At 35.3% G+C, this 65,983-nt stretch overlaps 3 protein-coding genes and 1 pseudogene across 3 annotated transcripts; 3 read left to right on the forward strand and 1 right to left on the reverse strand.

Moving 5' to 3' along the window:
- The first annotated feature begins 8,876 nt into the window (after window positions 1-8,876).
- Window positions 8,877-12,687, forward strand: LOC139878568 (probable U3 small nucleolar RNA-associated protein 7). Its single transcript, XM_071865375.1, has 8 exons — window positions 8,877-9,005; window positions 9,103-9,168; window positions 9,267-9,356; window positions 9,781-9,913; window positions 10,882-11,000; window positions 11,167-11,234; window positions 11,350-11,398; window positions 11,503-12,687. The coding sequence occupies exons 1-8, from the start codon at window positions 8,994-8,996 to the stop codon at window positions 12,523-12,525; spliced, it is 1,560 nt and encodes a 519-aa protein (XP_071721476.1). The 5' UTR covers window positions 8,877-8,993; the 3' UTR covers window positions 12,526-12,687.
- Window positions 12,688-13,426: 739 nt separating this feature from the next.
- Window positions 13,427-13,996, forward strand: LOC139878584 (disease resistance response protein 206-like; annotated as a pseudogene).
- Window positions 13,997-14,703: 707 nt separating this feature from the next.
- Window positions 14,704-15,246, forward strand: LOC139843105 (uncharacterized). The gene has a single exon (XM_071833182.1). The coding sequence runs from the start codon at window positions 14,704-14,706 to the stop codon at window positions 15,244-15,246; it is 543 nt and encodes a 180-aa protein (XP_071689283.1).
- A 3,367-nt stretch (window positions 15,247-18,613) lies between these two features.
- Window positions 18,614-26,232, reverse strand: LOC139878600 (protein transport protein SEC24 C-like). The gene is made up of 25 exons (XM_071865376.1): window positions 26,119-26,232; window positions 25,087-25,956; window positions 24,056-24,289; window positions 23,893-23,967; window positions 23,708-23,806; window positions 23,497-23,608; window positions 23,186-23,313; window positions 22,887-23,006; window positions 22,678-22,758; window positions 22,511-22,588; window positions 22,274-22,366; window positions 22,133-22,187; window positions 21,887-21,963; window positions 21,719-21,790; window positions 21,524-21,607; window positions 21,304-21,423; window positions 21,132-21,200; window positions 20,897-20,974; window positions 20,607-20,745; window positions 20,356-20,520; window positions 19,867-20,015; window positions 19,617-19,796; window positions 19,292-19,380; window positions 19,144-19,175; window positions 18,614-18,972 (listed from the first exon to the last, which is right to left on the reverse strand). Exons 2-25 carry the CDS (start codon window positions 25,870-25,872, stop codon window positions 18,866-18,868), a joined length of 3,222 nt encoding a protein of 1,073 aa, XP_071721477.1. The 5' UTR covers window positions 25,873-25,956; window positions 26,119-26,232; the 3' UTR covers window positions 18,614-18,865.
- Between the last annotated feature and the right edge of the window lie 39,751 nt (window positions 26,233-65,983).

The raw sequence follows: 65,983 nt of genomic DNA on the forward strand, positions 1-65,983 counted from the left end.
TACGTAGACGCGACGGAGATGATAAACACTAGGTTTGACTCACGAGCAATACCCCCGAACAATACCCATAACCTCCATAGCTATAACCCATAATTTTCTTAACTTTATCCCGCTCATAAAACCCATTTTGAAATAACTCGCTCATAACCTCGTCGTAGTATTTTATGTATAATACTAATAATAATACTCCTAATTATAAGATTAATAATAATATTAATCTTAATAATAATAATAATAATAATAATAATAATAATAATAATAATAATAATAATAATAATAATAATAATAATAATAATAAATATATATATATATATATATATATATATGTATATATATATATATGTATATATGTGAGAAGAGATTGAGAGACGAATTGAATTGTGAATTAAACGGAACCAGATTTCGCTCGTTTTAAAGGATGTTAAACTCACCTACCCCCCATGCGATCGTATGGGGACCAAGGCATAAGCCCATGCGATCGCATGGATGCCTTGTCCAGCTCTCCTTCGCGTAATTTATGCTGCCGACACTCTTAATATATATATTTTATAAATAATATATTTAATTTATATAATTAATTATATATTATATTATATTTACGTGCATAGTTAACTTGTAATTTTAGCACCGATGACTTGTACGTTATCACTCGACTTATGTCCCGGTTCTGGTTTCTCGAACGCATTTTCGTACGCTTAGAAAACTGGTACTTTATGTTTTGTGTTTTGTACCTTTATACATAACAAGACTCAAATCAATGAAAAACTATCCCACTCAAAGTGTAACTTATTCATTTGAGTGTTTTGATTATTTGCTTCTTTAAATCATCGTTTCGCTATATATACATATATATGATAGTATTATTTTAAATCAAAACATTTTATATTAAAGTTATATTTTATCATTTTGAAATATATATATATATATATATATATATATATATATATATATATATATATATATATATATATATATATAGCAGGATCAATGGGGAAGTAACCAATTGGGGGGAAGCGGGGGGAAGCAATTTTTTTTTTTCGTTTTTGAAAAAACTTTGTACACGAACATTATAGATTTGATGAAAATAAGAATATTTAGAAAAGACACTTCGTGATGAATGTTATTATTTTGGCGGGAAAACGATCGACAAAAATAACATTCAAGATAATATTGTTCGTGAAGAATGTTAACGTTTTTTTTCATGTTTTGTGAAGTAAAATTTAGCCCGATTTAGAGTTTAGGGTTTAGGGTTTGGTGTTTTGGGTTTATTCCATAAACCCAAAACACCAAACCCTAAACCCTAAACCCTAAACTCTAAACCGTTCGTGTTAAAAACTCAATCTAAATCCTAAATCTAAACCCTAAATCTAAACCGTAAACCCTAAATTTCTAAACCCTAATATCTAAACCCTATAAATCCTAATATCTAAACCCTAATGTCTAAAACCTCAACATACGCTCGAAAAACACGATAATTGTTATATATTACTTCTTCGAGCATTTTCCCGCCAAAATAATAACATTCATCACGAAGTGTCTTTTCTAAATGTTCTTATTTTCATCCAATCTATAATGTTCGTGAACAAAGTTTTTTCAAAAAACGAAAAAAAAATTGCTTCCCCCGCTTCCCCCGATTGGTTACTTCCCTCTTGATCCTACCACTATATATATATATATTCATTTAGAAATATAAGTTTATATGTATTAGAAATATTTATTTAATAATATAACATTTAGTTTTTCAAATACTAATTATATTTCAAAGTATAATTTAAGATCGTTTACATAATAGAAATTATTATATCATATAACGTTTTCATTTTTAAAACTTAACTAGGTATGGTTCATTTATATACTAGTGTTTATTTTAACTTCTTAAACGTACTAATTATCATATCTACATATCAATCGAATCACTAAGCGAGTGTTACTATCGTTTACTTTGAAATCATATATATTTAATATTAATATACATAAACACGTTTTAAATACACGTTGCAAGTTATTTATATATTTAGTTCTAACAATTAACATTCCGACTTATTGTATATATTCAAATTCATTCTTTAAAAGGTTTCATCTATATCATAAAATGTTTTCAATATTATAAAAACTAAATAAATATCTTATCAAAAGACACGAGGCAATCATTGCATCGAAAGTTAAGCAGGAATCTCTACTAACCTTTGTCCAGTTATCGTTAATTGATATATTTGTTCTTACTTGTAAATCACTTTATCATTTTCCGAATATTGTTAAAATGGAAAGATTTCTCAAATCAACGTGGACCTCACAAAAGAGACTCGTAATCATATCACAATGTATCTGATAATTCAATCATATGATATTATCTTTTAATTCCTTCGATAAATATGTTAAACATATATTGAAACAAATATGTTCATGTAAAGTACTATACATATAATACTTTGTTAACATTTTCAATTACTATAACTATATATTGTATATACATATCTATATACACATAAATATTCGTGAATCGTCGAGCATAGTCAAAGGGTAATTGATTACATGAATATAGTTCCAAAATTTTTAAGACCCAACATTACAGACTTTGCTTATCGTGTCATAAACATATAAAGATTAAGTTTAAATTTGGTCAAAAATTGTCGGGTCGTCACAGATGATTTAACCATGTTTGAGGCTTGTAAGTGGTGTATAAACACTAGTGTTAGTGATTATAGAAGTGTTGGAACCACTTTGGGTGTATTTGAGTTGCCTAATTTTGAAATGGGTCAAAATTAGGGTTTAGGTGTCAAAATGGGCAAGATTGGTGTTTAACACTTATGTTTGGGTTTGATTGGCATACTAGGAACCATTATCACTCTAGTTAGTGGTTATTGGTTGGTTTGGGCGTTGTTTGTACTTGAAAGTGCATTTGGGTCGAAAATGCACTATGTGTCGAAATGGGTTGATTTGTAAATCCACCCTAATTGTGTTGTTTGTTATATGATTAGTGGAATAGGTACGTTTCATTTGGCGATTGAGGATTTTGGATTGGCATCCATTAAGACTTCAAGGTGAGTGTAAATATATTATATGCGTATGTATGCATAGGATGGGTGCGGGTTGGTAGAGTGTTCCGTGCTCGGATTCACTATACATATGTTCGGGATAATGATCTCTGGGAGTTAATCGGGTTCATGATCGTACGCTTATGCGTTTCGGGTTACCACCCTTGGGGTAGTGAATCTCGGGTAGTGCGGATTCATGATGACTCGGGTAGTTCAGTCATCTTATTGATGAGGTGGTGAATCTCGGGTAGTGCGAATTCACTAAGGCTCGGGTAGTTCGACCAACCTCGATTGTTGAAGCGGTAAAGGAAGTGAATCTCGGGTAGTGCGAATTCACCTAGGCTCGGGTTGTTCGGCCAACCTTCATAGTTATAAGGTTAAGAGGTTAACCTTGGTGTCTTGGTTATTTATTATGTATGCGTATATATATACTTATTATATGTTGTAGCTAATCTTGCCGAATTTGGCTTGGTGGTACGTTAGGTATAGCTTGCTAGTTATACTTGGTATGCGGTATGTGTTTACTTATTGTGTTCGGTTGTACGTATTCATTTTATGCATATGTATGTATATAGTATGTTTATACTCACTAAGATTTCATAGCTTACCCTCTCGTTGTTTACATTTTTATAGATTCGCGTGGAGGTGGTGGCTCGGGTAAGCGTGGGAACTAGTGGACTTGAGTAGGTCGCTTGGGAAGACGTGTTTTTGGATTTATTATGATTGGGTAGCGTATCCCCAATCACCATGCTCGGTTTTTGTTGGAAATTAAAATAGTCGGGTCGTGTATGCCCGTTTGGATATTTAAACTTATGTATTAAGTGTTTTAAAGTTTATAACTTACTATTGTATTAAATATGTTTTTGGAAACATAATTGGGACCTAAATGTTAACGATATTAATGAATAAAAAAAATATATGGGCCGGTTTAAATACTTAAATACGGGTTGGGTTGTTTCAAGGATAAATAAGCCAACTATAAGCAAATTATTTTTTGTTAATTTCTTACTGAGATATATAACTTGTGATAACTTCTTATAGGTAACTTGTGATCAAAACCAAAGTTACTAAAAAATACATCTCAATCCTGCAACTACAGACTATTTGGTATATGGTATTATGGTTTTACTTAAGAATATATACATTGTGATATCTTCATTGTGCTTGGGTTGACTTGAAACACTTTACATCTTTTTACACGATGAACAAAATTTATAGTCATTTTATAATTTAGTTCAATCTTGCAGGATGGACATTGTTATAGTTCTGTCGAATTTGATAACCCAAAATCAGCCTGCAGCATACTAGAGGTACAATAAGCTTGATGCCAATCTCCCGTTAATATAATATACAGATGATCACAATTATATCATTTTATATCACTAATGAGTTAAAGTAGTATAGTTATCTAATCCATGTATGTTTTATGTATATCTTTTATCTAATATTTTCTATTATTCATATAATGTTTCAATATATATGGGTCTGATTATACATTTTAAATGTAAGGCTATTTTTATAGTGCATTTGATTGATGGATTTAGGGTTTGATTATTGGTTTTAGCTACACAAAGATTATTGTTTGTAACTGCAAAAAAATTTATTTGAAGGCCTAGATACATGTTACTTATATGTAATATTAATTAGCCTTATATTTGGATTAACCAAATGTGTTGAAATGAATACATTAATTTTTATAAGAATGGGCAGTGGGCTTAAAGAATCGTAACTATTACATAGTATAATAATTGATAAAGGCATTATTCATGGAATCATAATCAAAACTATGTCATTTGGCAAAAAATGATCAAATTAGTTAGGTTGTATAACATGGCAAATTGGGTTAGGGTCAACATGGGTATTTTCAAGCATGACATGGTAATTTGCTCTGACACATTCATTGTCCGTTATTGTTAACATGTTGTTTTAATGATGAGTCAATAAGATCCCATCTCTAATTAATGGCCCATGCTTTCAGGATACTCATTAGTGAGGATATGCTGCAAGTTATAAATTAATAAATAGAGTTCTTTGTGAAATTTTAAGGTATCTGTTATTATCATTATGTTTGTATTAAACTCAACTTTGTTTTTTTAATGTGAAGTGCAGGTTATATTTTATATGCTACTGTATATGTGGTAAAAAGTTCGAATAAAATGTCTCCGTCTTATTTTACCAAGTAACATGCGGTGGTTTGAACAAAGTAATTAGGGAAATTGTAATAAAATGCATACACTATATCAAATTATTAAACTGAACAATGAACTATACAATACACCATATCATATAATAACAAGCTACAAAAGTTTATATGCATAATCCCGCGAAATCGCGGGTTATAAGTTAGTTATCATCTCATAACCCGTTTATATGTATTATTATTTATTAAATTACAAAGTAACAAAAAGCATATTAAATTGGGAACTAAATTAACAGTGTCTTCTCGAGTTTTATTTTGAGCGAAAAGAAAAGGAAAGAATTGATAAATCAACAATCACTCATTCTTGAGTTTTTTTTTTTTATCAAAGAAAGGAGTGAAGATGGATGAGTTTAGAGGGAAAACAAATGGGCTTTTTATGTAGATTAGAATGGCAAACAAATGTATCCTTAACTATGTTACATTTCTATTATTTTTTATATCGTGCAACTCTTTTTAAAAGTAAAACTTGCAGATTTATGTGTTCATACTGTACGCTTAAAAACGTTTAAGCGCTTAAAACTTGAGATGATTATAGTGGAAAACAAATATATCTCTTAACTCTGTTCTATTTCTATTTATTTTTTTATATCGCGCTGCACATGCAACTCTTTTTAAAAGTAAAATTTGCTGATTTATGTGTTCATACTGTATGCTTAAAAACGTTTTTCATTCCACGTGGAACACTTTTAGAAATAGCTACTGTGGCAACACACACATATGAGTACAAGATGCAAACACTTACTGCCTTAATAAATTTTTTTTTTTGTGAGAGTCATTGAATCTAAAACTAATATAAAATGTAACAATAGTTATACCAGTAGCTGTTGATACCGAGATTTATACGTATTGTACTAATTTGCATTCATAAAATTAACATTGTACAGTTATATTTTAAAGGGTAATTATAATAATATAAAATTACTTAATTGATTCATTTTTATACAATTCAAATATATAATTAAGTGGTTTTTTTTCCTTCCTTTTATTTTCATTTGAACTCGAAAATGAATATAATATATTTTACACTACTTTCGCTTATTTCATTATTCGTTGTTCTTATTTTCTCTATATTCATTTTTTTGGTAAGCGAGTAAATCCTCCTATGAACGAGCACATTGGATCCCCCATAGAAGGTAAAAACTCAGGTAATCAAGCACCCCGAGCGCGAAATCTGGTACCAGGTAAATTGCGCATTATGCGCACCCTGTAGTCACATTCCCTTTTTGAACAATTTGGCATAGCCAGAAATAAAACTCGGGTGATGTGCTTCATTGGGTAACTCGGTGACCACTCAGACAAGCGTGCGTGATTATATATTCATTTACACTTTAAAAAACTCGAGAATATGGCATAATATTTTAAAATATATAAAAAGATATCTATTAGCCTGTCATTAACACAATTAAGAGTAATGTAAATAGCAATTATTATTATTAGGTGCATTATTATTTAAACAAGTTTAGAGGCCATCCGCGTGTTGCGACGGCGGACCTTTATTTTTTATATATAGCATAATTAATCAGCTTTTCGATGTACACAATTTATGTTTTAAATTACATATTTAAACGTTAATAATCATTAAAAAAATAAAAAGAAAATTTTATTTCGAATTAATAATTAAAATAGTTAAAATCAACATAATATGAATATTCTTGTTATTTAATACTCAAATGTGAGAGTAGGAAGAATCGGTATAAAGAAAAAGTGGGGAAAAAAAGAAGTAAAATTAAATATTTCAAAAAAAAGTAGTCAAGAAAAAATAGAAGAAGTCATATAAATATTGTAAGAAAAGTAAGATAAAAAAGAAATTTAAAAATAAAAGAATCGAACTGGAAAGACTGAATCGGAAATAAAAAATATTAAAGGTGCCCTATGAAAAGTTAAAAGAAATGGAGGATAAATGGGTATAAAGACTAAAAAGAAATAGGGTTATGAAAACTTAAATAAATGAAGGATAAATTAGTATAAAGAGAAAATAAAATGGAAAAGTGAGATGGAGATACCAAGACTTGAACCTCAAACCTTTCATCCAACAACACAAACCTTTAACACTGCTCTAACTTGTTTTTATGTTATATATCACAATTAATGCTATATATCTACTAAAAAAGAGGTTTGAAAAGTCAAAATTAACAACTCAATTGCTATTGTGTTGGTACTGTAGATTCATTTTCTAAATTCTAAATGAGTATGTATACAATACAATGTATAAAACTTTAAAATAAGTTATCCACAACTTTATACTAGAAACTAGAAAAATCCATAAAAAAATTTGAAACATTACTAATGAAGCAAGTTCTCGTGTGGTTGATAACAAATTATCGAACTTTGATTCTGTGCCTAAAACTTTGATAGTCATAATGGTAAGAAGCCTTTGGTTTTCGAGTCGAGTGCCGAGGATTCTGGTAAGGGCTAGGGATGGCAATGACCACGCTATCTGATAGATATCCATCTGATTCACCCGTTTCGTGATAAATATGGATACACCTAAATGGATGTGAATACGGATATGGATGAACCTAAATAGATATGGATATGGACATTGATGATAAGTTTCATCTATGGATATTCCATTAAAACCCGAAATACATATACAAATACATGAATATAGATATGTGTATACATATTTACTCTTAAAAATGCATTTACCGTTAGATTTACATTTTGCTTTCAACTTTATAATGATAATGAAATAATTATGATATATCACAATAAAACACGTATATCTAACAAAATAAACATGCAAATTACATATTTACTTTTCATAATCTACGTTTAATAGTAAGTTCAACAAAATGTGTTATATATTCGACAAATATTATACGTTCTTCTGGATAATTCTAATTATGTCATGTTATATTTATTTTTACTATATTACGTTTTTATTTTCATCGCACATTAGAAAATATTATAACATTTTTATAACATCCATTGGATATCCATTAATCCGCTTAATCCAGTAGATATGGATATGGATGGATGAACAAAAACTAATTGGACATGAATATGGATGAAACAAAATGAATATGAATATGGATACGTCATCACTCGATCAATATCTGATCCATTGTCATTCCTAGTAAGGGCCTTCAGGAGGTGTCTAACTTTACGAGCCAATCTTCCTCTAGTTAAGGTGTTCCTAAAGTTACGACTAAGAAAAAGTCGAACAAATGCAAAAAAAAAAAAAAAGTAGTGGGTGAAGATTTTACACTTCGGAATGAAGATGGGGATCTTGCTTTGGTTTGATTCTTCATTTTGATTTTCTTCGTTTGAGGTGTTTACACTTGGTGCGTTTATGTTTGGTTAGTTTCGTTTTTAGGTGTTGTGTATCTCGTTGGTTAGCTTTGATCTTTGTTTTGGTTTTGGTCCCGAGATAGCTCGATTGTAGTTAGAGGTTGATCGATGTTTACTTTCGGTAGTTATGTGTTCTAGTCTCGAGCCATACTTTAAATTTTGGTTGGATTCTTCTTTGACCTCTCATTAAAGTTGACTTGGTTATTATTCATGAAGTTTTCGTTATTTAATTTTTTTTATATAAAAAAAACCACAACAAAAAAGTAAGTAAATTTTAGGGTTTATTTTGAAATTTTTGTCAACAAAATTGATTTTGCCATAAACCCTTACAACGTCCTCCCACTCACCATTACTGTACACCCTCCCCTGCCTTCCGCCTCCGTATTCGGCACCGTTGCCGTCTCCTCAACAATCGTTTATCTTCCATCGGCGGTTCCACCTCGTAATCAGATACCAATTTCAATATGGAAATACACGTATGTCTCGCAACCATGTGTATATAAACTTTTTCGTGTATATACGTTTTTTTGGTAATAGTATGAATTTTATTTAATGGGCATTCGCCGTTTGTAGGATGTCTCCGATGAACTGGAAATCAAAGTGAAGAAGTATCAAAGGGGTGAAGGTGCTGATTTGGAGGTATCAAATTATCAATTTATCATTGTTATTATATTATATATGTATGTATATTGAGTTTATAGTAAACCGTTTTTCAATTAATGTTGGGGATATTGCAGTCTCTGAAAGACAAAAAGTTGAAGAGTCAACTTGCTAATAAAGAAGGTTTGTATAAGAAATCTGCAAATGCTGCTGCTAAGGCCGAAAAGGTGAAAATTATAACACATTTTCCTACTTATATACTGTTATATATGATATGATATTGTGCAGTTGCTGTGAAGAAGGGGGAATGGAGTCCAAGTGTTTTTTAAAATTCGGTTATCAATAGTCTGCGTTTCTTATCGCAATATGGTTGAGATTCAAATGAAATATCGCGCGCTGTCTATTGATTTAGAGTTCCTTTTGGTTTCTGTTTAAATCGTAGTAGTTATTGGTATAATGATCAAGTTGAAAAGCTGATGTGTATTGTTAGAAGCAGAGGTTTTATGTAGTTGAAATCTCTGTTGATGTATCTATGCATTTGTATTTAACTATAATTGTACGACTTTGAACCTGAATATCTATAGCAATATTTTGACTGATTACCTATTTATTATAAAATGTATGTGCTTACATGTAATTGTTTTTGTGTAGTGGCTTATGCAAACTGAGGGTGGACTTTTAGAACCCGATGGCATTGAGAAAACATGGAGGATTGATCAACAATCAATTGCTCCAGAAGTGGTTATTGCTAGTAGAAAGAATCAGTTTGATTTAGTCTTACCAGGTCTGCAACTCTACTCTAATTTATATACTAAATATTTTTGAAGTGACAAAATTATTATATTTTATGTTTATTTCTATGCATCTTTACCCTGTAGTTTGTTTACCATGTTTGGAGGTGTTTGTACATGCGTTTTGAAACTGATTATGTGATTTTGAATGATCATAAATCTATAATTGACTGTAGGAATATGGGTTGTAAGAAAGAGTGTGTACATGTGTTCTGTCAACTGCTAAGTAAAAGTTAAGAAACCTGTAGATAAAATGACCCAAAAAAATTCTTTTTCTTTCTTTTTTCTGAAAAATCAGAGATAGTTTGTGAAATGGAGATAAAAGGTCTCTCAACAGGTTAATGTTTAGAAGAACACATGTTATGCAGTGTTGTAAATGACGCCCGTTGCGGCGTGTTGGTGACTAGCCCGTCTCGACCCCGTCTCGTCTTCTAATAAGTCGGTCAACGGTCAAATGTCGAGTCAAATGCGGGAAAGGTCTGGTCAACGCCGGTCAAAAGTCAAAAATTCGGTTAAAATTGATCAAAATTGACGTAGTTTAGCGTTACCTTTTTGTATTATATTAACGATAATAGCGGTTATAGCTACAAACTTGGCAACGAAAGTTTTTTTACTTTAAAATATGTGTATATATATAAAAGTTAACGTCAGTCTCGACTCCCGTCTCGACGTTGTAAGATCCCAACCGTCTCGACCCCATCTCGCGTCTTTTGCAACCCTGCTGTTATGTTACCCTTTAGAAATCTGTTCTGTTACAGTTGATATATAACTTTTAAAACTGATTATTTGACTTCTAAAATAACCTGTTAATTAGAAGCTAGATTCTTTATTTATATATCAGTTAATTAGAAGCACAAATCCCAACACCTCATAGTTGAATTCTCAATTTCGTATGTAAGTATGTAATTACTAGTTGCTTATTTTTTTCTGATTATGTTTATTTTTATTGCTTTTTGAACAGACCTTGGTCCTTACACTCTGGATTACACATCAAGTGGTCGTCATATGGTAGCAGCAGGACGAAAAGGCCACATATCAATCATCGACTTACATATTTTGAAATGTATTAAAGACATGCAAGTAAGTATGATAGATCTTAAGTTCCTAAAGTTTTAGTATCTACTACTTTATGATAACCAATATTGTCATTTCAACTAGTTTTTTTTTGTTTTCTTCGGCTCTTATATTGCTTAGTTTGAGATATATAGTTTGCTTATGTAAAATAAAGTTGTAGTACGTCTTGTAGGTTCAAGAAACCATTCGAGATGTGGTGTTTTTGCATAACGAATTATTTTTTGCTGCTGCACAGAAAAAGTAAGTTTTGATTTTGCTAAGAAATTTGAGTATTAAGTTATTTAATAATATCTTTTGCATTTTTGCTCAACATATACATATAATTGTTAAATTCACTATGAATTTAATTCTGCAGGTACACCTATATTTATAATCGTGCTGGCACAGAACTTCATTGTCTTAAGGTTAGTATTGTGAAATTTCAAAACTTTCTACAATTTTTTTTTTTAATTATCACACTTGTAAAAAAGTGTTTTTTTTGTTACATTTGAATGTTAATGACCTTCAGGAACATGGAGCTGTACTGAAACTTCAATTTCTTAAAAACCACTTTCTCTTGTCATCTATAAACAAATTCGGTCATTTACATTATCAAGACATCACTACGGGCCAAATGGTAGGAAATTACCGTACTGCCCTTGGCCGTTCGGATGTTATACAAGTCAACTCTTACAATAGTGTTCTCGCATCAGGTCATTCTGGTGGTACAGTCAGCATGTGGAAGCCCACTAGCGCTGCGCCACTTGTCAAGATGCTATGTCATCAGGGTCCAGTCACCGCCATCACGTTTCATCCAAACGGTCATCTCATGGCGACAGCTGGCATGGATAAGAAAATAAAAATCTGGGATTTAAGAAAATACGAGGTTATCCAAACGCTACCGGGTCACGCAAAGTCGTTAGATTTTAGTCAAAAAGGGTTACTTGCTACCACAACCGGGTCGTTTGTACAAGTTTTGAAAACTTGTGATTCGCACGATTATGATCGGTACATGATTCATACGATGACGAAAGGTTATCAAGTTAATAAAGTTATGTTTAGACCGTATGAAGATGTGTTAGGGATAGGTCATTCAATGGGGTTATCATCGATTCTTATTCCGGGGTCCGCGGAGCCCAATTTTGATTCGTGGGTTGCGAACCCTTATGAAACGGGTAAACAGAGGAGAGAGAAGGAAATACGGGTTCTTCTTGATAAGCTTCCGCCGGAGTCGATCATGCTGGACCCCACGAAGATCGGGAGTTTGAGGAGTATGAAGAAGAAAGAGAAGTTGAGTAAAGACGAGATTGAGGCGGAGAAGGCGGCTGCCGTGACGGCGGCGAAGGTTGGGACGAAAAAGAAGAAAACGAAAGGACGAAGTAAGCCGAGTAAAGTGGCGAGGAAGAAACAAGAAGGAATTGAACAAGCGAAGAAGGCGTTTGTTGAGAAAGATATGGAGAATGGGGTACCGAAAAAGAAGCAAAAGAGAGTTTTGGAAGATAGTGAACTTCCAGTTGCTTTGCAACCGTTTGTTCGAAGAAAAAAAAGTTAAGAGTTCATTACAAAACTTATGGTTATTACTGCTGATTCCTGATTCTGCAAACAGTAATGATCTAAATCTACAGTTTTGATTTTCATATGGATGAGGTTATATATTTCATTTTATGTTGATCATTGCTTATAGCAATTGCCATAGACTGTATGATGGACTTTAAGGAGGCTTTATTTTTTTATTTTTTGGTAATCTCATTTTAACAGTGTAGTACTCAGTAATTTAAAAAAGGTTACATTTTTGTGTTATAGACTTGTAAACATATTGATCTGTACAATGGGTTCAAGGCATGAATATGTTGATGAATTTATCAATTTGGTTGTTAACTTTATTTAGATTGGCATTAGAAAACAATCATATAAACTAATCTAAGTTTGTGAGTATATTTACATTTATTTAGTATTGATCAATAGTTGAAATAGCATTTTAAGTGACAAACTTATTATAAGAACGTAAGTCAATTGGACTATACGAATATCTTTAAAGTTTAATAATTCAAATACTTAACGCACAATTCACTTGCACATCAATAAGACAGCTCGTTTAACTATATCTCTTTACTTTTTTTCGACTTTAGTACTTTGCCATGTATTTTCTATGATTTTTTTTTTTATGGTCACCAAGATATAATATAATAGTATTTGTTTTCTACTCCTTAAATTCACACTTCTTTATTAACATGTTTATAAACACACTCTCTTTATATATTAAAATATCCAATTCTAATACAAAACAATTTGAGTGCCACTAGAAATTGAACTTTTAGGCTGTATAATTCTTTTTTAGGAACTTTAATCCTTTAAATGCATTCTAAGTCTTATAAATTAGATTCTATAGAATTCTCTCCTTGCCCTATAAAAATAGAGTTTTTCACAACTTAACTATCTTAAAACTAGCTAGAATGGGTGCCCAAAGAAGTTTAATTATAGTACTTGCTCTCTTTTTCATGTTTCTTACAATTTCTGCATCCCAACAACACAAGAAACACTACTACAAACCATGCAAAACCCTAACCCTTTTTTACCATCAAACTCTCTACAATGGCCATAATAGAGCCAAAGCCACCGCGGTTATTGTCGCTAACCCCCCTTGGGCAAATCAAACTAGTTTAGCTGACCAATTTTATTTTGGCGACGTGATTGTTTTTGATGATCCCGTTACTTGAGACAATAACCCTCACTCCACCCCAATCGGTCGAGCCCAAGGTCAGTACACGTGGGCCAACAAAAATACATTTTCCTCGTTGTGGCAACTTTCGTTTGTTCTTAATATTACCGATTATCAGGGTACCATCAACTTGGTTGGGGATAATCCGATATTAATGGAGACTAGGGAGATATCAATTGTTGGTGGCACCGGAGATTTCTTTATGCACAGAGGGATCGCAACAATTACTACCACTATGTTTGATCCAAGTGACTTATATCATTTCAGCCTTCGTTTTGATTTAAAATTTTACGAATGTTGGTAACCACAAGATTAGAGATCATGAGGTCTACATGTTATTTTGGTGTCATTTTATCTGTACTTTGCTCGCATAAATACGGAATATGTCATTTGTCTTAATGACATACACAGTATATATTTGTACCTTGTGTGTTTACACTTTAGTTTAAAATAAAGGTTATTATTTTTGCAGTTTTGTATATTATTGTGCAATTATGTAAATTTAAGATTTAAAATTTTAAGCACAACTTAAGCTAGCTTGCAAAATGCTACTACTTCAAAAGAAAATATAAGTTCGTAATAAATTTGAAAGAGTCGTAGTCTAGTGGTAAGGATTTAAACTTTAATAGTGAAAATTTTAATAAGTCTCAAGTTCGAACCCTTGGAGCAATAAGGTTTACTCTTTGTAGCCAACGTATGTTCACTCGCGATGACTCCGCCCATCCGTAAAATGGGTGATCGCCAAGAAGTTAATCGGCTCGAAAAACAGTTCAGATACTTGGATTAATCTAAAGTTGCCAATAAAATTGGGAACTATACGATTAGTTGTTAGTAGCTCCTGATAGAAATAAAGTTTTCTAACATGTAAATGATGATATTGTGTAAGTGTAGGGACTAATGTGCAAATCCACTAAAATGTTTAAAAGCTCCAATAAACCCCTAAAGAACTTTATGCAAAACCAACACCCATCAAAACCCTAACCTCTGTGCCGCCGGCAAGAAAGATTCATCATGGCTCCGGTCAACACCAGTGATAACCAACTAATTCAAAGAGTCCCTAGAAACACCATCCGTAAAACAGTGATTTCTTTGCTTAAATGGAAAGCACAACAAATCTCCGATCAAAAAACACCAATTTCCGACTACGTTGATAATTACATTTACCTTATCCTAACTCTCAACAAGATCCCACAAAAAGAATTCACCAAAAACCCAAACAAGATACCCATTCCCCATTCTTTACATACCTCGCCGGAATATTGCCGGAGTTGCCTCATAATCGACGACCGGCCAAAACCCAATAACCAAAAGCTTACATTCGAATACGCCGATAAAAAGATCAAAGCTTTAGGAATACCCATAACAAAAATCATCAAACTTTCCAAGATTAAGTCAGATTACAGATCATTTGAGTCAAAAGTTGAACTTTTTAATTTATTTGATGTTTTCTTGGCTGACCGGAGGATAATTGGCATGTTGCCGGAGACATTGGGAAAAGTGTTTTATAAAAAACAAGAAAAAGATTCCGGTGCCGGTGGATTTGCGGCGAGATAGTGATTGGAAAGGTGAGATTGAAATGGGGTTTAGTTGTTGCTTATTGTGGTTGAGTAAAGGAACTTGTAGTGTTGTTAAAGTTGGTAAATTTGATGGAATGAAGGTGGATGAGATTGTTGATAATGTGGTGGCTGCTGCTGCTGGTGTGGTGGAACTAGTGCCTAAGAAATGGGTTGGGCTGAAATCTTTTCATTTAAAGTTTTTTGATTCTTTAGCTTTGCCAATTTATGGGGTTGATCAAATGAAGGATGATGGGAATGAGACTATTTCAAAATAGGTGAAATATGTGTTTGTATGCATTTTGGAGCTATGTTTACTTGGTATATTTATAAAATATATAAAGTTCTAAAATCGTCACAAGTTTTGTTTATTTTTATGGGTATTTAGTGGAGACTGATGAATGATTATTTATCAACATTATCTTGTGCTTGTAAAAGTTCGGTTTTTTGGTTATAATTTGTTTTATTTATGGATGATTTGAAAGTTTGGCCATTGTTGATGGCTATCACTTTATTAGGAAAGTTGATCATCTGATGATATACAACATTTGCTTGAAATTTGGTATTTTCCCGGTTATCGACAGAGGTTGTGATCCTTTGATGATTTGCCCACATTTTTTTAGCGTGCAATTGGTAATCAGTTCTTGTAAAGCTTTTTACAATTATGGGGTCATTAGCAAGAATTTGATAATCTATGAATAGATAGTCATGTGAGGCATTGTGTTCCTTTTTTTTTTTTTCCTCCCCTGAAAAAAACGAAAACTTTTTATAACAACAGAAAACGTTTTCGAAAAGAAGACGAAATCAACAAGAACAATAGATGATCCTAATGAGGCTCGAACCGAGAAAGCGGTAACCTAACGAACTATCTATACCAAGCCTCACCAAACCAAAAAACAATCGTAACACAACCAAAAACTGAAAGCATACGGATACAATGACAAACAAAATCCAAAGAATGCTACGAAACAAGAAACCGAAATAAAGGAACTCAAATATCCTTAATGAACACGCCGAACTTCGCCCTTTCAGCGCCTTGAACCACTTTTTCCTTTCGTTTTTGATGATTCAAATTCTTAACCGGTGGACGCGGAATCTCACTAGAGTTTATAATGTTATCAGTGACCGGTTCACTCTCGGCCATACTCGTCATCATCTTATCAAAAGCCGTGAAGGCCTCGTCAGTCATTATAACCGACCCCGAAGAAACGTCAACGTCCGGGCCCACAAATCCATACTTCTTATCAATCTTACCGCCATAAATAAATTTTGAATGGAGTCCCCGTAGTCCAAATCATCTTCATAATCAACGAGCTTACAAGAACCCGAGGTAGAAGCGACGTTTCTTCTCGACCGCAAGTTCACACCTTCGAATTGTTTCCTAAGAAGCTTTCTATTTAAAACATACCACGACTTGCAGTAACCTTCACACGCAAGATCCTCGCAATCGCAATACATCCTTCCATTACGCCCAATTAAAATTGGTGATGGCCTATCTTCCATCGTATCGTCTACTCGATTCGCCTTCGACTCTTCCTTTCTTTTCTTCTTCTCCATCTTTAAACGAGTCAACCTATCTGGAAGGAAATCGCCAAAGGATCGGTGAGAAGGATTCGCCGGAACCGTAGGTGAAAACGCCGGCGTGGTTGTTCCAGCATGTGTGTACTCGTCGATAGCTTTAGAGTGAGTTGTGTTAGGCATATTTATAGGTAATTGTAAGTGGAGAAAAGGGAAATTGAAATAGGGAAAAATAATTGCAGGGAAAGATTAGTAAAGAGGAGTAAATGTGCGGAGTAATTGAGGGAGGGTACCCTGATCTATTAAGGGTTGAGACATGTTATCTTAAACTTGAGAACTCGGTTTAATTACAATAGTACATTTACTTCTTTTTTTTAATTTTTTTTTCTTCAAAAATTACGAATACTCGTATATAGAACAGATGTCGTTTTTCAAAGAAAGTCGCCCTCAACAAACAATACAAAAAGACGAGAAAATGGGTAAGCTCACACCTAGAAAGCAACTATCAAAACGAAAACTATTTATAAACGAGTCTCCCTAAAAACCATAAAACAAACTAACCAAACAAAACCGATTACAACATGATGATGAAAAGGAATTAGACCAAATGAACCACACAAGATGAACCCGACCACTCAACCTCTAGGTTCCGCCCTTTTCAACTTACCGTTAACCGTCTCTTTCAGGAATTCGTCTCATACCGATTCCCCATCTTGTAAGATAACACATTGGCAGATCTGTCACTCGGTGTGCTCTCGTCGGCTCGTCGCCAAACGGGTCATCATTCCATCGAATGCCGCAAAAGCCTATGAGGACATATTTCCTCCCCTGATTGCCGATGAACTGCCATCTTTACCATCTTGAGGACCCATAAACAAGTTTTGAATTGTGTCCCCGTAATCCAAGTCATCAACATTATCTTTTAACTCGATCGTCCTCTTTCTAGACCTCGGATTAACTTCGCCAAACAAACATTTAGGAACATCTTTATTCAAGACGTACCACGATTTACAAAAATCTTAGCACGAGGGAAACTCGCAATCGCAATAACTTCTTTCACTACTTTCACTACGACCAATCAATTACTTGACGTTTCGTTTAAGTTAGTACCTTCACTTGGTTTGACTTGTGATCGTGTGCCATCGTGTGACCGTTAAGTCTTGAAAGATTTTTATTAACTCTTTATAACTCCTTCAAAAACTTAACAAAGTAACAATACAGTTGTAATACCTCCTCTGCACTTGCTTTTTTCAGATCAAAGTTGTACTTACGAGCAAAACTTACAGATATTGGAAGTAATAATAAGAGAAAAATATATGTCTCAAATGAACATGAAACCTTACGTTTATGATGTTTATAAAGAAAACCACTACCAACACCCATTTTCCATGCGACAAGAAATTAATATTTGAAGATTAAAACAATTAGGGTGCTCCCAACAGTTATGTCTTCCAAGCCGTCCTCCTCTTAGTCCTCAAGGACACTATTGACAGCAAATAGTCCAGCCTCTAGTCCAACCTTTAGTTCAACCTTTAGTCCTTATCCATGTCTATTTCAATCATATTCGTGGACGGAGGATTATGTTATATGTGTGGTACCTTTTGTTTCTTTACTTGTACATTTAATTAATTAATTAATATAATGAGTCCCAATTTATTTGAGAAAATATGCCATTGTTGGTAGTGTTTAGTCGTGAGTTAGTCCTGAGAAGGAAGTGTTGATGGGAAGGGATGAACTTCACCATTGGGAGCACCCTTAGTATGTAATTTGATTTATAAATACCCAAGCTCTTAAGAAAGAAATATCACTTTTAAAGAAATGAAAAAAAAAAAAAAAAAAAAAAAAGTATAAATCAAACCACAGTACTTATTGGATGCTAAAACTTCACTATGGTCATTTTAAAGCTGCTGCAATATGTAACCAAAAGGCCTATCGTCTAAAAACTTCGCTCAACTAGTTTTCAATAAAGCCGCAATTTTGAACACCTCTGGGAGCTTTCTTTTCCTTTCTATATATATCTTGAGATCCATGTTTTGTTTTGGGCACACTAAAAGAATATCATCATAACACTTGTAAATGAAACTTGAGTGCTTTAGAACACATCAAGACATTTTGCTTTGAATCTGTCGATGAACATGCACTAGGAACTCAACATACGAGAGACTACTTGGAGACTTGTCTTCCACCATGTATGAAAAAAACAGCGATCCTGAATAATAGTAAAAAGAAGGGAAAAAAAACGTATTAAAAAGGACATAAATATAGAGAAGGAATGTGGGTGGTCAATATATAGTGTTAATTTGGCTTTTGCTGTCACGGCGATTGGTTTCGAGACGACAGTATAACACAAATGAATATTCATTGATGATTATTATGTTACCTGATGGATCTCCTTTCTTGCATAATTTTAAGCTGCAAGAAATAATATATAATATTGTCAAAAACAGAGATTATTCATTCATATATCAACATGAACATATTCTCGTTCCCGCGTATATAAGAAATGAAGCTGCAAACATCAAACATACCGAAGGTAATTGCATCTTTGGCTCCTTATCTCGTTTATGACCTCATTCAGCTTCTTCGACACAGGGTTGTCGTATTGCTGCAATACAAACTGAATACAAAAGTAAAGGTTATTTTTTTATAGCTGCTGACACAAACAATAATACAAGATTCAAAAAAGCAAAGGTTAAAATCCCGAATGACATTTTATCATCCAGAATCGACGTGGTTAGATAGGTGGGACCCGTGGTATTTAATAACAGGTAAAATGGAAAAATTTCATATCTAACCAATTAAATCATTAAAAAGACTTTCAGTAAAAAAAAAATTTACAATAATAAACTGTACCTGACTAGGAACTTCATCAACAGACGAAATGCCAAACAGTTGGCGTATTGTATCAGGATCAGCAGCGCTTCCAATATAAATCAAACAATCCTCGCCGTTTTCGAGAAGATAGATTCCATTTTCATTTACTTGTTCGCTTGAAAGAGGAATAACAGCAGGAATAACAGATCCATCTGATTCCTGTTACAGAAAACAGAGTTAGTTAGTCACCATACTTACTTATTAAGAAACAAATTTTATAAAGCATTACCTTTATAGTAAGAAGATCATGAATACTTATCATCCTGGGGTATACAAGCGGAATTGCCAGTTGTGCAGACAGAGGGAAAACATAGCTGATCCAGAACGACCGATCATCTATGCGTGCGTCGGTTCGCAATCCAGTACTTTTAATCAAAGCTAATAAAATGGAGCAAACAATGAAATCAATGTGTTTATTAACATGATATAATAAGAAGCCATTTTTAGGTATGGTTTCAGTACCCAACGCAACTTCCAGTAAAAACAATAACATTAGTATGTCAAATATGATTGAAGAAACTATATTATGAAAATAACCATCTTCTGTTTTATCTGAATAAATGACGGTTTTATGCATTAAGATTACACTTTGGATGACTTTCAACTGATTTGACTAGTTCCTTTTATGCTGCTTTATCATTTGGCACATGTGACCCGTTAGAGATAAAATACATCCCAAATCCAATCATTATTATAATTATCAGAAGAAAAAATGTACCAAGAGTGTAAAGAGGCAACAGTTTAAGTGCCTCAGGGAGAATAAGTTGTCCAGATGAAGAAACAGTAGCACAAAACTTGCGATAAGCATGAAGAATGTTGATGCAGAGGTTTGTGACTTGCTCCCTCACTTGTAATAATGGGTTTGTAAGAATTTCATTTGCAGCTGTATCAAAACACAAAAATTTACTTACTTTACCCCCAAAACAGTAAAGAAAGTCGAGTTAATCAAGATACGAAGTGATTAATTACCTTGCTTTAGGAAACATGAAAATTGAGTATCTAAGTCAGCTGAACGGAACAGATTACTGAGCATAGTTGTGCATGGCAACGACAAAGTGGAGACACGTATTCTTCTTTGTCCGTACACGGTAGTATAAAGAAGTGCACACTGCCCAACATTATTAATTAATATACAACATAATTAAGAAAGAAAGAAAAGGAATCTGGTTTTGATAATACAGAAATATACATGGTTTAAGCAAATAAATAATCATTCAGAGTTTCAGTAGGTTATTAAATATTATTGATTGATGATATACCTGAAAAGAACATTCTGTGCCATCATGCAACTTGTCATCATGTTTCAGAGTTACCATGATGGATTTATCACAATCAATCTGTAACAAATAAAAATTTAATCAAACATAACAAACGATGTCAACTCCCAGATGTGTGTGTGTGTGTGTGTGTGAGTGTGTGAGTGTGTGTGTGTGTGAGAGTGTGTGAGTGTGTGAGTGTGTGAGTGTATGTATATATATAGGGGTAGCAACAAACCGCTGGAAGGTCCACATCCGTTGGAATGCGCTTACAGAAGTTTCCAGAGTATTCTTGCACTTGAAGACCCTGCAGAATTGGGAGAAATAGAAAATGAAGAATCAGCCACTCTTAGTGACTAATATAATATAATAATGAAATATAATTCAAATGGAGGAAATAGAAAGTTGACCTGACTGCATCTAACACGCATCACAGCTTCAAACCCTTGAGGCCTAGTAACATTCCATCGAAGATCATTGTAGAGTTTTGCAGGGTCCGAAAGAGCAGAAAACGGGTGATAATAATAAACCTGGTAAAAGGGGAAAGTCCAAATTATCATTATGAAAAAATAATAAAAATGGTGATTGACCAGATGAACATGATGAACTAAAAGATTCATTGATAAGTACCTGTCCTCCAGTAGTCCTTGGGACAATGGAGATGGAGGCAATGTCTACATAACTTTGGGTAGTAAGAAATACATCAACAGAGACCTGAATGTATTATTTAACAATCTTATAAGTACAAAAAACATGCCAGAAAAGGTTATAGATTTGATAACTAGAAGTTAATAATACAACATATGCAAATTTGGGAAGCCTAACCTGGTACTCAGCGAATTCAATGGCCATAGTCTTGAAAGTTTTGTCTACTGGTTGAAGTAGTTTATGAGGTTCCTGAAATTTCAGAATAATGAACACTTCTGAGACTTTTGTTGAACCTGGTTGCACGCCACATATGCAATAACATAAATAAACAAAAAGTATATATACCTTCTCTCCTGCAGATATATTAGTTCTTCCTTCAGCTTCTCGAGCAGAGAGAGCCGCAATACCGACAGAAGGCAACACTGCAATTGTTATTTAAATATATATAGCAAATAATAAGTTCAAAATTGTCCCAGAGGTGAATTATGTGTGAATTACACATGAATTGTAGTAAAAAGGTGAATTATGATCAATATGAGTGAGTCACTAACAATAAATTGTAAATATATATTCAGAAATTCAAGAGCTTACCTGACTGAAATACCAGAAGTTTGCCTCCAGTGCTCTTCATTGCCATAAAAGCAGCCTAAGTGATACAAAAAATGGAAGTTATGTAACAGGCAAAGACTACAATATTAACAAAATTTATCGACAATACAGAAAATATAGTACCTTTATGCCAGCACCAAAAGCTGAATCAGCAGTTTTATTATTTTGAAACATGGTTGGGATGCTTTCCAGTAATAGATCTAGATGCTGACGACACTGTAGCCTCAACCATAACGTTATTAAAAATTTAATATTAGTTTCAAACATCTTGAATGCAGCAAGTCATTAACCATAAAAGATCACAATTTCCAAATCTGGTGAATAAAACCCTAAAAAATGTACATAATTTGAATAACTAACCTCAGAGAGCTGTACAATAACATCAGTTTCAAGAGGAGTGTAAACATCTTGTACATCAGGAACTATGAGCATCAATGGCTGCAACACCAATATCAAGATAATTACTACACTTAACTTTGTATTATATCTATTACATTTCTTTCTATTTGTCATTTAAATTAAAAAACCTGCTGCAATGCACGTTTCAGGTTGTAGAAATGGATGGTCGAGTCAAATGTAGCAATTCCCACCATCGTCCGAGGACCCTCCTGCACCAATCAGTCATTATAGATCAGACATATGAATCACATAGAAAACTAAAATCAAATACCATCAGTTATATGCAAATTTAGTACTTCAAATTCACAGATATAGGTTACAATCAGCACAAACTCACTGGAAGATCGGAAATAACTCGGCTGATAGCACTGCAAGCTCCAGCTGTGGCACCGGTTTGTATGGCATTCATTGATACATCAATGAGAAAGAAAAACACAGCAGGCATCGGATCACGCACCTGGGAAGACACAATATATATTATATATTATATATTATATATATATATATATAGGATTATAGGATCCCAATTATAAGGTAGTATTACATAATTCAAAGACAAATTCTTTCATATGTTTGGTTTTTACAATACACTATTTATTTCAAACATGGACCAATTATAGAAAGATAGCTACATACCATAAACTCTTTAGTAGCAATAAATTCAACTGTGCCTCTGCATAGCTCAGGTCTCTCATCAGCATCTCTACGTCTTCCATCGGGACCTAAATTGCACTGATAATCAGGGGGAGTTTCATCTGTGAAACCTGGAAAGGAAGAAAAAATAAGAGTGAAAACCTGTATATTTTAATGCTCATGTTTAAAGAACCAACATGAATTTATACGTATTATTCGTATAAATGTTTTAATTTGCAGATGTGAAAGATATACTCAATCAATCAAGTGGTTGTGACATGAAGATATATATGTGGTTAGCAGATAATACTCACCACAAAAATTACAAATAAAACGTCTTCCTTGGTCAACAAACTTCATAAATGGGTTGATGTAGCCTTTGCAACGAGAACAACGAACAGGACCACCATCCCCAAAATCCACTATCTGCAAATATAACCATTTATACGAATAATGCATGCAATAGAACATGATAAAAGGAGTGCATCATAACATTACAAAGTATAAAACTTGTTATGTGTATACTTGGATAGGCTCTTCGGATGGATGAGGGAGGGCCAAAGGCTGAACCAATAAGGCCAATTGCATCCCAGACGTGTTCAAAAGATCGGTAGTGCAAGCAATCTGAAAATTTAAGAAGAAAAAAAACCAATAACTATAAAACCAACATCTTCAAACACAAAAAGTAGATATGAGAAACTATAAATCACCTGATTGATGGTACACCTCATGTACCGTGGACTACAGTTGCCGGTATCCCTTACAATGAATTCACTTGTAGCAGGCTTCGAAATACATCAAAAAGTATGAAATCGTTATTTAATTCAAAATACGCTATTAAGAATGAAAAAACTTCATAAAATGATGTAATACCGGTGGAGGATTGGCCTGGTTGCCCACACGAGTTTCATGTAGTTGCACCGAAGCATTGGGAATAGGGCGTGGAATCTGGTTTGGGTCGATCTTTGATGGTCCGGTAACTGCACCACCGCCAGCACCCATAGCAGGTGATATTGTAGCCATTGATTGTTGATTAGGAAGTGGTGGTTGCATACCGTACACTGTTGGTTGTTGACCAGATCCCGGGATTGGTGGAGGTGGTACATTCTAACCATATATTTATGAAATCAGAACTCAAAATCATAATGCAAGTGATCAAAGGAAAAAAAATGGCATCATACAAAAAGTGATAAATATTTAAAACACGGATCTATCGTCTATGATACTCTAGTAGATTGTGAATCTTGGAGTAAACTCATGACACTGAGTAATTCCAAACTTTGTACCAAGTATTTCATGTTATTTTAGGTCTCTAAGATTGTTATTATCATCCGCATATTTGGTCAACTACAAAAAGGAAGTGACAGTGTTTTAGTCAAATATTGTATCCCAAATATGCAAAGTTTCTATAATTTGTCAAGGGACATGGTAATCGATGTTTTATGTGTAAACACCAAAAACCTTTTTCTACAACTGTATTATTTGTGCAGCTGCATTATGTCATGTGATAATGCAGTTAGATATCCTTTTCCTACTTCTATAATCTGCAAGTTGATATTCATCTATGTGAAGTTGTATTGTATTGCTTAGAAAACTATAATGTTCTAAAACTTTCTGTTTCTCCATTCACGTTAGTTTCCTTTCTTTCTGCGAAAAATTGACACAAAAGTGATGGATCACAGTCTTGCACAATACGGAGTATTATGTAACTCAATCAGAGCTTAATACAGTACCAATTTTTAGCGTGTACTTTATATAATACAGTAATACACGATAATACAGTACCAAGAGCTTAATATTGTAGCATGATGAAAATGTTAGCGTGTACTTTATATAAAATTCTCTAGAATGTCCACTTAGAAATGACAAACTAAGATCGTTCAAATTTAGAACATAAAACTTACTTGTCGAGATTGCATTTGCCATGGCTGAGCCCCAAAAGGAGAAGCTTGTGATTGAGGCATAGCTTGACCATGAGCCGAAAATGTTGGTGGTCCTCTAGGAGGTGCAGAAAAAGGGGGTGCTAGTGACGGTGGCCCTCTCGGTTGATTATCAGGTGAACTTCCAGAAAACGGCGTTGATTGGCCAGAAAACGGACCCATGGGTGGCGACGACATTGTTGGCGGAGACGGTGGAGGTCCAGCAGACGGTCTTGGTCCAACACCAACTGAAGGTGGATACTGAGGACCACCTTGCATACCACTGCCCGGTCCAAACGATGGTGGACCATTACTCATCAGACCACCACCACCACCCACATTCTGCGGCGGAACAGGTGGGCCTCCAAAAGGACCAGGTCGAGGACCGGGAGCACCCATTGTTGGAGCCGGAAACGGTCCAGAACCCATAGGCCTTGATGCAAAAGGAGGAGGGGCGTTGACACCAGGAGGACCGCCGCCAGGGCCTCGGTTAGGAGCCATGAAAGGAGGCAATGTACCTTGTGGAGGTCCGTTAGGAGGTGGCACCGCACCTCTAGGAACCGCACCTGGCGGAGGTCCAGGACGATTAGGTCCAGAAAACGGTGATGAAAACTGAGAAGGTTGTTGACCATAAGGAGGAACAGGACCTCTTCCTGGTGGCTGATTAGAGCGATTGATTTGAAGGTTTTGCAAATTATCAGCAATCAAATTAGGGTTAGGGTTATAATTAGGCGGTAAATTGCCAGGTCTAGGTCCACCGGGAGCTGCCATTATCACGATCTAGAAAATTGAACTCTCGGTCTGTATCTATCTGTAAATATATATGCACGCTCACAATTCTTCAACACTTTCACACTGCAACGGATAACGATTCAATTTTCACATCAATAACGAATGAAACGCGATAATAGGTGACCAAATATGGACAAGATCAATCGCGATTTTTAAGATCTGAGATAGATAAATAAAAGATTAAAAATAAATGAGTAGATTGTATCATGCAATTCATGAATATACCTGTAGCTGAAATCACTGATCGGATCACTGATGAGGGAATTTAGGTCAGAAAAGAATATATGTAGGAAATACCTAACCGATGATCAAGGGGAGTAAAAGGGGATGAAAATTTGGGAAAACAGCCTGAGGCTCAAATACTATTTTACATTACAATTTATTTACATCTACTCACAAAAATACATGACATTGTAATTTCTTGTAATAAAATATATTTTGAATAGTTATTTTTTATTTTTTATTAACATTAATTAACATAATATATAATATATAATATAATATATAATATAATATAATTATAATGAAAATTTCATGCAATTAATAAATCATAATCATAAATCATAAATATATACTACGGTATTAAAGATCAATTTAATGACGTTAATATCGTGGTTTAAGTTATCATGGAGTATCTGGTAACGTAATAGGAGTATGATTTTTGTTTATTTACGGCAAGTATATTAGTTAGGCATTTGCCGAGTGCAAACAAGCAATAGCCTATACTACTTTTGTGTTATCGATGATGACATATGCATGTTAGTGACTAAGATTGCCATCTAATGTAATGTCGTTAGTTATGTGTTTCGGGTTATGGAAAAAAGCGTAGTTGGACCACTTTAATCCTGAGTGAAAATATTTTTGGTGATGTGAAAATATTTTTGGTGACGTGGTAAAATATGATTGGAAATTATATAAGAAAAATTAAATTAAATTAAATTAATAATTAATAATAAAAAATATCTATGTTAAAGCTTAATTGGATGAAAAAAATATCACGACAAATTTTCCGTCAGAAGCATCACTAACGTCAATGGGCGTTACCACTAACTCCAGTTAACATGCGTCACCTTTCGTCATATTTGTGAGCAAGACCAAAATGACTTTAGAATCAAAAAACGAATGTGGGAGCAATAATGGACAAGGGGTGAAGAAGATGCTAAGAAGGGAAAAGATGAAGCCGGAACGATTTTGGCCACGATTATGGTGAAATAAAGGCTAAAGAAATGAACAACGAAAAAACGAAGGAAGAGAGGCCAATTCTACATAGAGTAGTAAACCGCTTAAACAAACAAAACAATGACGAAACTCAAGTACAACTTTGAGAATATACTCGTTACCTACGGTCGCCATAGATGACTTGAAAAATGGACGAGAACTCAAAAAAGACACAAGAACAAAATTAAGCTCTTATGAACGTTAAACTTTCAATAAATCTAACTATAAAAATAATAATAAACTAATATTTTATAAAAGTTACAAATTCAAAGAGATTTCAATACATTTCTAACAAAGTATTATTCTTAAATAATTGTCATTCCTTTCTATTGAATTATCATTTAAATAAATTACTATCCTAAATATTTTTAACCAAAGTAGTTCGATCAATCTCAATAGTTATAGTTAGGGATGACGATGACCACCCGATCAAGTGGATATCCACTCGATCCACCTGCTTCGTCACGGATATGGATCAATATAAATTAATACGGATATGGATGAACCTAAATGGATATATGGATATGGATATGGAAATGGATGAAAAATGTCATCCATGAATATATCCATTAACACTCGAAATACAAAAATATAGATATATGCTTACATATTTACTATTATAAATGTATTTACCGTTAGGTTTACATTCTGCTTTCAACTTTATAATGAAGTAACTATGATACTTTACAATAAAGCACGTATATATGACAAAATAAACATACAAAGTACTATTATGTTTGATAGTAATTCAACAAATTATGTTCTATCTTCGATAAATATTATACATTCTCGTGGATAGATTTTAATTATGCCGTGTTATATTTGTTTTCGTAACGTTTTGGTTTTCATCGCATGTCAGAAAATATTATAACATATTTTTGATATACATTGAATATCCATTAACCCGTTTAATCCATTTGAATATGAGTATGAATATGAATGAATGAACTGAAATTAACTGGTGTGACAACCCGAAAATTTCCTACCAAATTTAAACTTGATCTTTATATGTTTCCAACACGATAAGCAAAGTCTGTAATGTTGAGTCTTGAAAATTTTGGAACTATGTTCATATATTCAATTACCCTTTTGACTGTACTCGATGATTCACGAACATTTATGTGTATAGATATGTATATATTATATATAGTTATCTTAATTGGAAAACATTAACAAAGTATTAAATGTATAATACTTTACATGAACGTATTTGTCGACGGAATTAAAAGATAATATCAAATGATTGAATTATCAAGATACATTATGTTATGATTACGGGTCTCTGTTGAGAGATCCACTTTGAATTAGAAAACCTCTTCTTTTTAACGATATTCGGAATAATTGATAAAGTGATTTACAAGTAAGAACAAATGTGTCAATTGATGAAGGTTGTTCTGCATATACTTTCTTAAAAGATTGCAAGTTCATGTGTTGATTAAAAATCATACTAGTGATTCATGAAGTAAACTTTAAAGTTTACTTTCTTAAAGATCAAACTTTGGTTTGAATCTTTAAAGTATGAACAACCATGAACAAATTACATGTGTACTTAGTTTACTTCTTCATTCTTGCACTTTAATTTCATGTAATTAGTTTAAATGGTCAAGTACTACAAGTTAGTCTTGATCTCATTAATCTTGAACTAAAAGTTAACTTTGAAAGTTCAAGAACACACAAATAAGTTTTCTTTAAATATAACTTTGTATACTTATGCTTGATCTAGACTTTTGAGTCTTGGATCTTCAAGATCTAACTAAGAACTATGTTCTACATCTTAAGATCTTGATTAGTTAGTTTACTTTCAAGTTTGTAACTTATTATTAGTTTAAAGTTCATGTATGTGTTAGATCTAAGACTTTGATGTAACTTTGGTTCATCAAAACACTTGCAACACTTAAGTGAGTTGTGCTTCATGTCTTAGACTTACACAAGGGTTATGATGGTTAAACCTTGGTAAAGATGATGTAAACACATCAATGAGTTGTACACTTGAAGCTATAGGCATCAAGGATGAGAACCATGATGAACATCAAGCACCAAACTCACCGGAACCCATTATTTTTCTGCTTTCTGTCTACTACCTACTGTTTTATGGTTTCTGTAACAGACCAATAGACCTGGGCTGTTTTTATTATGTTTTTCAAATAGCTCTGTTCGAGTAGATAACTTTTCATATAGGACTCGTCTTAATCCGAGTTACGGTTTAGGATTTATGGCCCTCCGATCGTCACTATGTCCTTTTAACGTTGTGCAGAAATTTCTGACCTACTCACACTTAGACCGTCGCCACGGTCAAACGAAGACGAGTTTGCTTCTGTAAATTTTACCACACTTAAAGGACTCATATACAGAGCCATGGCCACTGGTCTCACCTTAATTCAGTAAGGGTAGAGGCCGTGGTGACTGACTGAAGTCAGCCTTTGTTTTAAACTACTTTCATGAACGAAACTTACTTTACGCCTTTTGTTTGATGATGAATGATGATGACCCTTAAGACCTTATTTACATACTTTTAAACCTATTAAGACGATTTACTGACTTAGTACTATTTGACTTAGGTTGAGGACCTTCGGACCGATTACTTGCACACCTTTTCCGAACCGACTTTACGACTACTTTATCATTGTGAGTTATAGCATTCCCTTTTTACTTTAACTATTTTGGGAACTGAGAATACATGCGGATTTTATGTTTTACATACTAGGCACGAGTACTTAAACTTATATATGTGTGGGTTATACAACGGCATAAACATTCCCTTTAGCTCGGTAACGTTTAATCATTGGTTTTTGAACCGTGAACGCGAATCTTAGATATGGATCCATAGGGTTTGACATCCCCACTCGAGCTAGTAGCGATAGCATTTAACGAGTGTTTAATACTTCGTAAACATACGCACTTGCCAAGTGTACTTTCAGGGGGTATAAACGTTAAGTTAGTTACCAAGTGCCCACGGTTAACATATACTTTATCATACTGTTTTGAAACGCTCTTTGTAGCACTGAAATCTCGTGGCCTACCTTACATACTGTTATACTTAAACTATAGCTCACCAACCTTTGTGTTGACGTTTTTAAGCATGTTTTTCTCAGGTGCTTGAGGTTAGCTTCCGCTGTGTACTAGTCGTGCTGTTGACACCCGCTGCTTAGAGTTGTCATCGCATGAACTACTTTACCTTGCATTCAAACTTTAGTACTTTTGAACTATGACTTGTAACGACCATTGAGGTCACATACACTTATTATTTGCTTCTACTTAGTGAATCATGCTTTTGGATTGTAAAACATTCGATGTTGGTTTAGACATCACTTTATTTATGAATGAAAACTCTTTTTGAAATCGCATATAGTACTTAACCTTGTAATGATCCTGTTGTTGATGATTCGTACACGATGGTTTTGTACGGGGCATCACATTTGGTATCAGAGCATTGGATGTAGGGAATTAGGTTGCATTAGTGAGTCTAAGACCGACCCAAGTAGGATTCACTAATATGACTAATCTACAACTTGCTAGTTTACTTGTTTCTGCTGAACTTACTGCATGATGTTGCTTACTTTTACTACTATATGCCGTATGCTATTACATGATTTCACTACTGCATGATATTACTTGCTTTCGATTGCATGCTACTTCTGTACGATTCGTTATTATTGCCATGCTACTTATTGTTATACATGATTTAAACTGTTGGCCTAATACGTGCTTGCTTTATGACTTACTGACATGGAAAATTTATTTTTCCTTGTTCAGATGTCGGATGTACCACCTGCTATCGTTTTGGGCAGTTTAGACTCTTCGGCTACCCCACCTACCGCCGTTGCCGATCCACCGATCCCGATACGCACGAGTGACCCCGACGCTTCATCTTCCGGGACTAGCAGCCAGCCGCCTGCACCAGTGGCTACTATTGATGGACACGTGGACCCTACGGAGATTCCAGCTCCGTCTGCTCTCGGACCCTCGGAGTCACAGCCCCGCATCGGTGGTGTTGTGATCCCCGCGGAGTTCGGGGAAGGGCCATTCCGTAACCATATGCGCATGCCATGCTGACGAGCTCCAGATGGACGTTTAGTGTCGATTCAGCCATTCAGATACAGACAGATGATGGCCGCTCATGGACGACCAGTTCAGCCACCCGTGTCACCACCACATGATTCTGATGATCCTTCATCCGATGACTCCTCTACAGATGACTCCAGTGACTCCGACGAAGAGAACCTTGATGACGTACCTATACAGGCACCCTCCACCCCACCGAAGAAGCGGTACCATCCTGATGGCACCGTCATTCCAGGGGTGAATGGAGGTCATGCTTTCACTGACGCTTTTGGTCGGCGTCGGAGGGTTACTGCCCGTAAGCGGCTTGTGCCGTACCCTGCCGACCCACTCATACGTAAGGCACCTCGTTACGTGCTGACTATTTCTGGAGCCGGGACATTTGCACCCCGATTCGTGCGGTCTGCACCACCCGCACCACCGGCACCACCTGCACCACTCGCACCACCTGCACCACCAGCACCACCTGCCCCACCATCTCCCACGGTCGAGGAATTGACAAGGGAGGTGGAGATCCTCCGAGCTCGGGTGGCTGAGCTTGAGGAGCAGATGTCTCAGGTTATGGACATCCTTCACCCACCTTCACCGTAGGACTTTTGTATTTAGATTTCGTTATGTAATGTAGTTGTAGTTTATTGTATTACTCATGTATTGTACGAACTTAATCAGATGTATGAAACTTATTATTATTAATGGAACTTTGCGTTATTTAAATTCTTGCACGATGTTCTATTTACATTACTGTATGATGATTCTGTGGTATTTGTACCTAGATGCGTTACTTAATAACATGTGATGTTTTGATTCCATGTTGGTTACTATATACTGTATTATTACTATTTGAATACTGGATTTTGACTTGAGTCAAAATTTTTGTTTAGAACATCATGGCTAACGGTCGATCCACACCTACTGCTGCTCAAATTGAAGAGATGATCCAAGAACGTATAGCCGCAGCCCTAGCAGAAAGAAACCTCCAAGCTCCACCGCCACCACCACCGGTTATCCCACCCGTTCGAAATGGGTGTACTTACAAGGAATTCCAGAGCTGTAAACCACACAACTTCAGTGGAACCGAGGGACCGGTTGGTCTCACCAGATGGTTCGAGAAACTTGAATCAGTATTCCGAGTTAGCAACTGTTCGGAGGATAACAAGACCAAGTTTGCATCTTGCACACTATCTGACGGCGCGCTAACATGGTGGAACACGTTAGCTCAAGCGAAAGGCATTGATGAGGCGTATGCTACGCCATGGGGGGAATTCAAAGCGACTATGATTGATGAGTATTGTCCGAGAACCGAAATACAAAAGATGGAGATGGAATTCATGCAGTTAAAGGCCGTTGGGAACGACCTTGATAGTTACAACAGGAGATTTTTGGAACTAGCCCTTGAAATGTCCCGTTCTTATTGATTAAAAACGTTCCATATTAATTGATTTCGTTGCGAGGTTTTGACCTCTATATGAGACGTTTTTCAAAGACTGCATTCATTTTAAAACAAACCATAACCTTTATTTCATCAATAAAGGTTTAAAAAGCTTTACGTAGATTATCAAATAATGATAATCTAAAATATCCTGTTTACACACGACCATTACATAATGGTTTACAATACAAATATGTTACAACAAAATAAGTTTCTTGAATGCAGTTTTTACACAATATCATACAAGCATGGACTCCAAATCTCGTCCTTATTTAAGTATGCGACAGCGGAAGCTCTTAATAATCACCTGAGAATAAACATGCTTAAAACGTCAACAAAAATGTTGGTGAGTTATAGGTTTAACCTATATATATCAAATCATAATAATAGACCACAAGATTTCATATTTCAATACACATCCCATACATAGAGATAAAAAATCATTCATATGGTGAACACCTGGTAACCGACATTAACAAGATGCATATATAAGAATATCCCCATTATTCCGGGACACCCTTCGGATATGATATAAATTTCGAAGTACTAAAGCATCCGGTACTTTGGATGGGGTTTGTTAGGCCCAATAGATCTATCTTTAGGATTCGCATCAATTAGGGTGTCTGTTCCCTAATTCTTAGATTACCAGACTTAATAAAAAGGGGCATATTCGATTTCGATAATTCAACCATAGAATGTAGTTTCACGTACTTGTGTCTATTTTGTAAATCATTTATAAAACCTGCATGTATTCTCATCCCAAAAATATTAGATTTTAAAAGTGGGACTATAACTCACTTTCACAGATTTTTACTTCGTCGGGAAGTAAGACTTGGCCACTGGTTGATTCACGAACCTATAACAATATATATCAAAGTATGTTCAAAATATATTTACAACACTTTTAATATATTTTGATGTTTTAAGTTTATTAAGTCAGCTGTCCTCGTTAGTAACCTACAACTAGTTGTCCACAGTTAGATGTACATAAATAAATCGATAAATATTATCTTGAATCAATCCACGACCCAGTGTATACGTATCTCAGTATTGATCACAACTCAAACTATATATATTTTGGAATCAACCTCAACCCTGTATAGCTAACTCCAACATTCACATATAGAGTGTCTATGGTTGTTCCGAAATATATATAGATGTGTCAACATGATAGGTCGAAACATTGTATACGTGTCTATGGTATCTCAAGATTACATAATATATAATACAAGTTGATTAAGTTATGGTTGGAATAGATTTGTTACCAATTTTCACGTAGCTAAAATGAGAAAAATTATCCAATCTTGTTTTACCCATAACTTCTTCATTTTAAATCCGTTTTGAGTGAATCAAATTGCTATGGTTTCATATTGAACTCTATTTTATGAATCTAAACAGAAAAAGTATAGGTTTATAGTCAGAAAAATAAGTTACAAGTCATTTTTATAAAGGTAGTCATTTCAGTCGAAAGAACGACGTCTAGATGACCATTTTAGAAAACATACTTCCACTTTGAGTTTAACCATAATTTTTGGATATAGTTTCATGTTCATAATAAAAATCATTTTCTCAGAATAACAACTTTTAAATCAAAGTTTATCATAGTTTTTAATTAACTAACCCAAAACAGCCCGCGGTGTTACTACGACGGCGTAAATCCGGTTTTACGGTGTTTTTCGTGTTTCCAGGTTTTAAATCATTAAGTTAGCATATCATATAGATATAGAACATGTGTTTAGTTGATTTTAAAAATCAAGTTAGAAGGATTAACTTTTATTTGCGAACAAGTTTAGAATTAACTAAACTATGTTCTAGTGATTACAAGTTTAAACCTTCGAATAAGATAGCTTTATATGTATGAATCGAATGATGTTATGAACATCATTACTACCTCAAGTTCCTTGGATAAACCTACTGGAAATGATAAAAATATATCTAGCTTCAAAGGATCCTTGAATGGCTTGAAAGTTCTTGAAGCAGAATCTTGACACGAAAACAATTTCAAGTAAGATTTCCACTCGAAATAAGATTGTTATAGTTATAGAAATTGAATTAAAGTTTGAATATGATTATTACCTTGTATTAGAAAGATAACCTACTGTAAGTAACAAAGGTTTCTTGATCTTGGATGATTACTTGGAATGGATTTAGAAAACTTGGAAGTAAACTTGCAATCTTGGAAGTATTCTTGATTTTATGAAACTAGAACTTTTGGAATTTATGAAGAACACTTAGAACTTGAAGATAGAACTTGAGAGAGATTAATTAGATGAAGAAAATTGAAGAATGAAAGTGTTTGTAGGTGTTTTTGGTCGTTGGTGTATGGATTAGATATAAAGGATATGTAATTTTGTTTTCATGTAAATAAGTCATGAATGATTACTCATATTTTTGTAATTTTATGAGATATTTCATGCTAGTTGCCAAATGATGGTTCCTACATGTGTTAGGTGACTCACATGGGCTGCTAAGAGCTGATCATTGGAGTGTATATACCAATAGTACATACATCTAAAAGCTGTGTATTGTACGAGTACGAATACGAGTGCATACGAGAAGAATTGTTGATGAAACTGAACGAGGATGTAATTGTAAGCATTTTTGTTAAGTAGAAGTATTTTGATAAGTGTCTTGAAGTCTTTCAAAAGTGTATGAATACATATTAAAACACTACATGTATATACATTTTAACTGAGTCGTTAAGTCATCGTTAGTCGTTACATGTAAGTGTTGTTTTGAAACCTTTAGGTTAACGATCTTGTTAAATGTTGTTAACCCAATGTTTATAATATCAAATGAGATTTTAAATTATTATATTATCATGATATTATCATGTATGAATATCTCTTAATATGATATATATACATTAGATGTCTTTACAACGATAATCGTTACATATATGTCTCGTTTAAAAATCATTAAGTTAGTAGTCTTGTTTTTACATATGTAGTTCATTGTTAATATACTTAATGATATGTTTACTTATCATAGTATCATGTTAACTATATATATATATCCATATATATGTCATCATATAGTTTTTACAAGTTTTAACGTTCGTGAATCACCGGTCAACTTGGGTGGTCAATTGTCTATATGAAACATATTTCAATTAATCAAGTCTTAACAAGTTTGATTGCTTAACATGTTGGAAACATTTAATCATGTAAATATCAATCTCAATTAATATATATAAACATGGAAAAGTTCGGGTCACTACAGTACCTACCCGTTAAATAAATTTCGTCCCGAAATTTTAAGCTGTTGAAGGTGTTGACGAATCTTCTAGAAATAGATGCGGGTATTTTTCTTCATATGATCTTCATGCTTCCAGGTGAACTCGGGTCCTCTACGAGCATTCCATCGAACCTTAACAATTGGTATCTTGTTTTGCTTAAGTCTTTTAACCTCACGATCCATTATTTTGACGGGTTCTTCGATGAATTAGAGTTTTTCGTTGATTTGGATTTCATCTAACGGAATAGTGAGATCTTCTTTAGCAAAACATTTCTTCAAATTCGAGACGTGGAAAGTGTTATGTACAGTCGCGAGTTGTTGAGGTAACTCAAGTCGGTAAGCTACTGGTCCGACACGATCAATAATCTTGAATGGTCCAATATACCTTGGATTTAATTTCCCTCGTTTACCAAATCGAACAACGCCTTTCCAAGGTGCAACTTTAAGCATGACCATCTCTCCAATTTCAAATTCTATATCTTTTCTTTTAATGTCAGCGTAGCTCTTTTGTCGACTTTGGGCGGTTTTCAACCGTTGTTGAATTTGGATGATCTTCTCGGTAATTTCTTGTATAATCTCCGGACCCGTAATCTGTCTATCCCCCACTTCACTCCAACAAATTGGAGACCTGCACTTTCTACCATAAAGTGCTTCAAACAGCGCCATCTCAATGCTTGAATGGTAACTGTTGTTGTAGGAAAATTCTGCTAACGGTAGATGTCGATCCCAACTGTTTCCGAAATCAATAACACATGCTCGTAGCATGTCTTCAAGCGTTTGTATCGTCTTTTCGCTCTGCCCATCAGTTTGTGGATGATAGGCAGTACTCATGTCTAGACGAGTTCCTAATGCTTGCTGTAATGTCAGCCAGAATCTTGAAATAAATCTGCCATCCCTATCAGAGATAATAGAGATTGGTATTCCATGTCTGGAGACGACTTCATTCAAATACAGTCGTGCTAACTTCTCCATCTTGTCATCTTCTCTTATTGGCAGGAAGTGTGCTGATTTGGTGAGACGATCAACTATTACCCAAATAGTATCAAAACCACTTGCAGTCCTTGGCAATTTAGTGATGAAATCCATGGTAATGTTTTCCCATTTCCATTCCGGGATTTCGGGTTGTTGAAGTAGACCTGATGGTTTCTGATGCTCAGCTTTAACCTTAGAACACGTCAAACATTCTCCTACGTATTTAGCAACATCGGCTTTCATACCCGGCCACCAAAAATGTTTCTTGAGATCCTTGTACATCTTCCCCGTTCCAGGATGTATTGAGTATCTGGTTTTATGAGCTTCTCTAAGTACCATTTCTCTCATATCTCCAAATTTTGGTACCCAAATCCTTTCAGCCCTATACCGGGTTCCGTCTTCCCGAATATTAAGATGCTTCTCCGATCCTTTGGGTATTTCATCCTTTAAATTTCCCTCTTTTAAAACTCCTTGTTGCACCTCCTTTATTTGAGTAGTAAGGTTATTATGAATCATTATATTCATAGATTTTACTCGAATGGGTTCTCTGTCCTTCCTGCTCAAGGCATCGGCTACCACATTTGCCTTCCTCGGGTGGTAACGAATCTCAAAGTCGTAATCATTCAACAATTCAATCCACCTACGCTGCCTCATATTCAGTTGTTTCTGATTAAATATGTATTGAAGACTTTTGTGGTCGGTATATATAATACTTTTGACCCCATATAAGTAGCGCCTCCAAGTCTTTAATGCAAAAACAACCGCGCCTAATTCCAAATCATGCGTCGTATAATTTTGTTCGTGAATCTTCAATTGTCTAGACGCATAAGCAATCACCTTCGATCGTTGCATTAATACACAACCGAGACCTTGCTTTGATACATCACAATAAATCACAAAATCATTATTCCCTTCAGGTAATGACAATATAGGTGCCGTAGTTAGCTTTTTCTTCAATAACTGAAACGCTTTCTCTTGTTCATCATTCCACTCAAATTTCTTCCCTTTATGCGTTAATGCAGTCAAGGGTTTTGCTATTCTGGAAAAGTCTTGGATGAACCTTCTGTAGTAACCAGCTAGTCCTAAAAACTGGCGTATGTGTTTCGGAGTTTTTGGGGTTTCCCACTTTTCAACAGTTTCTATCTTTGCCGGATCCACCTTAATACCTTCTTTGTTCACTATGTGACAGAGGAATTGAACTTCTTCCAACCAAAATGCACACTTTGAAAACTTAGCGTACAATTCTTCCTTCCTCAATACTTCTAATACCTTTCTCAAATGTTCACCGTGTTCTTAGTCATTCTTTGAGTAAATAAGTATGTCATCAATGAAAACAATGACAAACTTGTCAAGGTATAGTCCACACACTCGGTTCATAAGGTCCATGAACACAGCTGGTGCATTAGTTAAACCAAACGGCATGACCATAAACTCGTAATGACCGTAACGTGTTCTGAAAGCAGTCTTTGGAATATCATCTTCTTTCACCCGCATTTGATGATACCCGGAACGTAAGTCAATCTTTGAATAAACAGACGAGCCTTGTAATTGATCAAATAAGTCGTCGATTCTCGGTAGTGGGTAGCGGTTCTTGATGGTAAGTTTGTTCAACTCTCGGTAGTCGATACACAACCTGAATGTACCATCTTTCTTCTTGACAAACAAAACAGGAGCTCCCCACGGTGATGTGCTTGGTCGAATGAAACCACGCTCTAAAAGTTCTTGTAATTGGCTTTGCAGTTCTTTCATCTCGCTGGGTGCGAGTCTGTAAGGAGCACGAGCTATTGGTGCAGCTCCTGGTACAAGATCTATTTGAAATTCAACGGATCGATGTGGGGGTAATCCCGGTAATTCTTTCGGAAATACATCGGGAAATTCTTTTGCAATGGGAACATCATTGATGCTCTTTTCTTCAGTTTGTACTTTCTCGACGTGTGCTAGAACAGCATAGCAACCTTTTCTTATTAGTTTTTGTGCCTTCAAATTACTAATAAGATGTAGCTTCGTGTTGCCCTTTTCTCCGTACACCATTAAGGGTTTTCCTTTTTCTCGTATAATGCGAATTGCATTTTTGTAACAAACGATCTCTGCTTTCACTTCTTTCAACCAGTCCATACCGATTATCACATCAAAACTCCCTAACTCTACTGGTATCAAATCAATCTTAAATGTTTTGCTAACCAGTTTAATTTCTCGATTCCGACATATATTATCTGCTGAAATTAATTTACCATTTGCTAATTCGAGTAAAAATTTACTATTCAAAGGCGTCAATGGACAACTTAATTTAGCACAAAAATCTCTACTCATATAGCTTCTATCCGCACCCGAATCAAATAAAACGTAAGCAGATTTATTGTCAATAAGAAACGTACCCGTAACAAGCTCCGGGTCTTCCTGTGCCTCTTTCGCATTAATATTGAAAACTCTTCCGCGGCCTTGTCCATTCGTGTTCTCCTGGTTCGGGCAATTTCTAATAATGTGGCTCGATTTTCCACATTTATAACAAACTACATTGGCATAACTTGCTCCGACACTACTTGCTCCGCCATTACTCGTTCCGACACCATTTGTTCATTTCGTTCTATTAACCCCTGGTCCGTAGACCTCACACTTCGCCGCGCCATGATCATTTCTTTTACACTGGTTGCAAAATTTGGTGCAGAACCCCGAGTGATACTTTTCACACCTTTGGCATAGCTGCTTCTGATTGTTGTTGTTGTTGCGGTTATTATTGTTGTTGGGATGATTGTTGTAGTTGCTGTTGTTGTTATTGTTGTTGGGCCGTTTGTTGTAGTTGCGATTGATGTTGCGATTGTTGGGATAATTGTTGCGATTATTGTTGTAATTGCTGTTGTTGTTGTATTGGTGATTCTTATCACCGTTTTCCTCCCACTTTCTTTTGACTTGCTTCACATTGGCCTCTTCAGCAGTCTGTTCTTTAATTCTTTCTTCAATCTGGTTCACTAGTTTGTGAGCCATTCTACATGCCTGTTGTATGGAGGCGGGCTCGTGTGAACTTATATCTTCTTGGATTCTTTCCGGTAATCCTTTCACAAAAGCGTCGATCTTCTCTTCCTCATCTTCGAATGCTCCCGGACACAATAGGCACAATTCTGTGAATCGTCTTTCGTACGTGGTAATATCAAATCCTTGGGTTCGTAACCCTCTAAGTTCTGTCTTGAGCTTATTGACCTCGGTTCTGGGACGGTACTTCTCGTTCATCAAGTGCTTGAATGCTGACCACGGCAGTGCGTACGCATCGTCATGTCCCACTTGCTCTAGATAGGTATTCCACCATGTTAACGTAGAACCTGTGAAGGTATGTGTAGCATACTTCACTTTGTCCTCTTCAGTACACTTACTTATGGCAAACACCGATTCGACCTTCTCGGTCCACCGTTTCAATCCGATCGGTCCTTCGGTTCCATCAAATTCCAAAGGTTTGCAGGCAGTGAATTCTTTGTAGGTGCATCCTACACGATTTCCTGTACTGCTAGATCCAAGGTTATTGTTGGTATGTAGCGCAGCCTGTACTGCGGCTATGTTTGAAGCTAGAAAAGTACGGAATTCCTCTTCATTCATATTCACGGTGTGTCGAGTAGTCGGTGCCATTTCCTTCAAAATAGTCAAATGGAACAAGTTAATCATACAGAATATTAAGAGTAGTTAATAGTATTTCGTAGCATAATATGAACTCATTTTTAAAAGCTTTTTCTTCATATTAGCATTTTATAAGTTTAAATTCGGGTAGTACCTACCCGTTAAGTTCATACTTAGTAGCTAATATACAATTCAACTACTACAATTCTATATGAAAAACTGATTATAATAATATTTCGTGTTCAAACTTTTATACAATATTTTACAAACTTACAATACCGCTTATTTTACATAAAGCATGAAATATAGCACACAATAACTTTGATACAAGATAGTTGTGAAGATAATTCTAGCTAGTACACAAGTCATTCAGCAAAGGCAATAAACACACGTAATTCATACGTCCAGAAACAAGTCATGCATTCTGGTTTTACTAGGATTACTTCCCATCCTTGGTCTTGTGGAACATAACCGTTATGGCCGTTGATAAGACAACGTGTTGTAACGTCATCAAAGGGACGAGGGTTACGTAATGTCCAACAGTCCCGTAACAATCTAAAAACCTCATTTCTTACCCCAATTACCGACTCCGTCACTTGTGGGAACGTTTTGTTTAATAGTTGTAGCCCGATGTTCTTGTTCTCACTTTGGTGAGAAGCGAACATTACTAATCCGTAAGCATAACATGCTTCTTTATGTTGCATGTTAGCCGCTTTTTCTAAATCACGAAGTCCAATATTCGGATATATTGAGTCAAAATAATTTCTTAACCCATTGCGTAAAATAGCATTTGGGTTCCCCGCAATATATGCGTCAAAGTAAACACATCGTAACTTATGGATTTCCCAATGTGATATCCCCCATCTTTCGAACGAAAGCCTTTTATAAACCAAGGCATTCTTGGAACGTTCTTCGAATGTCTTACAAACTGATCTCGCCTTAAATAGTTGTGCCGAAGAATTCTGACCGACTCTAGACAAGATTTCATCAATCATGTCTCCGGGTAGGTCTCTTAAAATATTGGGTTGTCTATCCATTTTGTGTTTTTATACTGTAAAATAGACAAGAGTTAGATTCATAAAAAAATACTTATTAATACAAGCAATTTTTACATATATCGTAAAGCATAAGCACACTATATTACATATATTACACCACACGAATACAACTATCTTATTCCGACTCGCTTGTTTCTTCTTCTTCGGTTTTGGTTCGTTTTGCCAAGTTTCTAGGGATATATGATGTTCCCCTAATACGAGCCGTCGTTTTCCACATTGGTTTAGAAAAACCTGGTGGTTTAGAGGTTCCCGGGTCATTGTTACAACTTAAGGGCTTCGGGGGTTGACGATACATATCAAGTTCATCGGGGTTGGAATTAGATTTCTCTATTTTTATGCCCTTTCCCTTATTATTTTCTTTTGCCTTTTTAAATTCAGTTGGGGTAATTTCTATAACATCATCGGAATTCTCGTCGGAATCCGATTCATCGGAGAATTGGTAATCCTCCCAATATTTTGATTCCTTGGCGGAAACACCATTGACCATAATTAACCTTGGTCGGTTGGTTGAGGATTTTCTTTTACTTAACCGTTTTATTATTTCCCCCACCGGTTCTATTTCTTCATCCGGTTCCGATTCTTCTTCCGGTTCCGATTCTTCTTCCGGTTCCGACTCTTCTTCCGGTTCCTCTTCGGGAACTTGTGAATCAGTCCACGAATCATTTCAATTTACATTTGACTCTTCATTATTATTAGGTAAGTCAATGGGACTTGTTCTAGAGGTAGACATCTATCACATAATATCAAACGTGTTAAGAGATTAATATATCACATAATATTCACATGTTAAAAATATATAGTTTCCAACAAAATTTGTTAAGCAATCATTTTTCAAGTAAACACGGTCGAAGTCCAGACTCACTAATGCATCCTAACAAACTCGATAAGACACACTAATGCAAAATTCTGGTTCTCTAAGACCAACGCTCGGATACCAACTGAAATGTCCCGTTCTTATTGATTAAAAACGTTCCATATTAATTGATTTCGTTTGCGAGGTTTTGACCTCTATATGAGACGTTTTTCAAAGACTGCATTCATTTTAAAACAAACCATAACCTTTATTTCATCAATAAAGGTTTAAAAAGCTTTACGTAGATTATCAAATAATGATAATCTAAAATATCCTGTTTACACACGACCATTGCATAATGGTTTACAATACAAATATGTTACAACAAAATAAGTTTCTTGAATGCAGTTTTTACACAATATCATACAAGCATGGACTCCAAATCTCGTCCTTATTTAAGTATGCGACAGCGGAAGCTCTTAATAATCACCTGAGAATAAACATGCTTAAAACGTCAACAAAAATGTTGGTGAGTTATAGGTTTAACCTATATATATATCAAATCATAATAATAGACCACAAGATTTCATATTTCAATACACATCCCATACATAGAGATAAAAAATCATTCATATGGTGAACACCTGGTAACCGACATTAACAAGATGCATATATAAGAATATCCCCATCATTCCGGGACACCCTTCGGATATGATATAAATTTCGAAGTACTAAAGCATTCGGTACTTTGGATGGGGTTTGTTAGGCCCAATAGATCTATCTTTAGGATTCGCGTCAATTAGGGTGTCTGTTCCCTAATTCTTAGATTACCAGACTTAATAAAAAGGGGCATATTCGATTTCGATAATTCAACCATAGAATGTAGTTTCACATACTTGTGTCTATTTTGTAAATCATTTATAAAACCTGCATGTATTCTCATCCCAAAAATATTAGATTTTAAAAGTGGGACTATAACTCACTTTCACAGATTTTTACTTCGTCGGGAAGTAAGACTTGGCCACTGGTTGATTCATGAACCTATAACAATATATATCAAAGTATGTTCAAAATATATTTACAACACTTTTAATATATTTTGATGTTTTAAGTTTATTAAGTCAGTTGTCCTCGTTAGTAACCTACAACTAGTTGTCCACAGTTAGATGTACATAAATAAATCGATAAATATTATCTTGAATCAATCCACGACCCAGTGTATACGTATCTCAGTATTGATCACAACTCAAACTATATATATTTTGGAATCAACCTCAACCCTGTATAGCTAACTCCAACATTCACATATAGAGTGTCTATGGTTGTTCCGAAATATATATAGATGTGTCGACATGATAGGTCGAAATATTGTATACGTGTCTATGGTATCTCAAGATTACATAATATATAATACAAGTTGATTAAGTTATGGTTGGAATATATTTGTTACCAATTTTCACGTAGTAAAATGAGAAAAATTATCCAATCTTGTTTTACCCATAACTTATTCATTTTAAATCCGTTTTGAGTGAATCAAATTGCTATGGTTTCATATTGAACTCTATTTTATAAATCTAAACAGAAAAATTATAGGTTTATAGTCAGAATAATAAGTTACAAGTCGTTTTTGTAAAGGTAGTCATTTCAGTCGAAAGAACGACGTCTAGATGACCATTTTAGAAAACATACTTCCACTTTGAGTTTAACCATAATTTTTGGATATAGTTTCATGTTCATAATAAAAATAATTTTCTCAGAATAACAACTTTTAAATCAAAGTTTATCATAGTTTTTAATTAACTAACCCAAAACAGCCCGCTGTGTTACTACGACGGCGTAAATCCGGTTTTACGGTATTTTTCGTGTTTCCAGGTTTTAAATCATTAAGTTATCATATCATATAGATATAGAACATGTGTTTAGTTGATTTTAAAAGTCAAGTTAGAAGGATTAACTTTTATTTGCGAACAAGTTTAGAATTAACTAAACTATGTTCTAGTGATTACAAGTTTAAACCTTCAAATAAGATAGCTTTATATGTATGAATCGAATGATGTTATGAACATCATTACTACCTCAAGTTCCTTGGATAAACCTACTGGAAATGAGAAAAATATATCTAGCTTCAAAGGATCCTTGGATGGCTTGAAAGTTCTTGAAGCATAATCATGACACGAAAACAATTTCAAGTAAGATTTCCACTCGAAATAAGATTGTTATAGTTATAGAAATTAAATTAAAGTTTGAATATGATTATTACCTTGTATTAGAAAGATAACCTACTGTAAGTAACAAAGGTTTCTTGATCTTGAATGATTACTTGGAATGGATTTAGAAAACTTGGAAGTAAACTTGCAATCTTGGAAGTATTCTTGATTTTATGAAACTAGAACTTTTGGAATTTATGAAGAACACTTAGAACTTGAAGATAGAACTTGAGAGAGATCAATTAGATGAAGAAAATTGAAGAATGAAAGTGTTTGTAGGTGTTTTTGGTCGTTGGTGTATGGATTAGATATAAAGGATATGTAATTTTGTTTTCATGTAAATAAGTCATGAATGATTACTCATATTTTTGTAATTTTATGAGATATTTCATGCTAGTTGCCAAATGATGGTTCCTACATGTGTTAGGTGACTCACATGGGCTGCTAAGAGCTGATCATTGGACTGTATATACCAATAGTACATACATCTAAAAGCTGTGTATTGTACGAGTACGAATACGGGTGCATACGAGAAGAATTGTTGATGAAACTGAACGAGGATGTAATTGTAAGCATTTTTGTTAAGTAGAAGTATTTTGATAAGTGTCTTGAAGTCTTTAAAAAGTGTATGAATACATATTAAAACACTACATGTATATACATTTTAACTGAGTCGTTAAGTCATCGTTAGTCGTTACATGTAAGTGTTGTTTTGAAACCTTTAGGTTAACGATCTTGTTAAATGTTGTTAACCCAATGTTTATAATATCAAATGAGATTTTAAATTATTATATTATCATGATATTATCATGTATGAATATCTCTTAATATGATATATATACATTAGATATCTTTACAACGATAATCGTTACATATATGTCTCGTTTAAAAATAATTAAGTTAGTAGTCTTGTTTTTACATATGTAGTTCATTGTTAATATACTTAATGATATGTTTACTTATCATAGTATCATGTTAACTATATATATATATCCATATATATGTCATCATATAGTTTTTACAAGTTTTAACGTTCGTGAATCACCGATCAACTTGGGTGGTCAATTGTCTATATGAAACATATTTCAATTAATCAAGTCTTAACAAGTTTGATTGCTTAACATGTTGGAAACATTTAATCATATAAATATCAATCTCAATTAATATATATAAACATGGAAAAGTTCGGGTCACTACAGTACCTTCCCGTTAAATAAATTTCGTCCCGAAATTTTAAGCTGTTGAAGGTGTTGACGAATCTTCTAGAAATAGATGCGGGTATTTCTTCTTCATATGATCTTCACGCTCCCAGGTGAACTCGGGTCCTCTACGAGCATTCCATCGAACCTTAACAATTGGTATCTTGTTTTGCTTAAGTCTTTTAACCTCACGATCCATTATTTCGACGGGTTCTTCGATGAATTGGAGTTTTTCGTTGATTTGGATTTCATCTAACGGAATAGTGAGATCTTCTTTAGCAAAACATTTCTTCAAATTCGAGACGTGGAAAGTGTTATGTACAGCCGCGAGTTGTTGAGGTAACTCAAGTCGGTAAGCTACTGGTCCGACACGATCAATAATCTTGAATGGTCCAATATACCTTGGATTTAATTTCCCTCGTTTACCAAATCGAACAACGCCTTTCCAAGGTGCAACTTTAAGCATGACCATCTCTCCAATTTCAAATTCTATATCTTTTCTTTTAATGTCAGCGTAGCTCTTTTGTCGACTTTGGGCGGTTTTCAACCGTTGTTGAATTTGGATGATCTTCTCGGTAGTTTCTTGTATAATCTCCGGACCCGTAATCTGTCTATCCCCCACTTCACTTCAACAAATCGGAGACCTGCACTTTCTACCACAAAATGCTTCAAACGGCGTCATCTCAATGCTTGAATGGTAGCTGTTGTTGTAGGAAAATTCTGCTAACGGTAGATGTCGATCCCAACTGGTTCCGAACTTAATAACACATGCTCGTAGCATGTCTTCAAGCGTTTGTATCGTCCTTTCGCTCTTCCCATCAGTTTGTGGATGATAGGCAGTACTCATGTCTAGACGAGTTCCTAATGCTTGCTGTAATGTCTGCCAGAATCTTGAAATAAATCTGCCATCCCTATCAGAGATAATAGAGATTGGTATTCCATGTCTGGAGACAACTTCCTTCAAATACAGTCGTGCTAACTTCTCCATCTTGTCATCTTCTCTTATTGGCAAGAAGTGTGCTGATTTGGTGAGACGATCAACTATTACCCAAATAGTATCAAAACCACTTGCAGTCCTTGGCAATTTAGTGATGAAATCCATGGTAATGTTTTCCCATTTCCATTCCGGGATTTCGGGTTGTTGAAGTAGACCTGATGGTTTCTGATGCTCAGCTTTGACCTTAGAACACGTCAAACATTCTCCTACGTATTTAGCAACATCGGCTTTCATACCCGGCCACCAAAAATGTTTCTTGAGATCCTTGTACATCTTCCCCGTTCCAGGATGTATTGAGTATCTGGTTTTATGAGCTTCTCTAAGTACCATTTCTCTCATATCTCCAAATTTTGGTACCCAAATCCTTTCAGTCCTATACCGAGTTCCGTCTTCCCGAATATTAAGATGCTTCTCCGATCCTTTGGGTATTTCATCCTTTAAATTTCCCTCTTTTAAAACTCCTTGTTGCACCTCCTTTATTTGAGTAGTAAGGTTATTATGAATCATTATATTCATAGATTTTACTCGAATGGGTTCTCTGTCCTTCCTGCTCAAGGCATCGGCTACCACATTTGCCTTCCCCGGGTGGTAACGAATCTCAAAGTCGTAATCATTCAACAATTCAATCCACCTACGCTGCCTCATATTCAGTTGTTTCTGATTAAATATGTGTTGAAGACTTTTGTGGTCGGTATATATAATACTTTTGACCCCATATAAGTAGTGCCTCCAAGTCTTTAATGCAAAAACAACCGCGCCTAATTCCAAATCATGCGTCGTATAATTTTGTTCGTGAATCTTCAATTGTCTAGACGCATAAGCAATCACCTTCGATCGTTGCATTAATACACAATCGAGACCTTGCTTTGATGCGTCATAATAAATCACAAAATCATCATTCCCTTCAGGTAATGACAATATAGGTGCCGTAGTTAGCTTTTTCTTCAATAACTGAAACGCTTTCTCTTGTTCATCATTCCATTTAAATTTCTTCCCTTTATGCGTTAATGCAGTCAAGGGTTTTGCTATTCTGGAAAAGTCTTGGATGAACCTTCTGTAGTAACCAGCTAGTCCTAAAAACTGGCGTATGTGTTTCGGAGTTTTTGGGGTTTCCCACTTTTCAACAGTTTCTATCTTTGCCGGATCCACCTTAATACCTTCTTTGTTCACTATGTGACCGAGGAATTGAACTTCTTCCAACCAAAATGCACACTTTGAAAACTTAACGTACAATTCTTCCTTCCTCAATACTTCTAACACCTTTCTCAAATGTTCACCGTGTTCTTGGTCATTCTTTGAGTAAATAAGTATGTCATCAATGAAAACAATGACAAACTTGTCAAGGTATGGTCCACACACTCGGTTCATAAGGTCCATGAACATAGCTGGTGCATTAGTTAAACCAAACTGCATGACCATAAACTCGTAATGACCGTAACGTGTTCTGAAAGCAGTCTTTGGAATATCATCTTCTTTCACCCGCATTTGATGATACCCGGAACGTAAGTCAATCTTCGAATAAACAGACGAGCCTTGTAGTTGATCAAATAAGTCGTCAATTCTCGGTAGTGGGTAGCGGTTCTTGATGGTAAGTTTGTTCAACTCTCGGTAGTCGATACACAACCTGAATATACCATCTTTCTTCTTGACAAACAAAACAGGAGCTCCCCACGGTGATGTGCTTGGTCGAATGAAACCACGCTCTAAAAGTTCTTGTAATTGGCTTTACAGTTCTTTCATCTCGCTGGGTGCGAGTCTGTAAGGAGCACGAGCTATTGGTGCAGCTCCTGGTACAAGATCTATTTGAAATTCAACGGATCGATGTGGGGGTAATCCCGGTAATTCTTTCGGAAATACATCGGGAAATTCTTTTGCAATGGGAACATCATTGATGCTCTTTTCTTCAGTTTGTACTTTCTCGACGTGTGCTAGAACAGCATAGCAACCTTTTCTTATTAGTTTTTGTGCCTTCAAATTACTAATAAGATGTAGCTTCGTGTTTCCCTTTTCTCCGTACACCATTAAGGGTTATCCTTTTTCTCGTATAATACGAATTGCATTTTTGTAACAAACGATCGCTGCTTTCACTTCTTTCAACCAGTCCATACCGATTATCACATCAAAACTCCCTAACTCTACTGGTATCAAATCAATCTTAAATGTTTTGCTAACCAGTTTAATTTCTCGATTCCGACATATATTATCTGCTGAAATTAATTTACCATTTGCTAATTCGAGTAAAAATTTACTATTCAAAGGCGTCAATGGACAACTTAATTTAGCACAAAAATCTCTACTCATATAGCTTCTATCCGCACCCGAATCAAATAAAACGTAAGCAGATTTATTGTCAATAAGAAACGTACCCGTAACAAGCTCCGGGTCTTCCTGTGCCTCTGCCGCATTAATATTGAAAACTCTTCCGCAACCTTGTCCATTCGTGTTCTCCTGGTTCGGGAAATTTCTAATAATGTGGCTCGGTTTTCCACATTTATAACAAACTACATTGGCATAACTTGCTCCGACACTACTTGCTCCGCCATTACTCGTTCCGACACCATTTGTTCCTTTCGTTCTATTAACCCCTGGTCCGTAGACCTCACACTTCGCCGCGCCATGACCATTTCTTTTACACTTGTTGCAAAATTTGGTGCAGAACCCCGAGTGATACTTTTCACACCTTTGGCATAGCTGCTTCTGATTGTTGTTGTTGTTGCGGTTATTATTGTTGTTGGGATGATTGTTGTAGTTGCTGTTGTTGTTGTTGTTGTTGTTGGGCCATTTGTTGTAGTTGCGATTGATGTTGCGATTGTTGGGATAATTGTTGCGATTATTGTTGTAATTGCTGTTGTTGTTGTATTGGTGATTCTTATCACCGTTTTCCTCCCACTTTCTTTTGACTTGCTTCACATTGGCCTCTTCAGCAGTCTGTTCTTTAATTCTTTCTTCAATCTGGTTCACTAGTTTGTGAGCCATTCTACATGCCTGTTGTATGGAGGAGGGCTCGTGTGAACTTATATCTTCTTGGATTCTTTCCGGTAATCCTTTCACAAACGCGTCGATCTTCTCTTCCTCATCTTCGAATGCTCCCGGACACAATAGGCACAATTCTGTGAATCGTCTTTCGTACGTGGTAATATCAAATCCTTGGGTTCGTAACCCTCTAAGTTCTGTCTTGAGCTTATTGACCTCGGTTCTGGGACGGTACTTCTCGTTCATCAAGTGCTTGAATGCTGACCACGGCAGTGCGTACGCATCGTCTTGTCCCACTTGCTCTAGATAGGTATTCCACCATGTTAATGTAGAACCTGTGAAGGTATGCGTAGCGTACTTCACTTTGTCCTCTTCAGTACACTTACTTATGGCAAACACCGATTCGACCTTCTCGGTCCACCGTTTCAATCCGATCGGTCCTTCGGTTCCATCAAATTCCAAAGGTTTGCAGGCAGTGAATTCTTTGTAGGTACATCCTACACGATTTCCTGTACTGCTAGATCCAAGGTTATTGTTGGTATGTAGCGCAGCCTGTACTGCGGCTATGTTTGAAGCTAGAAAAGTACGGAATTCCTCTTCATTCATATTCACGGTGTGTCGAGTAGTCGGTGCCATTTCCTTCAAAATAGTCAAATGGAACAAGTTAATCATACAGAATATTAAGAGTAGTTAATAGTATTTCGTAGCATAATATGAACTCATTTTTAAAAGCTTTTTCTTCATATTAGCATTTTATAAGTTTAAATTCGGGTAGTACCTACCCGTTAAGTTCATACTTAGTAGCTAATATACAATTCAACTACTACAATTATATATGAAAAACTGATTATAATAATATTTCGCGTTCAAACTTTTATACAATATTTTACAAACTTACAATACCGCTTATTTTACATAAAGCATGAAATATAGCACACAATAACTTTGATACAAGATAGTTGTGAAGATAATTCTAGCTAGTACACAAGTCGTTCAGCAAAGGCATTAAAGACACCTAATTCATACGTCCAGAAACAAGTCATGCATTCTGGTTTTACTAGGATTACTTCCCATCCTTGGTCTTGTGGAACATAACCGTTATGGCCGTTGATAAGACAGCGTGTTGTAACGTCGTCAAAGGGATGAGGGTTACGTAATGTCCAACAGTCCCGTAACAATCTAAAAACCTCATTTCTTACCCCAATTACCGACTCCGTCACTTGTGGGAACGTTTTGTTTAATAGTTGTAGCCCGATGTTCTTGTTCTCACTTTGGTGAGAAGCGAACATTACTAATCCGTAAGCATAACATGCTTCTTTATGTTGCATGTTAGCCGCTTTTTCTAAATCACGAAGTCCAATATTCGGATATATTGAGTCAAAATAATTTCTTAACCCATTGCGTAAAATAGCATTTAGGTTCCCCGCAATATATGCGTCAAAGTAAACACATCGTAACTTATGGATTTCCCAATGTGATATCCCCCATCTTTCGAACGAAAGCCTTTTATAAACCAAGGCATTCTTGGAACGTTCTTCGAATGTCTTACAAACTGATCTCGCCTTAAATAGTTGTGCCGAAGAATTCTGACCGACTCTAGACAAGATTTCATCAATCATGTCTCCGGGTAGGTCTCTTAAAATATTGGGTTGTCTATCCATTTTGTGTTTTTATACTGTAAAATAGACAAGAGTTAGATTCATAAAAAAAATACTTATTAATACAAGCAATTTTTACATATATCATAAAGCATAAGCACACTATATTACATATATTACACCACACGAATACAACTATCTTATTCCGACTCGCTTGTTTCTTCTTCTTCGGTTTTGGTTCGTTTTGCCAAGTTTCTAGGGATATATGATGTTCTCCTAATACGAGCCGTCGTTTTCCACATTGGTTTAGAAAAACCTGGTGGTTTAGAGGTTCCCGGGTCATTGTTACAACTTAAGGGCTTCGGGGGTTGACGATACATATAAAGTTCATCGGGGTTGGAATTAGATTTCTCTATTTTTATACTCTTTCCCTTATTATTTTCTTTTGCCTTTTTAAATTCAGTTGGGGTAATTTCTATAACATCATCGGAATTCTCGTCGGAATCCGATTCATCGGAGAATTGGTAATCCTCCCAATATTTTGATTCCTTGGCGGAAACACCATTGACCATAATTAACCTTGGTCGGTTGGTTGAGGATTTTCTTTTACTTAACCGTTTTATTATTTCCCCCACCGGTTCTATTTCTTCATCCGGTTCCGATTCTTCTTCCGGTTCCGATTCTTCTTCCGGTTCCGACTCTTCTTCCGGTTCCTCTTCGGGAACTTGTGAATCAGTCCACGAATCATTTCAATTTACATTTGACTCTTCATTATTATTAGGTGAGTCAATGGAACTTGTTCTAGATGTAGACATCTATCACATAATATCAAACGTGTTAAGAGATTAATATATCACATAATATTCACATGTTAAAAATATATAGTTTCCAACAAAATTTGTTAAGCAATCATTTTTCAAGTAAACACGGTCGAAGTCCAGACTCACTAATGCATCCTAACAAACTCGATAAGACACACTAATGCAAAATTCTGGTTCTCTAAGACCAACGCTCGGATACCAACTGAAATGTCCCGTTCTTATTGATTAAAAACGTTCCATATTAATTGATTTCGTTTGCGAGGTTTTGACCTCTATATGAGACGTTTTTCAAAGACTGCATTCATTTTAAAACAAACCATAACCTTTATTTCATCAATAAAGGTTTAAAAAGCTTTACGTGGATTATCAAATAATGATAATCTAAAATATCCTGTTTACACACGACCATTACATAATGGTTTACAATACAAATATGTTACAACAAAATAAGTTTCTTGAATGCAGTTTTTACACAATATCATACAAGCATGGACTCCAAATCTCGTCCTTATTTAAGTATGCGACAGCGGAAGCTCTTAATAATCACCTGAGAATAAACATGCTTAAAATGTCAACAAAAATGTTGGTGAGTTATAGGTTTAACCTATATATATCAAATCATAATAATAGACCACAAGATTTCATATTTCAATACACATCCCATACATAGAGATAAAAAATCATTCATATGGTGAACACCTGGTAACCGACATTAACAAGATGCATATATAAGAATATCCCCATCATTCCGGGACACCCTTCGGATATGATATAAATTTCGAAGTACTAAAGCATCCGGTACTTTGGATGGGGTTTGTTAGGCCCAATAGATCTATCTTTAGGATTCGCGTCAATTAGGGTGTCTGTTCCCTAATTCTTAGATTACCAGACTTAATAAAAAGGGGCATATTCGATTTCGATAATTCAACCATAGAATGTAGTTTCACGTACTTGTGTCTATTTTGTAAATCATTTATAAAACCTGCATGTATTCTCATCCCAAAAATATTAGATTTTAAAAGTGGGACTATAACTCACTTTCACAGATTTTTACTTCGTCGGGAAGTAAGACTTGGCCACTGGTTGATTCACGAACCTATAACAATATATATCAAAGTATGTTCAAAATATATTTACAGCACTTTTAATATATTTTGATGTTTTAAGTTTATTAAGTCAGCTGTCCTCGTTAGTAACCTACAACTAGTTGTCCACAGTTAGATGTACATAAATAAATCGATAAATATTATCTTGAATCAATCCACGACCCAGTGTATACGTATCTCAGTATTGATCACAACTCAAACTATATATATTTTGGAATCAACCTCAACCCTGTATAGCTAACTCCAACATTCACATATAGAGTGTCTATGGTTGTTCCGAAATATATATTGTTGGGATTTAACAAGTTTGATAATACTTAAAACCTTTTAAGAATTTTATCAAAGCGGAAGCATGTTAGTTACATTTTAGAACTTGTATATCTTTAAACCATTTTAAAGTTAAACCCCATGGATCAAGTTGTGAAATAATATGCTTACAAACTAAGTAGAAAGTAAGGATGTTTATACCTCCTTAAACAAGTTTATGGGCTGCAAAATGCTTGAATAATGATGAAGGAAATGAAGAAGCAAAGCACCAAAACACCCTTGCCTTGTTATAAACCTTGTACACCTTGAAACCTAACTTGAAACCTCACTTGCTTGGCTTCCAAAACCCGATCAGCAGCAAGGTTGATTTGAGCAGAATGTTTAATGGAATTGATGACTAATTAGCTTCTAACTTGAAGCCTCAAGTGACTTATACCCACAAGCAATGATCCCAACACTTTTGCCTTTAGTTAGGATTTGTTTTACACTTGATGTAAGCTTGTATTAGTAAACTTAGAACCCCTTTTGAGCTCCCAACAGCCCACGGCCTGGAGACAGCAGCAGGAGCAGTTTTTGTGCAGTTTTTACTTGTGGTTTTATGTGTATTGCATGTGCTTTTTGAGTCAAGGCCTTGGTAAACTTATTAAGCATGTACCTAGGAGTTAATACCTCAAAAATGCCAAAAGGGAATAAGCATGGGATGACTTCTTGGGTCTCCAAAATCTGCCCATATTCATCCATTATTTTATACAAGATATAAATTTTATAAAACTTGTAAATGATTTTATAAACCTTGTATAAAATAAACATGTAATTCCTCTTGCAATAATTTTATAAACCATTTTATAAAATATAACACAACATAATTATTTAAACCTATAAATAATTAAATACAAATTATCCAAATAATTTATTTCAAGTAATAACATTTCAGAAAACCGATTTTCTAAAGTTCAAGTGTCGCGTATTTATTTAACGATCCAGTCGTTAAGATTAAATACATATAAAGTGTTGGTAAGCTTGTTATTGGGTATGACCCGACTTGGATCAAAGCACATTAGCCACATTAATTTAATATGTCCCTCGGGCATACGAAATACCTTCAATCTCCCACTTGCACGAGAAACATAAGAAATTAATGCAAGTGACAGATACCACCTAACGACCGTCCATCACCCCCAATATGCTATGACTTTGTGCCATTCAATAACATCATCCTTTTCGAGTTCCCATCTCGAATATGAATAGGTGAATCTTTCAATATATCCTTTTGCCTTAGATGTCATGTTAAATCCAAGAGATACAGAGTGATCACTCTCTTATAGATTTAACTTTTCAGGCCTTAGACATCTGACTCTCAACGAATAAGAGGGACAAATTCCATCTTGACTACATACGTCCTAGATATACACTTTGTAATATGCCTGAGTTCTTCCTTATGTACTACCATGTTTCAGAATAGTGAAGGAAAGAATCAAGGCACAATACTTGGTGAATATCCGAACCCAATATGTATCTCAGGTCAGAGGATACAATGATATTCGCCTTTACTCAAGATTACATGTGATCAACCACAAAGGCTCTATACAGTAATTCTTGAGAGCGGGTCTTCCAATATTTGTTTCCCACAAATATCTATGAACCTTGGTTGCAACCTTGCTCCACATTCAACCTATGAAAGTATACCAATCCGAGTTCATAATAGTCTAAACCTCACACTTGTTCCCACAAATGTGATCGACTACGGAAATTTTGAATAATTGCTAATTCATGGATGAAATATGCAAAATAGGAACATAACTCAAATAAATTAACACCATAGTTATATTAATGAGTTTGAATAATTTCGTTCCGGTACAAATACTTAAAATAGATCATATCCAATCACTAGAATATCGAAGCCCTAATGCACAAACATGTCCCTCATGTTTTGGCCCATGTAAAAGCTTCGTGAGTGGATCCGCAACATTATGATCTGTATGAACTTTGCGAATACATATCTTTCCTTTTTCAACTTCATCCCTTATGTAGTTGAATCTCCGCTCAATGTGACGAGTCTTTTGATGGGCACGAGGTTCCTTGATTTGAGCAATCGCACCCTCGTTGTCACAAAAGATCTCAAGAGGTTCCTGAATGGAAGGGACCACTCCTAAGTCGTCGATGAATTTCTTCATCCATGCAGCTTCCTGAGCTGCCAGTGAGGCGGCAATGTACTCCGACTCTGTAGTGGATAACGCAACAACCTCCTGTTTCGAACTCTTCCAAGAGACCGCACCACCATTTAACATGAAGACATAACCGGATTGTGATCGAGAGTCATCTCGATCAGTTTGGAAACTCGCGTCCACGTAACCTTTTACGGCGAGTTCCTCCTCACCAGACCCATATATTAGAAACATATCCTTAGTCCTCCTAAGGTATTTCAATATACTTTTAACAGCAATCCAATGACTGTTTCCTGGGTTGTTCTGGTATCTACTTGTCAAGCTTAGAGCGCATGACACATCCGGTCTAGTACATATCATTGCATACATGATAGACCCAATAGCAGATGCGTATGGGACTTTCTTCATTTTCTCTTGTTTGTCTTTCGTGGTGGGACATTGAGATGAACTGAGACTGGTTCCTCTTTGAATAGGTACCAAACCTTTCTTAGAGTTTTCCATCTTGAACCTTTTCAAGATTTTATCAATGTATGTACTTTGACTTAAACCTATCAATCTCTTGGATCTATTCCTATAGATCCCTATCCCCAATATGTATTGTGCATCTCCAAGATCCTTAATGGAGAAGCAACTCTTTAGCCAAGTTTTGACTCCTTGCATTGTGGTAATATCATTCCCAAATAATAATATATCATCCACATATAGTACAAGGAATATGATAGTGCTCCCACTAGCTTTCTTATATACACAAGCTTCATCACCATTTTTAATGAAGCCAAATTTCTCGGCTTCCTCATTAAAACGATGATTCCACATTCTAGATGCTTGTTTCAATCCGTAGATTGACTTCTTTAACTTGCATACCCTTTTAGGATATTTTGGATCAACAAAACCTTCAGGTTGGACCATATAGACATCTTCCATAAGATATCCATTTAGGAAAGCGGTTTTGACATCCATTTGCCATATTTCATAGTCGTAGTGAGCAGCAATGGCAAATAATATCCTAATAGACTTTAGCATTGCCACTGGCGAGAAAGTTTCATCATAATCAACCCCTTGAGTTTGAGTGAAACCTTTTGCTACAAGTCTAGCTTTATATGTATCCAAGTTTCCACGTATGTCGGTTTTCTTCTTGAAAAGCCATTTGCAATCAACTAGCTTAGAGCTAGGAGGTTGCTCAACAAGTTCCCACACTTGGTTTTCATACATGGATTGCATCTCGGCGTCCATGGCATCCTGCCATTTATCTTTATCAATCCTTGATAAAGCATCTTGGTAGTTTGTTGGTTCATCCAAATCAACCGTATAGCAATCATCTATGAGAAACCCATATCTCTCAGGAGGATTGCTAATCCTACCAGATCTACGAATGTCTTGTGTATTTTGATCATCCATTTGATCACTATCAACATTTTCATGTTGAGTGCTAGTGTTAACCAATTGTGTATCATCTACTTGATCTTGAACCTCTTCAAGATCTATCTTCCTTTCACTATTTCCTTCCATTAGGAACTTAGTTTCAAGGAATTCCGCCTTCCGAGCAACAAATACATTCTGCTCGGATGGATCATAGAAATAGTATCCCATATCATCCTTGGGATATCCTATGAAGATACACTTCGTGGATCGAGCATTCAACTTATTAGGGACGTAACGCTTAGGATAAGCTTCACATCCCCATACCTTTAAGTATGATAGAGATGGAGGTTTGCCAAACCACATCTCGTGAGGAGTTCGTTCCACTTTCTTGGTTGGGGCCATATTTAAAATACGAGCCGTGGAGCTTAGACAATAACCCCAAAATGATAGAGGCAACGAGCTTCTTGCCATCATAGATCGAACCATATCCATTAGGGTTCGGTTCCTCCTTTCGGAAACTCCATTAAGTTGGGGTGTTCCGGGTGGATTAAGTTATGAGATAATCCCACAACTCCTAAGATGATCTTGGAAAGCATCGCTTAGGTATTCACCTCCTCTATCGGTACGAAGTACCTTAATTGTCTTGTTGAGTTGATTTTGTACTTCGTTTTGATATTCTTTGAATGCTTCAAACGTTTCGTCCTTGTGTCTTAATAAATAGACATATCCGAAACGACTAAAGTCATCAATGAATGTAACAAAGTATCTTTCACCATTCCTAGTCATGGGTTTAAAGGGTCCACATACATCCGAATGTATTAATCCCAATAAATCTTTAGCCCTTTCATAAGTTCCTTTGAAAGGTGCTTTAGTCATCTTGCCTTGTAAACAAGATTCACATACATCAAACGAATCCATTTCATTTGATTTCAAAAGTCCATCCTTTTGAAGTGTATGCATTCGGTTCTTGTTTATGTGACCAAGGCGACAATGCCATAAATAGGAATCACTCAAATCCCTTTTGAGTTTCTTGGTGCTTGTATGGTACATTGAGCTACTAGATGATGTGTCATCATGAACCAATTCATAAATTCCATTTGAAGGTGAAGCCTTGAAATAGAATACATTATCTAAATAAATATGGATATCATCATTAACAAAATTAAGATAAAAACCACATTGTTTCAAACGGGAAATGGAAATAATGTTTCGACATAAATCGGGTGCATACAAAACATCTTTCAAAATAAGTTCCAAACCACTTGGAAGCTTTAACACAAAGTCTCCTTGAGCCTTCACTTGCACTTTGGCCCCATTACCCATGTAGAGACTTGATGTTCCCGTTTGCTTGCTACTTCTTTTGAACCCCTGCAATGAATTGCAAATGTGAGTTCCACATCCAGTGTCTAATACCCATGTATTAGAAGAAGTAATACTAAGCTCTATATATACCATATATATATTACCTGAGGTTTGCCCTGCATCCCTCTTGTCCTTCAACTCCTTAAGATAGACCGGACAGTTTCGTTTCCAATGACCCATTTCACCGCAACCGAAACATGGGTCTTCCTTGGGGTTTGCCTTCTCGGCTACCTTTTGCTTCTTAGCCTTGTTCTTGGTTGGGGTAACCATCTTCCCCTTCCCTTTGCCTTGATGGGCGGGTCCTTTCCTCTTAGCCACCTTTGGCTTAGAGGTGTTACCTTTGGATCCACCTTGATCGATTGCCAACACGGGTAAAGCCCTTTTACCCATGCTAGTTTCCGCCGTTCTAAGCATACCGTGAAGCTCACCTATGCTCTTATCCATCCCATTCATATTGTAATTAATTACAAATTGATCAAACCTTTTTGATAGGGAGTTAAGGATAAGATCGGTGGCTAACTTATTAGATATGTTTAGGTTAAGACGGCTAGCACGATCGATAAGGCTTTTCATCTTAAGTACATAAGATGAAACCGATTGGGTATCGTCCATACGACAAGCATGTAGCGCCCGAACCGTTTCGAAGCGTTCGACACGCGCTTGTTGGAGGAACATCTCCTTCAATTGCGTTATCATGTCGTATGCACTATGATGCTCGAAATCCTTTTGGAGTTCGGGTATCATAGTCCCAAGCATTAAGCATGAGACTTGAAGGGAGTCGTGGCAATACTTATCGTAAGAGGCCATTGCCTCCACATCATTCTCATCCGGTTGATCGGGAATGGGGTCCTCAAGCACATACATTTTATCCTCTTGTTTGAGGACAATCCGAAGATTGTGGAACCAATCCATAAAGTTTGTATGGTTGAGTTTGTCTTTCTCTAAGAGAGACCTTAATGATAGGTGGTTCAGGTTAAGTGGTGCGTTTGGAATGTTGTTGTTGTTATTGGCGGCCATCTACAAAATTAACAAAGTTCGTTTAAGTATCGATTTTAATGTAACATTCAATACCCTTTTAAAATATTAATTGACTTATTAAATATTAGAATCCAACGGTAAATCAAATTTCGGTTAGGTGACCTTTATCCCGTTATTTGATTTAGCTAGGTAGTCATTATATGACAATTGCAATCCTTTTGCAACTTCTAAGTTATGGGATCATGCAATCCTTTTGCATGGCATATTTATCCCATCAACGCCTATTTGTTCCTCATGCTTCGGTGACCCTAAGTTCATGATTCCCAAATCAAGTCGTCCCACTTGTGTAAACATGTAAATTCAACATACAAGTGGTTAGGTGACCTTTATCCCACAAGTGTGCAAAATTTACCTTATTGATATTAGTCCGCTCATGACGGTTAGGTGACCTTTATCCCGTCAAGAGTTTCTTAATATGTCTAAGTGTTTTCACAAAAGGATGGCGTTAAACTTGTTAAGCTTGTTTGTAAAGGGATCTTGAGTTTTCGTTATTTCTAGTTTAGGAAAACTTTTGCACCATACACCAACATGCATTTAGTGTATGGTTTATTTGAAAATCCATTTTCATGTTTTGTAATTAAGCCAATTACTTGATATAAACCATTTTATATGTATGATCCTTATCATGTTCTTAATAACCATTTATTAAGGTTCTCGGTTGCCTTTTAAATTTAACCATTTAAATTGCCGTTTTGCATGTACTTAGCACGTCTAATTTAACCAATTAAAATGTCGTTTTGTTAGTTGTTATCTTGTGATTAATTGTATCAACCAAACATACAAAACAATAATCATACAAACAACCACACATGCAAAATAAGTATGTTCACAATCTAGCCATTTTGGTGGACATTTGTTTAGCCGAAAACAAATATCACCGGGTAAGGGTTAATCATACAAAGTAGGAGATTACAATCTCCCACTTAACCTTGCATCCATATGCTCCTTGTGTTCTTGAAGTCTTCATGATCTTGTTCTTCATTTTTACAAAATATGTATCCTAATACATTTTTATCTAGAAAATGAAATACAACCTATTCTATTTTACATACCAAATGTAAAACAAATTACATAGCCAAAATAATAATTATTACATGCCAATTGAATGAATAATATTACATACCAAATGAATATAACAAATCAACCAAATATAACATGCAATCAACACAAGGTCAAGACTAGGATTGTGAACTTTAACATGCAACCAAAATTGACCAAAATGCAAGTTCCAAACCCTCTTGGAACCTCTTTCAAATTCGGCCAAGCTTACAAACCCACCCAAACCCATTTGTTTTTGCAATCTACATTCATGCATGTTAGTAGATTGCAAATGTAGTGGGTTTTAAACAACAATTCGAAGCATATTTCAACAACTTCGGCTCTAGATACCATTGTTGGGATTTAACAAGTTTGATAATACTTAAAACCTTTTAAGAATTTTATCAAAGCGGAAGCATGTTAGTTACATTTTAGAACTTGTATATCTTTAAACCATTTTAAAGTTAAACCCCATGGATCAAGTTGTGAAATAATATGCTTACAAACTAAGTAGAAAGTAAGGATGTTTATACCTCCTTAAACAAGTTTAAGGGCTGCAAAATGCTTGAATAATGATGAAGGAAATGAAGAAGCAAAGCACCAAAACACCCTTGCCTTGTTATAAACCTTGTACACCTTGAAACCTAACTTGAAACCTCACTTGCTTGGCTTCCAAAACCCGATCAGCAGCAAGGTTGATTTGAGCAGAATGTTTAATGGAATTGATGACTAATTAGCTTCTAACTTGAAGCCTCAAGTGACTTATACCCACAAGCAATGATCCCAACACTTTTGCCTTTAGTTAGGATTTGTTTTACACTTGATGTAAGCTTGTATTAGTAAACTTAGAACCCCTTTTGAGCTCCCAACAGCCCACGGCCTGGAGACAGCAGCAGGAGCAGTTTTTGTGCAGTTTTTACTTGTGGTTTTATGTGTATTGCATGTGCTTTTTGAGTCAAGGCCTTGGTAAACTTATTAAGCATGTACCTAGGAGTTAATACCTCAAAAATTTCAAAAGGGAATAAGCATGGGATGACTTCTTGGGTCTCCAAAATCTGCCCATATTCATCCATTATTTTATACAAGATATAAATTTTATAAAACTTGTAAATGATTTTATAAACCTTGTATAAAATAAACATGTAATTCCTCTTGCAATAATTTTATAAACCATTTTATAAAATATAACACAACATAATTATTTAAACCTATAAATAATTAAATACAAATTATCCAAATAATTTATTTCAAGTAATAACATTTCAGAAAACCGATTTTCTAAAGTTCAAGTGTCGCGTATTTATTTAACGATCCAGTCGTTAAGATTAAATACATATAAAGTGTTGGTAAGCTTGTTATTGGGTATGACCCGACTTGGATCAAAGCACATTAGCCACATTAATTTAATATGTCCCTCGGGCATACGAAATACCTTCATATATAGATGTGTCGACATGATAGGTCGAAACATTGTATACGTGTCTATGGTATCTAAAGATTACATAATATATAATACAAGTTGATTAAGTTATGGTTGGAATAGATTTGTTACCAATTTTCACGTAGCTAAAATGAGAAAAATTATCCAATCTTGTTTTACCCATAACTTATTCATTTTAAATCCGTTTTGAGTGAATCAAATTGCTATGGTTTCATATTGAACTCTATTTTATGAATATAAACAGAAAAAGTATAGGTTTATAGTCGGAAAAATATGTTACAAGTCATTTTTGTAAAGGTAGTCATTTCAGTCGAAAGAACGACGTCTAGATGACCATTTTAGAAAACATACTTTCACTTTGAGTTTAACCATAATTTTTGGATATAGTTTCATGTTCATAATAAAAATCATTTTCTCAGAATAACAACTTTTAAATCAAAGTTTATCATAGTGTTTAATTAACTAACCCAAAACAGCCCGCGGTGTTACTACGACGGCGTAAATCTGGTTTTACGGTGTTTTTCGTGTTTCCAGGTTTTAAATCATTAAGTTATCATATCATATAGATATAGAACATGTGTTTAGTTGATTTTAAAAGTCAAGTTAGAAGGATTAACTTTTATTTGCGAACAAGTTTAGAATTAACTAAACTATGTTCTAGTGATTACAAGTTTAAACCTTCGAATAAGATAGCTTTATATGTATGAATCGAATGATGTTATGAACATCATTACTACCTCAAGTTCCTTGGATAAACCTACTGGAAATGAGAAAAATATATCTAGCTTCAAAGGATCCTTGGATGGCTTGAAAGTTCTTGAAGCAGAATCATGACACGAAAACAATTTCAAGTAAGATTTCCACTCGAAATAAGATTGTTATAGTTATAGAAATTAAATTAAAGTTTGAATATGATTATTACCTTGTATTAGAAAGATAACCTACTGTAAGTAACAAAGGTTTCTTGATCTTGTATGATTACTTGGAATGGATTTAGAAAACTTGGAAGTAAACTTGCAATCTTGGAAGTATTCTTGATTTTATGAAACTAGAACTTTTGGAATTTATGAAGAACACTTAGAATTTGAAGACAAAACTTGAGAGAGATCAATTAGATGAAGAAAATTGAAGAATGAAAGTGTTTTTAGTTGTTTTTAGTCGTTGGTGTATGGATTAGATATAAAGGATATGTAATTTTGTTTTCATGTAAATAAGTCATGAATGATTACTCATATTTTTGTAATTTTATGAGATATTTCATGCTAGTTGCCAAATGATGGTTCCCACATGTGTTAGGTGACTCACATGGGCTGCTAAGAGCTGATCATTGGAGTGTATATACCAATAGTACATACATCTAAAAGTTGTGTATTGTACGAGTACAAATACGGGTGCATACGAGAAGAATTGTTGATGAAACTGAACGAGGATGTAATTGTAAGCATTTTTGTTAAGTAGAAGTATTTTGATAAATGTCTTGAAGTCTTTCAAAAGTGTATGAATACATATTAAAACACTACATGTATATACATTTTAACTGAGTCGTTAAGTCATCGTTAGTCGTTACATGTAAGTGTTGTTTTGAAACCTTTAGGTTAACGATCTTGTTAAATGTTGTTAACCCAATGTTTATAATATCAAATGAGATTTTAAATTATTATATTATCATGATATTATCATGTATGAATATCTCTTAATATGATATATATACATTAGATGTCTTTACAACGATAATCGTTACATATATGTCTCGTTTAAAAATCATTAAGTTAGTAGTCTTGTTTTTACATATGTAGTTCATTGTTAATATACTTAATGATATGTTTACTTATCATAGTATCATGTTAACTATATATATATATCCATATATATGTCATCATATAGTTTTTACAAGTTTTAACGTTCGTGAATCACCGGTCAACTTGGGTGGTCAATTGTCTATATGAAACATATTTCAATTAATCAAGTCTTAAAAATTTTGATTGCTTAACATGTTGGAAACATTTAATCATGTAAATATCAATCTCAATTAATATATATAAACATGGAAAAGTTCGGGTCACTACAGCCCTGATGTGTCCGACAATGGTCACCCCAGAATTCAAGCGTATGGAGAGATACTTTTGGGGACTTCCTAAGTCCATCAAGGGTAACGTCACCTCGTCCAAACCACCGGATGTTCCCGAAGCGATGCGCATGGTGCATACTTTAATGAATCAGATAACCATCGATGAACCGGAGAAAACTAAGTCTGAAGCGGGTACTAGTGAGAAGCGCAAATGGGATAACCACAACAACAACAACAACATGGGAAGGAACTATGAACAGAACCCGGCGAAACGACATGAGGGTTTCAGAGGAAACAACAACGGTCGAAACCCCAGCCCCAACAACAACACCAACTCCAACCCGAACTACAAGGGAACCCTACCTCAATGCAAGCGGTGTTACAAACACCACACTGGGTATTGCAATGTTGTCTGCGAGAAGTGCCAACGGTCTGGGCATGTTGGAAAAGACTGCAAGGTCACCACAATGAATGGGAAGCCGAACACCAACGGGCCGAAGAAGTGTTACGAATGCGGACAGACGGGCCATTTCAGAAATGCGTGTCCTAATAAGCGAAAAGACGGCGGACCACCCCGCGCTAGAGCTTTCAATGTTAATGCAAGGGACGCACGCGAAAACCCCGACTTGGTGACAGGTATATTCAAAATCAACAATCTTTTAGCTTCTGTCTTGTTTGATACTGGTGCGGATAGAAGTTATGTATGTAGAAATTTTTACGATAAGATTAATTGGTCATTAGTCCCGTTAAAAGAGAGTATGCTTGTCGAAGTCGCCAACGGTAAACTTGAAAAAGTTGACCAATTTAGTCGAGGAGCTATTATCAACATAGCTGGTGCAGATTTCGAAATTGACTTGATACCTATCAAACTGGGAAGTTTTGACGTGATCGTCGGTATGGATTGGTTGACCAAGATAAAGGCCGATATTATCTGTGGAGATAAAGCTCTTCGTATACCACAAGGAGATGGCGAACCACTGGTTATCTATGGAGAGAGATGTACCTCGAAGTTGAACCTCATTAGTTGCGTGAAGGCGCAAAAGATTATGAAGAAGGGACGTTTTGCTGTCCTAGCACATGTGAAAGCGGTAGAAACCGAGGTGAAGAGCGTGAACGACGTTCGAATTGTGAACAAATTTTCCGATGTCTTCCCTGAAGAATTGCCTGGATTACCACCGCCAAGAGCCGTAGAGTTTCAGATCGATTTAGTGCCAGGAGCTGCACCTGTAGCTCGCGCACCTTATAGACTCGCACCTTCCGAGATGCAAGAATTACAGAGCCAACTACAAGAACTACTTGATCGAGGATTTATCCAACCAAGTTTCTCGCCTTGGGGTGCACCTATTCTGTTTGTGAATAAGAAGGATGGATCCTTCCGTATGTGTATCGACTACCGTGAACTCAACAAATTGACAATCAAGAATCGGTATCCTCTTCCACGAATTGACGATCTTTTTGATCAATTACAAGGATCGAGCGTTTACTCAAAGATCGATTTGCAATCCGGATATCACCAGCTGAGGGTGAAGGAAAGTGATGTGATGAAGACTGCATTTAGAACTCGTTATGGTCATTATGAGTTTCTCGTGATGCCATTCGGATTAACCAATGCACCTGCCGTGTTCATGGATCTCATGAATCGTGTCTGCAAGCCGTACTTGGATAAGTTTGTTATCGTCTTCATAGATGATATCCTCATCTACTCAAAGAGCGAAGAAGAACATGAGCAACACCTTCGACTAGTACTTGAACTCTTGAGACAAGAGCAACTTTACGCCAAATTCTCCAAGTGTGAATTTTGGTTGAAGGAAGTTCAATTTCTGGGTCATGTTGTGAGCGACCAGGGTATCAAAGTTGATCCCACCAAGATTGAAGCTATCAGCAAGTGGGAGACCCCCACTACTCTGACTCATATTCGCCAATTTTTAGGTCTTGCCGGTTATTACCGAAGGTTTATTGAGGGATTTTCTCTGATTGCGCGTCCTTTGATCGCGCTGACTCACAAGGGTAAGAAGTTCATTTGGGAACCCGCATACGAATCAGCATTCCAAACTTTGAAGAAGAAGTTAACCTCCGCAC

The sequence above is a fragment of the Rutidosis leptorrhynchoides genome, chromosome 1 (assembly GCF_046630445.1).
Source record: "Rutidosis leptorrhynchoides isolate AG116_Rl617_1_P2 chromosome 1, CSIRO_AGI_Rlap_v1, whole genome shotgun sequence".
In the NCBI taxonomy this organism is placed as follows: domain Eukaryota; kingdom Viridiplantae; phylum Streptophyta; class Magnoliopsida; order Asterales; family Asteraceae; genus Rutidosis; species Rutidosis leptorrhynchoides.

Excerpts from the sequence above, each read along its gene's own strand:
- LOC139843105 (XM_071833182.1), top strand. The coding sequence starts at position 14,704 with ATGGCTCCGGTCAACACCAGTGATAACCAACTAATTCAAAGAGTCCCT.
- LOC139878568 (XM_071865375.1), top strand. Across the intron at positions 9,914-10,881 it reads GTTTGATTTAGTCTTACCAG|ACCTTGGTCCTTACACTCTG; the intron begins GTCTGCAACTCT and ends CTTTTTGAACAG. Across the intron at positions 11,235-11,349 it reads TTTGCTGCTGCACAGAAAAA|GTACACCTATATTTATAATC; the intron begins GTAAGTTTTGAT and ends TTAATTCTGCAG.
- LOC139878600 (XM_071865376.1), bottom strand. The coding sequence starts at position 25,872 with ATGGCAGCTCCCGGTGGACCTAGACCTGGCAATTTACCGCCTAATTAT. Across the intron at positions 22,759-22,886 it reads GAGTTATTTCCGATCTTCCA|GAGGGTCCTCGGACGATGGT; the intron begins GTGAGTTTGTGC and ends TGATTGGTGCAG. Across the intron at positions 20,746-20,896 it reads GCACAGAATGTTCTTTTCAG|TGTGCACTTCTTTATACTAC; the intron begins GTATATCATCAA and ends AATGTTGGGCAG.